The sequence below is a fragment of the Pimephales promelas genome, chromosome 13, assembly GCF_988280905.1.
Source record: "Pimephales promelas chromosome 13, fPimPro1.hap1.1, whole genome shotgun sequence".
Classification (NCBI taxonomy): domain Eukaryota; kingdom Metazoa; phylum Chordata; class Actinopteri; order Cypriniformes; family Leuciscidae; genus Pimephales; species Pimephales promelas.
In genome coordinates, this window is record NC_142781.1 from 15,955,036 (window position 1) to 16,015,983 (window position 60,948).

At 39.2% G+C, this 60,948-nt stretch overlaps 2 protein-coding genes across 2 annotated transcripts; one reads left to right on the forward strand and one right to left on the reverse strand.

The window, feature by feature from the left end:
• The first annotated feature begins 25,057 nt into the window (after positions 1 to 25,057).
• On the forward strand, positions 25,058 to 27,556 carry igfbp1a (insulin-like growth factor binding protein 1a). Its single transcript, XM_039692535.2, has 4 exons — positions 25,058 to 25,602; positions 26,303 to 26,460; positions 26,840 to 26,968; positions 27,211 to 27,556. The coding sequence occupies exons 1-4, from the start codon at positions 25,227 to 25,229 to the stop codon at positions 27,334 to 27,336; spliced, it is 789 nt and encodes a 262-aa protein (XP_039548469.1). The 5' UTR covers positions 25,058 to 25,226; the 3' UTR covers positions 27,337 to 27,556.
• A 172-nt stretch (positions 27,557 to 27,728) lies between these two features.
• On the reverse strand, positions 27,729 to 45,864 carry igfbp3 (insulin-like growth factor binding protein 3). The gene is made up of 4 exons (XM_039692533.2): positions 45,268 to 45,864; positions 38,822 to 39,108; positions 38,541 to 38,660; positions 27,729 to 31,898 (listed from the first exon to the last, which is right to left on the reverse strand). The coding sequence occupies exons 1-4, from the start codon at positions 45,623 to 45,625 to the stop codon at positions 31,779 to 31,781; spliced, it is 885 nt and encodes a 294-aa protein (XP_039548467.2). The 5' UTR covers positions 45,626 to 45,864; the 3' UTR covers positions 27,729 to 31,778.
• Positions 45,865 to 60,948: the final 15,084 nt, after the last annotated feature.

The window sequence follows — 60,948 nt, forward strand, 5'->3', positions numbered from 1 at the left end:
ATCCCTGCTGCCACTATGCAGGAGTGAATGCAATGGAATATTCAGCCCTGCCTATTGAACCTATTGTGAGTTAACAAGGAGCTTTGCCTATGGCAAATCTTAAGTCTTTATCCTTTTACCTGCCGTGTAGCTGCAGCAATGTCAGATCAGGTCTGGGCTTGCTTTTCCAGCGCTTAACCAAACCCATTCCTTTCCTCATCTCTCAAATGATAATCTCTGCCCTCCAGCGCATTAGCGCTCACGCTGACTTTCATTTGAAGATGCTCTCGCTCACTCCTATTTTTCCTCCCATCAAACACCATGCCAGAACTTGTCTTTTTCCACTTTTTAACCGTTGGTCCCCTTTTACTGGAAACTGTAAACGGTTCCTGCTAAATGAAGATGTGTGTATAGACTGTGTGCATGCTGATGAGTAAGGCGTAGGAGTGTTTATTACCTGCGGGGAGGAAATGACTCATGACTTTTTTTATGGCTGACATACCAAGATAAACAGCAGCGCTAACAGGTCATTAGCTTGCACACTTCAAACCCAGCTGCTGTTGAGATCATAACTACACAGCTAATTGATTTGATAAGATGGTGTCAGCTCCACATGGTGCTAATGATCAATTTCCACTTTAAGTTAGCCAACTGAACAATAATCGTGACAAATCACACAACACTTTCAAGTGTACAGGACATGCAATTCAGTATCTGATAAGGAAGTCCAACGGTGGACCCAAAGCTGCCGAAAACTGGTTTATCGATGGTTTGTGTGCACTGATGATGTGTTATAGTTTGACTTTACGCAACTATGGGGTGCTCTTAACATCATGAAGCACACACAAATAAATCATAAAAACTTTCACAGCACTGATTGTGTTAATCAGTGTGCATATGAATGGCTGTTGAATTCTGAACAACCTATGCAAAATACATGGGTTTCTGATGTTGCAATTTGATAAGTTTATAAACGTTTTACCTAGCATAAAATTAAACCAGAACGAAAAGAAGCAAGTTTTAAAAAATGGGAATCTTGACTTCTCGAGTGATTTGTACAATTGAAAAGATACATTGTTGAAGTATGTGGAATCAATATGCATTTATTGTAGTAAACAATATTTCATTTATTTATGCCCTGTTCAAACTCAAACTGTAACACTGTTGCAAAAGTTATTGATAATTAAACAAATGTTTTTTTCTTAAATTTGTGGAAAATGTAAATGTTGTCAATAACAAACAAAAAAAAACATATCCATAAAACTTCAGTCTCTAGTCTCTTCAGAGAAACAGCTAAATTTAGACTAAGGGACATTTACACTACACCATTTTAAACTAAAACGAAAAAATGTGTATGCGCTTTGGATGTTCACTTACATTTAAAATTCGTATTTAAAAAAATAACTATCTAAAAAAAGTAACTATCTAAATACATTTTTTTAAACACATTTAAAAAATATATTTATAATGGCTTTTTTTCTTTTTTTTTACCTTGTTTTGGCTATAATGTTGTTTTGAAAAATCACAAAAATAAAGGTTTTGGACACCTTTGGTAACAGGGTTGAAAGTTTTCACTTAAAGCTGCTTTGTTTGGGGGGGTTAAAAATTATCCAGGATGTAGGAAAGTAGATGTTACTTATTCAGATGACATTTTCCGGTGAAAATTATTATGTTGGTTATACTTCCAAAAAGTAGAATCTGTGATTCCGAATGACAGTATCCACACCGGCACGGTGACTGACAGCTGCACAGTCTCCTCAAAACATTAGATTAATCGGCGCTGTGCCGTGCCGAGACACAACCCAGGTAAAGTTGATAATTTTGTGAATAACTGAAGAGTTCAGATGCAAAAGCCTCTAAGTGCTATTTGAAATTTTCTTCTAGAATGATCATTTTTATCAAGCTTGTATATTTAAGTTCAGCGATTTCACTTAAATGGCAATGATAATTACCTATTAATTGTTATTTAAGTGAAATTACTGAACTTAAATATACAAGTTTGATAAAAATCATCATTAAAGAAGAAAATTTCAAATGGCATTTAGAGGCTTTTGCATCTGAACTCTTCAACTGTAATTTGCGATAAAGAGGAAAAACTACAGACTGCAACTCATATTAGCTAAGCTCATATATAGAACCAACTTTTTTGAAAGTGAAGCACCTCTTTTCACAGACCACTTTTTAAAGGGGTCATATAATGGTACATGCACTTTTTCAAGTTGATTGTTCTGAAATGTGTTTGCAGTGCCTGTACACAATCTATCTAGTGTTTATTTTTTTTTATCTCCTTATATGTTTTCCCCTGTCTCAAATCCAGCCGTTTGACAGTGTGACGTCACAAGTTGGACACCCATCCCATGATTGTTGATTGACAGCAGCGTTTCAACATCCCTGCGCTGAGCGACCTGTCATCATAGCAGAATGGTGTCTAAGCGGTTGTGGTGTTCTGTTCTTGGGAGTAATAAGGAACACAGTCGTTATAATGTTCCTAAATCCGAACCGCTGAAGACGCAGTGGCTGAGTTTTGTTTTCAAAGGGAATATTCCCCATGAGCAATATCAATGCTTTCATGTTTGCATGAATAATTTCTCACCAGACTGCTTTATAAACGAGGGTCAGTAAAGTTATAAAGCTGGATTTGCTAAGAAGCTGCTCCTGAAAAAAAGAATCGGTACCAACTACTCATGTCCCTGCTGCACCTCCAAGAAGAAGTGAATGTAAAGTTTCATTAACCTAATGTATATTACAAACTTGTCATTTAGACACTAAAGAATCAAATTAACTTGGGATTAAATGACCCCTTCAAAAAGGGATTTTTTCAGGTCTGGTACCCATTTTGTGAAAAGTCCCACACATTCCAATTTGTCCTCAAAAATACAATGAAGCCTTTCGTCTCCTTGATAAAATGTGCAATCTGCATCATCAGTCACACTCTGTCAAACAATGAACTCAGTTGCAAGGATTAACAAGCTCAAACTTGGCAACATGAAAGAGACCAAAATAGCAACAAAACAGACTCTACCATTCATTTCAGAATACTATGAGTTTGGCACAGCAGGTCACAATGTAATGGGCTTTTGGCAGATCATCATCTACTTTACTGCCACCAACAAAACGCATGACTCACCAGTATAATAACTACATTTAAGTATTAGCTATAAGATGTTTAGCTGTAAGATGTTGCTGAGGCAGGTGATCAGGAATAATCAGAGAACTATGTGGCACAAGAGGTCATTGTCACCTAAATGGAATGTTTCTTGCGGATTGCTGCAGTAAATATGAGGAAAAGTCAGAGCTTGCTAACATGGGGGAGGTATTTTTATGGGTGGGTAAGTTGGTAACTCTTTACTGTTATTTAAACAAATAGTTTGTTGAAAGGTTACTTTTTAATTTTATTGAAGGGAGAGCGGGATGGTGGTAACACTTTTTGTTTGAGCATCAGTTACTCAGTGGTTGTTTGTGGTAGATCTCTCAAGCTTTGATTCATATTAGCCACATTTGTTTACTACAAATAAAACACACTTTGCCGTGTACTACTGTTACATTTATGGACTCTTATTTTGATATTATGTTCTGTTTCCTTTAGTTCCTGTTTCCCCCCTCTGTTTAGTTTATGTTTTAAGATTTTGTCACTGTTTGTTTCTGTGATTAATTACCATCGGCTCGATCTATTTTGGTTTCTATGTTCAGTTTAGTCCTTTGACAGTTATTGTTTATGCTTGTGGTTGCATTTTTTATGTAGGCCTATTCCTGTTTTTAAAAGATTCCAGTTCATTGATACACCCACCGCTACAATTACACAATCACATATTTTGTGAGTTAATGCCAATGGGGTGAGTTGTAACACTAGCTGAGGTAACAATGAGTGGTAATTTTCTGAAATAAGATTTATTGAAGAACTTTATTGAAAAACGAACAATAATCAGTTTTGAAAAATCAATGTAAATTGAACAATGTAAATTGACAAAAACGTTTTTTTAGGACTTTTTGCAAACAAAACTGTTGCCATACCTGTGTGTACTGTATTCCTTTTTTATGAAAATGGGGCAAGTTCTAAACATGCTTTTAGCCTCTTAACATCATTGATTTGTCATTGTGAGTGCACGGCCATGTGAGTGGTGTTATTAAGAGTGACCACGGTCAATCTGACTGCAGTAGATGTAAAAGATATTAATAAAAATGATGTTAATTCAGCCAGCTCACATGCTGTACCTCTATTTGCTTCCTGTAGTCGACAGTAGTCGTTTTTTTTCGAATTTGCAACAGTAGTCGATTGTCAAGTTCACGAGCGCGATCATTGATGAATATCATTTCAAACCTACCACTGTGTGGTGTTCTGAGAATATCAGCTCAAATGGATAGTTCATCCGAATCAGATGTTGAACACACGGAGGAGGTTTGAGATGATATTCACAAATGATCGCGCACGTGAGATCTACAATGGACTACTGTGGGCTTCGACCGAAAACAGGAAGCAAATAGAGGTATGTGAGCTGGCTGAATTAACATGATTTTTATTAATATCTTTCACATCTACTGCAGTCAGATTGACCGTGGTCACTCTTAATAACACCACTCACATGGCTGTGCACTTGTAATGACAAATCAAGGATGTTAATAGCAGGTTTAGAACATGCCCCATTGAAGTCAACAGGGTGCGAATTTTAAAAAGACGATAACATGATGTAGGCAACACCGATTTTTGTTGTTTTGGTCTGTACTGACAGCACTCCAAATGTACAAAAAAATAAATAAATAAATGAGCTCAATGTTAAAATTGACCAGAGTTCTCCTTTAATGTTTTTATCTGATAGCATTTGAATAAACTCTGGACTCATTTAAATCATCATAAAGGGTTGGTTGTTACATTTTTAATGAACTGTTACAACTATACTCACACCAAACAGCCAGATTGAGCCAGAACATGTGGGTTTGAAGTTAGCATGAATGCAAAGCATCAAATTAAACGAGAATAGTTGTTTTAGGTTAGGCTATGTAAGTCAAATAATTGACTTACACACCTCACACCTTGCACATTTGGCTGAATCAATCATGCCATGCTTCTTACCACAGAATGTCCACGTATTTTCCTCAAATTCTAAAATATCTACATATACAATAACAGTACAGTTAAAAATATTTGAGTCAGTGAGAATCTTTTAAAGAAATTAATACTTTTATTCAGCATTCTTTTGAACTTTTTTTTCATCAAAGAATCCTGAAAGAAAGTATCAAAGTTTCCACCAAAATATTGTTTTCAACATTGATAACAATAAGAAATGTTTCTTGAGCACCAAATAATATTAGAATGATTTCTCAATCAGGCTGGTGCTGAAAATTCATCTTTGCTGTCACAGGAACAAATTACATGTTTAAATATATTAAAATAGAAAACGGTTGAACTGTTGAATATCTGTGGATTATGTTCGTTCTGCGTCATAGAACTTGTATTCCGCAGGAGTGGCACGACTCTGACGTGTCTACATAATTGTATTGTGCTGCAGGTTACTTAAATTCTGTCAGGTTTAATGAGTGATCTGCAACATGTTAAAGAACTGAAAAGTCAAGCATTATACCATCTCTGGTGTTTGAAAGTGAAGACACAATCACATGGGTTTGCCCTGCGTGTAGTGACATAGTCAAACTCTTGCAAGTGAGAGAATGTGTGTGTGTGTGTGTGTGTGTGTGTGTGTCAGTGTATGTATATAAATGAGTGTCAGATATGCCTGGACTTTACCGTTGGCCAAATAAACACCTCTCCTTTGGCCATTCCCATGCTGGCAGGGGAGACGAGCCAGAGGAAGCCACACACAATGGAGGCCTGCGCATGAGAGCGCATACAAGAAAGTTTTCCCAGACACACTTGCGCACACACACAAAATCCTTTTGACACTTTGACTTCTATGCATTATGCATACATAACCACAAAACACCACACAATGCTTTTCATTTACAGACCACAACAATTTCCATAAGTACATAGTGTATGTAACCTAAACAACCAAGGAAGAAGGAAATTCTTCAAGTCCAGAGACTTAAAGTCATCATATATGTGTGTGTACATCTCGGGAATAAAGGCTTGCATGAGAATTGATGGAAATGCACGCTGTGACAGGAGTTCTGGCACCGGGAGCAACAGTTTCTTTAAACAACAAACATATGTGGTCACACCCACAATCATCTATGATATGATATTTCCAAAGTCATGTATCCATTACCAGCAAACATTTCATTCAACTCTCGGTGGACAATGTGGGTAAAAGGTGGCAAAAATGACAGTGTGTGTGTGTGTGTGTGTGTGTGTGTGTGTGTGTGTGTGTGTGTACACACTTGAGCTTGTGTAGGTGTCATCTCTTTCATCGGTAACACTTTACAAGGGTGCACCCGGAATGCATTAATTCATGCTTAACTAATGATAATCATCTGTTAATGTATGACTCATGAAGAACTAGAGCATCAATTAATGATTGAGTCAACAACTAATAAGCCTATATGATTAATAGATTAAGTAATATAATGAATTGTAACCAATTAAATCTGTCATAGTATTATTTCCTTAATGACATTTAGTATTAACTACTAGTGTAAATTAATTGCTACAATGGGTTAAAACCATGTATTTCAACTTCCATGTCTGTGTGTTCCCCAAAGACCTATAGAGGGGATGGCATAACCTATACTATAACCATCCATAATTTTTTTGTAAACAACAACAACAACAAAAACAATAAAAACAGCCACATACCATTTTGTATTAAAACAGTAATATACCATAATGCATTCTGGGCAATTTTCAACAAAAAAAAATTCAATACTCAAGGTTGACACTAAGAGAATGCGTCCCAAATCACACCTTATACCTCATTCACTATTCCCTACATTAGTTTACTAATATGGTTGGATGGACTCAATGAAAAGAAGAGAGAGAATTCGGATGCTGACAAGCAGAAACAATGAGGGACAGAGAAATAAGCAAAGAAAAAAAAGAGAAGAGACAAGCAGAAACACAACAACCACAACCTTAAGGCCCTGTGGAGTGTGAAACTAGTTTACAAAACCAGTTTAAATAAATATTATTCCATACATGTAGAGAAGGTCTTGTTAACAGTGGTTTAGATGATGTAAAATTTTATAACATTAGTTTTTTCTCTGGCTTTTATAACTGTGTGTTTATAAAGCATTTGTTATGGCAAGAAGAAATGGATTGGGTGTTTTTGGCTTTATTGTGATGATGCAATTATCATCATGGAATCATATCTTACACTGATCTCGTCCAGTGTCTAATCTTTGGTTATGTTGTGTTTTAATTATTTTTTATTTATTGATTATAGTAGTATATGATTATACAGCATCAGATCCAGCAATGTTTCAATAATAAATTTAGAAGTATATTAAAAACATATAGTGCATAACATGTTGAACTACTACATCACTTAGACACCCACAGACAATAACAATCAGCATGATATTCACAACAATGGTGACAATAAAAAAGTTTCATCTTGCAATGCATGCTGGGTGCCAGCATAGTACAAAACTCCCAGCATGCACTGCAATATGAATAAATTATGCAATCCACATGTACCAGATGTGGCCCACATCTGGGCCGATTGTATGTTGCTGTATGGGTTGTATAGTTTTGTGATGTCCAGAGGTTTTTGTTTTGTTTCGTTTTTATCGTCACCATTGTTGAGATTCATAAGTGGATTTTTAATTGCTGTTGGAACTCTTGCTGTAGTTTCACAGTGGTGGAAATTAAAAATTTCAGTGTGTTAATGTAACACTTTTGATATGGGATAAGACACTTAGATCAGTGAATCAAGACATACATAATGATCACATCATCATCAATACATAACCAGCATTCACTGATCATCACCATATATGTGATGCGATCTAGGAAAACCCACGACATGGTGAAATTTGAAATATTACAGGTTTTGAGACCATATTAAAGCTGGATTCAAGCCCTTTCTAACTAACCTATAAAGCCCTAAATGGTTTAGCACCTATGTACTTAACTGACCTTCTTTCGCACTACAATCCACTGCGTTCCTTAAGATCACTAAATTCAAGGCTTCTGGTCATTCCTAGGATATCGAAGTCCACTAAAGTAGGGAGGGCGTTCTCGCATTTAGCTCCAAAACTCTGGAATAGCCTTCCTGATACGGTCCGAGGCTCTGACTCGCTGACACAGTTTAAAACTAGATTAAAGGCGCATCTCTTTAGTCAAGCATTCACATAATGCTTACCTTTTAGTCCTCTGTTATGCCGTACCAGAACCGTTTGCCACTGAAACGCATTTCCGCGACAGTGGGGCTCGACAGCCTTAGTCAAACGGGTCGGCGCGTATGGTTGGGTTGCGGAGAGTTCACGTTACGGAGAGTTTGTGAGATAGTGGTTTCTAACACCGACTCCCGTATAAAGGAAATCATTATGAACATCAGCTATGCTAATTATTTCCCATCTGCCTTTCTGCTGTTATCTCGGGACGCTTGTCCCGAGAAAAATGGCGTTCGTCAGGTCCAGTTTTGTCTCCATCCTCTCACGGGGATTTCGGATGCCCCAACGCCTGTGATGAGAAGACCAACGCCTGTGAAGAGACGACTCAACGCCTGCGATATTTATGGTGCCGTTTTATAAATAAACAATATTTATATTTAATATTTATATATAAACAATATGAATGTAAGCCAGAGGAGAACTGGCCCCCGACTGAGCCTGGGTTCTCCCAAGGTTTTTTCTCCATCCAATCTGATGGAGTTTTGGTTCCTTGCCACTGTCGCCTTGCTTTTGGCTTGCTTTTGGCTTGCTCAGTTGGTGTTATTTAGTGTTTAGCAATATTATTGATCTGTGTTGTACTACTTTCATGTTATCACTGTGAAGCTGCTTTGATACAATCTGTATTGTGAAAAGTGCTATATAAATAAATGTGACTTGACTTGACTTGACCTTTCCAAATCTGTTTTTATTTATTTTATCAGCTGTCTGTGACAAAAGTTATTGTTATCTGAAGTCGGCTGATCGCTGTGATTTTAAGCAGAATTTTGAGAAAAACAGGTTTAAGTAACGGTCACATCCTGCTAGCGGGACGACTGGCACTCACTTTTTTATAGCCTTTTTTTCATGTTACATATTTTAGCAATTATCATAGATTAGGTATCATTCGAAAGCTTACAAACTCAAAATTCATCCTGTGAAAACCGTTTTAAATTGGACGATTGAGGTGAGCAAGATCTTTTAAAGATCTTCAGCTTCAAACTCTGTTGTTCTGTTGTTCTCTTGTGCTCCGCATCACACCACACGATAACGCTGGATAAAAATAAATAAATAAAAACTTGCGTGCCGTTGTAGTTCACCCAGGACTGGACTTAATTCTGTTATGTGGTTTATTTTTGATAGGTGAACTGTCTTTGCAGTGTTAAGAGAAGGAGAGCTAAACGGGAGATTTGTGTTTCCGCTCCGTCTGCGTGCGTGTTGTTAAAGAGAAACGCAGTCTTTTCAGCTGGTCATTATGTCTATGTTATAAATCGCTATTTTTCTGCACTAAACTAGTGAATTTTTCCAAGTTATATTCCGAGATGATAAACAAGATGTTATAGAATAATATTTAATAAAAACCTAATTTTGACAAAAAACTGACATTAAATCTATATTTAGACTTTACTGAAAACGTACCAGCGCGACATCGTACCAGCACGACATCCGATCGCATTACATATATGCCATTTTTATCAATTATATTATATATTGTTATTGCCATAACAAGCACACATTTAAAGCAGTCAGTCAGACAACAAAAATTATGTTAAAACGTCAAGGGTCAAGAACCAAACTCAAGCAAACACTGATCTTAATAATGGTAATTCAAACCAGACATTTTCAATTAAACACCATTATCTAAATAAGAGCCTCTGTAGAGACTCTTAGAGACTCCATATGGTGGAAATAAAGTCAAACTGGTCAGTAATAAGAATGTAATAAGTAATAAGTACAATAAGTGTGTAATAAGTAATAAATATGTAATGGCTGGAATTCAGTTGTGTGTCTGCTTGTCTCTTCTTCTTTTTTTTCCTGTTCTTGTTGTTATTTCCTTGATTGATTCTGCTTGTTAAAGCCACACTGTGGAACTCTTCAAACTTTATAATATATTACCAAAACCCACTGAGATGGTAGATCGACTTAGAATAGGTTGAATGACGCGTCTGCCGTATCCTGAAGGTGTCTGCATCACTTTTACTAGCACTTTGTAACTTTGAGTTTCGGGTAGGAACCCGAGCGCAAAAAGAACTACAAAATTTGACCGCTTTACGGCATACTTCACTTCCCCCACCACCCCAAACTTCCTCCGAATCTAACGAAAGTGCTCAACTCGCGTTTGATTGCCGTCCGTATGTTTTTGTCATGGCCGAACAACAGCTACAGGAATGAGGCAACGGTTTTATCAGAGGAAAATAAAAAAAGAAAAGGGGAGAGTGACAAATTAAAAGCCAGGATGAGGATTAACACATTGGTCTCATCACTAATGCATCAATATTTAATGCAACTATCTAATAATAATAATAAAAAAATTTTTTTTATTAATATTAATGATTGTTAGTAATTATTATTATTAATTAAATTATTATTTTTTATTAATATAATAATATTCGTTTTTCTGGGTACTCAAAGTGTTTTACATGGAAGGGGGGAATCTCCTCAACCACCACCAATGTGCACCATCCACCTGGATGATGCAACGGCAGCCATATTGCGCAAGAACACCCACCACACACCAGCTTATTGGTGGAGAGGAGACAGTAAAGATCAGGAGATCTATCTAGCATCTAATGTAACTATCTCTGCCTGGTTCAGATTACAAGATTTTAGCCCGATTTTTGCACGATCCGTTTGACGTAGGTTGTCGTGGGGATTTGTAAACGACAAGGGGCATTGGGACGCAAGATTCGATCGTATCATCTCGTATAGTGTGTCATAGTGGGTGATAGGGTGATCACCCGTCCCACTTTGCGTTGTACTGCACAGCATTTTCACCTCTTGTCCAGCACGTCGCATGTTGAGGAAATGTCCAGCATTTTCATCAGTCTATTAGTTTTTAATATCATATTAAGAAAACGTGCATGCGTTCTTTTGCCTTTTTAAGAAAGCATTCTACAAACCCGATTCCAAAAAAGTTGGGACACTGTACAAATTTTGAGTAAAAAAAGAATGGAATAATTTAGAAATCTCATAAACTTTGATATTTTATTCACAATAGAATATAAATGACATATCAAATGTTGAAAGTGAGACATTTTGAATTGCCATGCCAAATATTGGCTCCTTTTGGATTTCATGAGAGCTACAAATTCCAAAAAAGTTGGGACAGGTAGCAATAAGAGGCCAGAAAAGTTAAATGTACATATAAGGAACAGCTGGAGGACCAATTTGCAACTTATTAGGTCAATTGGCAACATGATTGGGTGTAAAAAGAGCCTCTCAGAGTGTCTCTCAGAAGTCAAGATGGGCAGAGGATCACCAATTCCCCCAATGCTGTGGCAAAAAAATAGTGGAGCAATATCAGAAAGGAGTTTCTCAGAGAAAAATTGCAAAGAGTTTGAAGTTATCATCATCAACAGTGCATAATATCATCCAAAGATTCAGAGAATCTGGAACAATCTCTGTGCATAAGGGTCAAGGCCGGAAACCCATACTGAATGCCCGTGATCTTCGGCCCTTAGATGGCACTGCATCACACACAGGAATGCTACTGTAATGGAAATCACAACATGGGCTCAAAAATACTTCCAGAAAACATTGTCAGTGAACACAATCCACCGTGCCATTCACCGTTGCCGGCTAAAACTCTATAGGTCAAAAAAGAAGCCACATCTAAACGGGAACCAGAAGCGCAGGCGTTTTCTCTGGGCCAAGGCTCATTTAAAGTGGACTCTAGCAAAGTGGAAAACTGTTCTGTGGTCAGACGAATCAAAATTTGAAGTTCTTTTTGGAAAACTGGGACGCCATGTCATCCGGACTAAAGAGGACAAGGACAACCCAAGTTGTTATCAGCGCTCAGTTCAGAAGCCTGCATCTCTGATGGTATGGGGTTGCATGAGTGCGTGTGGCATGGGCAGCTTACACATCTGGAAAGGCACCATCAATGCTGAAAGGTATATCCAAGTTCTAGAACAACATATGCTCCCATCCATACATCGTGTCTTTCAGGGAAGACCTTGTATTTTCCAACAAAACAATGCCAAACCACATACTGCATCAATTAAAACATCATGGCTGCGTAGAAGAAGGATCCAGGTACTGAAATGGCCAGCCTGCAGTCCAGATCTTTCACCCATAGAAAACATTTGGCGCATCATAAAGAGGAAGATGCAACAAAGAAGACCTAAGACAGTTGAGCAGCTAGAAGCCTTTATTAGACAAGAATGGGACAACATTCCTATTCCTAAACTTGAGCAACTTGTCTCCTCAGTCCCCAGACATTTGCAGACTGTTATTAAAAGAAGAGGGGATGCCACACAGTGGTAAAAATGGCCTTGTCCCAACTTTTTTGAGATGTGTTGATGCCATGAAATTTAAAATCAACTTATTTTTCCCTTAAAATGATGCATTTTCTCAATTTAAACATTTGATATGTCATCTATGTTGTATTCTAAATATAATATTGAAATTTGAAACTTCCACATCATTGCATTCTGTTTTTATTCACAATTTGTACAGTGTCCCAACTTTTATGGAATTGGGTTTGTACTCATTACTTTTTCTGCGTAGTTTGCAGTGCTTTGTCATAAGTACAAATACAACAGCTGTGTTTTATACACTATCCAATGGTTGAAAAGAAAAGAGTAAACACTGTCACTCGTTGGTTGTGATGGCTGTCAATCAAAATGTCAATCAAAAAAACAAACTATTTTTATCACTTGAAAGGCAGAATATAAATGTTTTTATCAAGTTAGATAGACATTATATAACAGTTTCAGGGCATGTTTTAGTGTTGGTAACATGTCCCACATTGTCCCACACAAACTTATAATTGTCCCACTCCCACATTTGGTTTGTTTGATGGTGGTCACCCTAGTGGGCGACGACCTACGTCGCGTCTGCGATGCTTCACGACATCACGACAAAAAGACTAGCATGTTTAATTGTTTAACGGTCGTCCACGACGGTTCCGTCACGTTCCCGCCCGTCAGGTTGACCAATAGGAGCACAAGCTTTTCCATACACAACTTTAAAAAATGGCGAAACGAAAGAGAGACGATGGTGCTAACGTTAAAACTAAAAGTAAAAATATATAAGAAAACAATATTTTACCTCAGTTCTCTTTGAAGGATTGACAGCCCATACATACTGTCCTCTTCAAGCAGGTTTCTCTCACGCAATGGCCGTGACTGTGAGACACACGCAAAAACTAGTTCACACGCTCACACGCCACACCGTGTATTTCTCACGCTGAAAAGGCAATGCCGAGCAATCCAGGAACATGTCCATTGTCGGGTTTTCTTTCTTTTTTTACTTTTTTCTGAACAGAGGACAGCCAATACAACACTCACCGCTTCATTCATTGTTTGTTTACGTTCATTTCCGGAAGTCACTCGCTTCACCTTCTCGATGACACGCGCCGTTAAAGACGGCATCCCAGATAACCAGCCCATTCTCACTCCCAAGGCGTCACCTAACTGACGCCTTGGGAAGCATTTGGACATGCTTCAATATCTGACGCTTTAGGCGCCCTTTAGCGTCAGTTAGATGACGCCCTAGGATCGCGTGTACCCTACCCCCACCCCACACCTAAACCTAACCGCGTCCTCTAACAGACGCTTTCCTTTAGCGTCAGTTAGATGACGCCGTAGGATCGCGTCATGTAAGTGACGCTAAAGGGCGCCTAAAACGTCAAATATTGAAGCATGGTCAAAGGTGACGCCTTGGGGTGAGAATGCGTTGAGATAACACAAGGCTGTTTGATCTCCTATTTACATCTGGAAGACGTATTTTAAAGAGTGTTTGCTCATCTGCAAGACGTCTATAGGACGTTTCCTGCAGATGTCAAATAGACGTTTAAAAGATGTCTCTAAGATGTAATGATTTAGAATGCATGTTAAAATGACATCTTATAAACGTCGATTTGACATCTGACAGGAAACGTCCTATAGACGTCTTGCAGATGAGCAAACACTCTTAAAAATACGTCTTCCAGATGTAGGACATCAAATACCCTTGTGCTATCTGGGATGCAATGACTGGTCATGACGCCGTGTAGTCTGACATGTGTCTTGTCCACGACACGACAAGATTTTAGGAGTCAAAATCGCGTAATCTGACACAGTGACGTAACAGACAAAAAAAAAATCATGTAATCTGAACCAGGCATATTCACTTCATTATCTCACTGCAACTGTGTGAGGGTTTATTCAACAGAAAGATACTCAGAAAGTATGGACCAGATACATACAGAAAGTATGGAAGCTTGTTTCCGACTCAGAATAAAAAAATGAAAAAGGTCATTACTACTTTTTATCTCACAATTCTGACTTTTTTCCTCACAATTGCAAGTTTACAAATACAGTCAAACCTAAATTTATTCAGACACATTCAACATTTCTCACATTATCCGCAATTTATTCGCGTTAGTTTAGAAAATGCTAATAAAATAAGACAAAAACAAAAATATAACTGGTTTTGAAATAGCTGTCAGCTGTTAAATTTAAGTGCACAATTAAATTGTACAGCTGTTATATTTATGTTTACAATTATTATAATACCAATTTAGATCAAGCAATGCTTAATTTTGTTCAGTCTGTGGTGTAAAAGATCGCATTAGCAATTAAAGGTCCCCTTTTCTTTTTGTTTTCTTTTTTTTTTAATTTTGCTTTTTATTGAACATGAACATCAGTCAAAAGCATCAGTGAAAATCTGTGTTAACAATGACATTTTAGTTCCTTTTTTTTCTCCCCTTTATCGCTTTAATGCAACCCCCTCCCAGGAAAAAAACAAAACAATAATAATAATGATAAATAAATTAAATAATAATAATAGTAAAAAAACAAACAAACAAAAAAAAACAGAATAGCTAAACTAAAGCGAATAAACTGCTGATAATGTGAGAACAGTTGAATGTGGCTGAATGAGTTCCCTAGCCTGTATATGTTCCTCAAGTGGCTAGAAATTTCAGTCGGTGTAAACCGAGCTTTGGCTATCTTTCTCTGCCTTTGAGAAAATGAAAGCTCAGATGGACTGTCAAGTCCACTCCAGTTCAAGTTCCAAAGGACACAAGGACAACTCAAATTTCCAACTCAATCACTTTTATTTTGGCTTTGTCAGGTGATTGTTCTGTTCAGCAAATTAGGTTGTAAACCTTTAAAAGACAGAACAAAAGTTACAATTTTATTTAAACATTAATTTAACACAACGAAGAAAAAAAAAATATGATTTCATGAATCTTCCAAATTAGTTTGTAAAGTCACCATTTTTAACTTTATACCGTCCTGTTCATTTTTACAAACTCAAAATCTAATATTTTAGCACAAACACAAAATAAATGAAGGCAAAATAAATAAATGGTGTTACTTAAACATCTACATAGCAGTTAAACATAGCTCGAAAATATCAAGCAACATTTTAAACACCATGAAAGTAAATAAACATTTTACAGACCATTGGCGTCTTTGGACTGAACATATGAGTAACTTGGAGCCTCTCTCTGAAGTTTGTTTTTCTGACAGACTGAGAATCTCCATGCCTTTTCAGGTGTTCCAAATCAGTGATAATGACAATCAGGTGACAAGCAGCCGGTTTGCTGCTGCTGCTGGTGGTGGTGCACTCTGGGAAGTGTAGTTCTTTGATTATCACTCCTGAGATTCAGCTCAACATGGACTGATCTTGAATCTCCTTTGTATGACATCATACAGAGGAAAGATAACCTCCCCTTTCCCCACGAGAGATATCATGGCTTGCAAACGAGCGAAGCATGGCAGTTAATGTCCAGATGTACAAATGAGCACAAAAGCATTTTTTTAGTTCCTTAATCCAAGCCTCTGGAGAAACAATGGGTTAATTTTATTTTCTCTGTAAATGTGCCGAGACAATTTCCCAAATTTTGTATGGTCCACACATTTCACAGACGACTGTTTCCTCAACTTGGGCCATTACAGAGCTGGCCTTGATGGACGTCTGAAAATAAATCCATCGAGCTACCAAGCAGCAATTTCTGATCCATCCATCCATCTTCTTCCGCTTATCCGGTGCCGGGTTGCGTGGGCAGCAGGCTAAGCAGAGATGCCCAGATTTCCTTCTCCTTAGACACTTCCTCCAGCTCTTCCGGGGGGACACCGAGGCGTTTCCAGGACGCAGCAAGACGTCAAGCTACTCTTGAAGCTTTCGGGAGGATCTCTGCGTTCCCCGTGTCCCCTTCCTCATCCCAAAGCTGGAAAACCTGCATGCTCTGTTGAATATGGACTATATTGGAAGAAAACATAAATGTGTGGAATGACCCGTTTTTGTGTCAATCCCTCCAGCGTGTCCTAGGTCTTCCCCGGGGTCTCCTCCCGTTGGAACGTGCCCGGAAGACCTCCCCGGGAAGGTGTACAGGAGGCATCCGGAACAGATGCCTGAGCCACCTCTGCTGACCTCTCTCGATGTGGAGGAGCAGCGGCTCTACACTAAGCTCCTCTCGAGTGACCGAGCTTCTCACCCTATCTCTAAAGGGATCACCCTGCGGAGAAATCTAATTTCGGCCGCCTTTATCTGGGATCTTGTCCTTTCAGTCATGACCCAAAACTCATGACAATAGGTGAGAGTAGGAACGTAGATTGACTGGTAAATCGAGAGCTTTGCCTTGCGGCTCAGCTCCTTCTTCACCGGTACATCGACCGCATTACAGCAGAAGCTGCACTGATCTGTCTGTCAATCTCCCGTTCCATCCTTCCCTCACTCGTGAACGAAAGCCCAAGATAATTGAACTCCTCCACTTGAGGCAGGATCTCTCCACCAACCTGAAGTGGGCAAGTCACCCTTTTCCAACTGAGGACCATGGTCTTGGATTTGGAGGTGCTGATTCTCATCCGTCCCAGTGCCTGCTGAAGGTCCTGGTCTGAAGGGGCCAACACAACAACAACATCCACAAAGGCAGAGACGAAATCGTGTGGTCCCCAAACCTAAAATATCAACTTCACATCATTTCTTTTTTTGCAGGACGAAAATAATCTTATTTAAATTGAACAAATTACATACAGTAAGCGGTCAAAGCTGGACAACTTGTTATGAAATCAATGATCCACGTTACACTGTACAATGAAGCTCTTAAGGCGGGCGTACACGGTGCGATTTTTTGCTGTTTTACGAGCTCGCCGATTATTTTTTTTCACTCGGGGGAAATCGCGTGTAAATCGGTTATGCTCGCATGTCGCGGCTCGTATCGTGTGCGAGGAAGATACGAGCTGAGCCGAGCACCTCTCGACCTTCCGATAATTTTTAAGCATGTCGAAAAAGTTCGGGAGCTGTCGGCTTGCATTCGTGAGGTGTATGCGGTTGAATGAGCCGATTTGTCAATCTATCTGAATTTGACCAATCAGCAGCTGAGGAAATCCAGAGAAGAAAGACGAAAATGGTGTGGACTACTAGAAACACTGCTTTAATTAATGTTTTTATGATGACTTTGTGAAAGGTTAACTAAACAGCATCTGCCGTGTTCCTACTGGCCAGTATTTGGCATATTTCATTCTGAAACAACTGTAGGCTATGATATTGTTTTTGATAGTGCTATACATTTCTTACAGATTCTCACATCACGATGATCATTACGTTTGCATGTTCCTAAAAGCAATTACAGTTTGTCTGCAGCCTAAGCTTTTTTTATTAATGCCGACAGAACAATGTTGCCAGATATTGCTACGAAAAACAAGCAAAAACTAACAAAAACAAAGAAATTATATAAATATCCAAAATAAGTTCAAAGCTTGTGTTTTGAAAATAAGATAAATATATTAGGAACCACTTTAATAACTTACTAAAGTGTGACATTAATCCAAAAAACGAGTCCAGATACTGTCACCTTTCCATTAGGCCTATGTGGATCTGACAACACGGGATCTGGCACCCGCGCCCTCACTCACAACGCGCTCAAGCTCACTCAAGCCCCGTTCACGGCGATAGCTTCTCGCAGCAAAATGAATTGCAAACTCTCACACATGAGGTGGATTAAACGGCTAATTAAAGAGAGCTTGAAATTTTATTTATGAATGTGTAGCCAACCGTAACTACGTTTTTTAACTCATTCACACACACACACACACACACACACACGCACGCACGCACACACACACACACACACACACAAGGGTGACCGGACGTCCTTTTCCCGGTGCTGAAAACGAGCATATAGCAAAATAATCACGGCTTGAATCAATATTTTATATGCAGTTATTCGAGTTTTTAGGGCGGAACTTCGTGCGATTTCTTCGGAATTTAGCAGGTCGTAAAATCGTGCCGTATATCACTGCCTCCGTACGATTTTTGGATAAACTCACTCGTAACGTGTGCCTGGACATACGATCTTCCGACCATCAGAATTCGTACCGTGTACGCCCGCCTTTACTGTATGTACATCATCATATTTGCATTGATGAAAGCATTAGAGAGAACAGAAACTGCATTACAAAGATATGATCTTCATTCTGGCAATCAACAGACTGTCATCTGCTTGCTCATTTTATGTGATGGGAATAGATCGAAATACTTTCAAAAGTTCTCATGATTCGTTAATTTTGATAGCAGGATTAGTAAAAAACGTGTAATAGCTGTAGTAAAAGTATTCGAGAGAGTTTCACATGTAATACACATAGACAGTAAAACAAATGGACACAGCGACCCCATTGATTTCAACGGAGAAGACTGAAGCCCGATTATTGCACTTCCTGTCTGATGTCTGAGTGACTGCGCAGGCTCAAACTGAGCGTGACGACAGTCTGACAGTTGAAAATCTTCTAGTAGCTGTGCCAAGACAAATCTGAATCACCTAATTCCTCAAAAACATTGTTGAAATATTTTGTCCAGTTGCTTTTATGGACTCTCTATTTATGAGCTTCTACCTTGACTTTGTGCCTTCATGTCCCCCCGATTGCCTCATAGACAGTAAAAGATTGCCTGCAAGCTTCTCCTCCTGTCTATATGGTAATGTTTCTATTGTGCGACAGAAAGTCCTGTGGTTATGACGCAATCTTTAGCCTATTTTTACAAAAACGCCTTACGGGTCCTTAACGTAAGATACAAAGTAATGGAGCATTTTATACATTGTCATGTTTCTTTAGAAATAAATAATGGACAAATTAAGTCTTTGGACGCCTCAGATATAAGTTATTCGCTGTCAAAGCGAATGCCAAAATGAATGGGAGTCAATGGGATGCTAACAGCAGGTGAAGTTTTGCCACAATGTTCCCGCGAGGCTTCAGTTTCCGGCTGATGGATTACCCCCTTAGTAACACGTAGCTATTTCATATGCAAGCATGTCAGCCAATCACAGCAGTGGCCAGTTACACTGAATCCCACAGCAGACATGCCCCTTCTAACAGAGTGTTCAAATCAGAGGCTAAAATCAGGATAGGAAAAATGCCTTTTATTTCTAAATTATGACTGTTAACACGAGATTATCTGTGCATTAGTTAAGCATGAATTAAAGCATATTGGTGCACCCATATACCCTTTCATCTCACATTTCAGTCCAAATGTTACAGTGGGAAGCTCAGGGATCTCTAACTAAACTGATTGATCTCTTCATCTCTGTGTGTGTGTGTGTGTGTGTGTTACATAGAGATCTGAAAGGATGTAAGATGCACTAATTATCTAGATTATCATTCTTAGCCATGACTGAACCTAAAGAACATTCCACAATCATGCTTTCCATGAGCAGGAATGGGAAAAATGTTGTCCTCATATTACCTTACTTAACCTATCTAATAGAATGAGCATGGCATATTGATGGAGGTGTTGTTTATTAAGAATATGACAAACACACCAGACTCACTGGATAGCTGTGTGTCTATAAAAAAGTACCAATTTACTATTCGCTGCTTTTTCCATGCAACTAAAGAACACTTATCAATGGCATGCACAGACATACACAGGGGCAGGGCCGGAAGGACCAAAAAAAAGGGCACACAAAAAAAAATTCTTTCTTTTACCCTTCTTCCCTTGGCATTCTATGAGCGTCCATTTTTGCGTCAATAGAACACACACAGAGTATGGGTAGGTTTAGGTCTGGGGTAGGGTTCGGGTTAGACCACCAGGAGGCGCCTTCTGCCCCATATATATCTGCATCTCATATTGACGCTAAAGGGTGCCATGTGCGTTGCCACTAGCTGACAAAAGCGTCGTATATGACACCTTGGGATGAGAACTAATGACATTGCCAGACTCTGAATATGCGGCTGAAATCGAGTTATACTTTTATAGTTCAGCATGACTCGCATGCTGCTGAAACTTCAATGGCATTACAGTGTGAAATTACACCTACAAAAAACGTATTTGACAGCCCATTCTCACCCCCAAGGCGTCACCTAACTGACGCCTTGGGAAGCATTTTGACCATGCTTCAATATCTGACGCTTTAGGCGCCCTTTAGCGTCAGTTAGATGATGCCCTAGGATCGCGTGTACCCTACCCCCACCCCAGACCTAAACCTAACCGCGTCCTCTAACTGACGCTTTCCTTTAGCATCAGTTAGATGACGCCGTAGGATCGCGTCATGTAAGTGACGCTAAAGGACGCCTAAAACGTTAAATATTGAAGCATGGTCAAAGGTGACGCCTTGGGGTGAGAATGCGTTGTATTTGAAGTATACTAATGTCTCTGTGTGTATTAGCACACACGACTCACTCTCTGATTGACAGCTTGGAAACCATAGGAACGTTTTACTGCCTCGTGTGTTTGGGCCCCGTTATTGTCACCAAAGTAGCCTAATATTACAGGTAAAATAAAATAGCCTAAAAAAAAACTTTTTTGCTAATGCTTCTAAAGGCTGCTTCACAAAGTGCGCTCTCTGTGTGGCCACATTCACTTCAGGAGTTTTTGAGCTTGAGGCACCGATCGGCTCATAAAGCGATCAAGTTTACGGAGTTATTAATGTGAGCAGTCGTGACTCGTGGGTCTTATTTTCAGCATAAAGCATTTGGATTTATTTCAGTTCATGGATCTGGCAACACTCTGGGCTCGTGCTGCTGTGATTTCTTCACCACACATCAAAAATAGAGAAACACACGTCATATTTTTCGGTTGTAGGGGTTGTCACTCCCGTATTTCACTGAACTGTGTGGCCTTTAGCACTAAAAGGTGAACTGAACCTAATTTAGCTGCAGTGTGAGTAATTAACTGAGTAATATTAATAAACAACATGTACTTACTAATGGTTAGGGATTGGTTTAGGGTTGGTTACATGTAATGCATCATTTACTGTGATTATACTGTAATTATGTAACAAAGTATTAAGAACAATAGCGGGACTGTGCAGAAAAGCTGAGTAGATCTTTTTTCATTTCATTTAGGCAGAAATAATGATCTCATAACAGTTATTACAAGTTGTGATCATAATGATTACAACATGTAGAAATTTGGCAGTGCATGTTGATTCATTAGTGTCCGAAGAAGTTTTTCATGCTAAAAGTCTTCAGCAGCTTAAATGCGGATGCTAGACAATTTTTTTCAATGCGAGTGATTCACACTTCTGTTATTTAATCAGAAAGTCTTTAATTGTGTCAGTTTATACGTTTTCCTCATCTGTGATTGCTTTTTTGGAGTCAAATGTCAGAGGTTTTGCAATGCATACGATCTTGTATGTTGTGCTATTTATGTTGGTTCTGCTGATGTCATTGTGGGTGTGCTTGTTGTTTCTGCTTCTTTCCAACTGGGTCTGGCCCTGACCCTAAATTACACTGTTTTGAAGACTCCATTTCTTTTTTTTTTCTTCTTTTTTTCAGTCTCTTTGATGTCAAAGTTGAGAATGTGTCAATGATATCAGCCTCCAAAATCCTTGAAACAAGATGTCGAAATGGCTCTTCTTAACATTGGATTTTCTTGATTAAGCTTGTAAGGGGAAGACATTCAAGGGTCTGAGGACGTTCAGTCAGCACACACTCCCACAAGCCTTAACACACTTCCACATTCCTTTATTCAGGAAAAACAACATCATTTGGTTAGGTTGTTAATAAAGATGGGCTTGTCTGGGGTGGAGTGAGGGTACATGCAGATGGTTATTTAAGGACATAGGCCTGATGTTTTAATCGTTTTATTCCCTCAAAGGGGTTACATTTTTTTTAAGCTAAATGTCCAACTTTTTTTGTTGTCTAATTTGGGCTGACAACACAAACACAGAAGCCTCTCTGTGAATGGAAACATAGATGCACATTGCTTCTACTGCAATAAAACAACCACCTGTCATACTACAGCAGAAATGCACAAATGCACACTTGTTTAAGTCACATGCAATGAATGCAACCATAACCCAAGCTCTATCCAATGGCTAGAAATGTCTAGCAATTTAGAAACAGAAATCAAATATGGGAGTTTTACTGTGTGGGTTTACAATTATCAAATTATTTAAGATTCTAAATACTATATTAGGTTGTTACCAGCTGAGGAAGTGAGAAAAAGAACTACAGTAATACTAAAAATGAGAATAGTAACAAGAATTGAAAAGGGATGTAAATAATTATCTTATATGGAAGTTCTAAGAGCTCTTACATTGAAATTGGATCAACAATTGTTCTTTTTTTTGTTAACTTTGACAAAATTTATCAAGAGATTTTAACTTACTTTTTTCTTGATCTAGAGGTATCAAAATCATTTCTAGTGCAACACACACACACACACACACATGTGCGCGCACACACACACACACACACACACGCACACACACACACACTCTTTGCTCTCTTAAGCAAAATAGCTCTATGTCTGTCAGTGATAAACGTTATCATTTTAGACATTATGATGTTGACCCCCAACACGAGAAAGGAAGGAAACAGAAATTAGGAGTTTTGAGACATGATCGAGGGTGATATCATTTGGATTTTTAAAAAATCATATTATGTTTGATACTAGCTTATTCAGCATTGTGTTACTGACCTAATGACTGTAGGCCTACATTGTATTTGATAGAGGATTTGATAGAGGAACTGATACTGTTACTTAAGGTGACCAACAGTCTTCCTGGGACATGTCATCACCTCCTGTCCTGACCGTCCTGGCTGTTTTTTATAAAGTGATGAAAATGTCCTGGTTTTCAAAAAAAACTGCTGGGAAAGAACAGCTCTACAGCAAAACATAGATGGGCAAACAAGGAGGATGAGAAAGAAAAACAGGATAAAGGGGAAGAAAACTAAATATATATATATTTTGTTAGTTCGTTTTTGTAAGTTTCTGAGGGCTATTTTTGTTCAATTTGGAGGTCGGCTATTTATTCTAGTAATTTATTATTTATATATTTATTTTTCTAATACAGAAGAGACACTATTTCTATCATTATTTCATTCATTATTTGTCATAATAAAACATGTTGAGTAACATCTGAGAAGCCTATCTGAATGTGTGTCTTGTAATATAACAAGAGGATATAGAGGAGGCATAGCCTACCTACTTTAAACGTATTGAAATTAACAAGACATCTTTGAGTAAACTTCGAGTGCCGAGTGTCCTGGTTTTGGGTAATCAAAATACGGTCTCCCTACTGTTACTGGTATGACGCCCGTGCCGCTTTATTTACGTCAGCAAAGACTCCAAGGCTTCTACACCAACACGGACGGACAAGTCTGTCACGTGACACTCAGAGAAACACTCCACGCGCTGAAAAAAAAAATGATGCAACAACGTAAGACACTTGCGTGGATCATGTGATCTCACAAAACTCCCTCCAGACATTGGAGAGCTCAGCGGTTGACACATTATTAAACCGCCCTTCTCCAGCTGAGTGTCACATCCTGTAGTCCATTCATAAACTCAGCGGCAAGGCCACGACAAAAGGCCTCGCGACGCGCGTCGGGGAGAGGGGGAGACGTGTAGATTATCATGTCGTTTACCCGAGTGGCTATTATTATACTAGGAAAGGGCCAGAGCAATGACAATAGCGGCAGTCTCGAGCTTTCCAAAACGGGGTCCCGTCCGGTCCTGACCTGAGTGAGGTCACGTACGTCACGCACGCGGTGCCACATTGATGATAGAGCGCGCCCTCTCTCTCACCTCATTACGGGCGCCAAATAAACGCGTCAAATTAATGTCAGACCAAAGGACTGGGACGCGACAATTTGGCATCCTAAATTGGTTTTAGCCTATAAGAGTTGTCATGGGGAACTTAATGAATAAGGAGCTTTGTTTGTCCCCTTCTAAAAGAACCCACAAATTTCAAACCCAACATGAAGCTTATAATAGGCTAGGTTGTTCTTCCGTCTTTTAAAAAGTAAAACTGCAAGGAATTTGAAGAGTTAGATTTGAAGAGAGAACTAGCCTACAAGTAGGCATACTTTCATTTTTCTTTATTTATTTATTATTTTTTTAATTAATTAATTAATTAATTTATTTATTTATTTATTTTTGTAGTGAATGAATGGCATGATCCAGAAGTTGATTTGTTCAAATGAGTTGAATGGCTGGTTTAACTATAAGACCATTTTTTTTTTTATGGGGCCGTTTGGGGGGATTTTTACAATAATAACTGTAAATAGGCTTCAATATATTGCTAGTAGCTACACACACACACACACACACACACACACACACACACACACACACACACACACACAGTTGCAATCATATTGCAAATACAATGTAAATAGCCTAGTTTAAGGGTGATCATTTCAAAATAACACGTGCATTCCTGCTGAGTTGCTTGATTGAATCTATGGAGACACCTTATTATTGTTATACGCATATGATTCTTCTGGGGTTGTATACACACTTTTACCCCCACCATTATGTACATTGTGTTCTGATATAAATAGTGACGCATTTTACGCGCTGTGTTCAAGGAAACACCACAGCCTGGATCTCCACCAGCCAATTGGAGTGGAGGGGGATCATTTAAGAAATCATTGATATTGCCAATGCGTCAAACACGAGCGTGTCAGCGGGACCCGGTGCGCGTATAAATACCGCGAGGCGACCCGGAGTGAGCTAGTCATTTAGAAGAGCGCAAAGACAGCGAGGAACTCCACATTTCACTTCAGCCGATATTTATTTATTTATCTATTTATTCTGAGCCTTGCTTTGGGATGAACAGACTGCTTCTGAACTTTTTCTGGGTGGCAGCATTCAGCGCACTCCTTTCAGCGCCGGGGCTCCGCGCTTCTCCAGTGGTTGGCCAGGAACCTATTCGCTGCGCCCCGTGCTCCCCGGAGCGGCAGGCCGAGTGTCCTGCGGTGGATGCCGGCTGTGAGGAGGTGCTTCGAGAGCCCGGCTGCGGCTGCTGCCTCGCCTGCGCGCTGAAGAGAGGGGACTTGTGCGGGATCTACACTGCGCCCTGCGGCTCGGGGCTCCGCTGCTTGCCGAAACCCGGAGAAGCCCGACCCCTGCATGCTCTCACCCGAGGACAGGCGGTGTGCACTGCAACCCCCGAGCCTGACCAGAGCCAAAGCGACACAGCGCCAGGTAGCCCAGCGTCTCATATACTGCACTAGTATTAGCCGGCCATCCAAACAGTAGCTAGACCATTGCAGCTGTCGATGATTCAACCGCTGACGAGATTTCATCAGCACTAACAAACCAGTTGGATGTTTAAAATATTTAGATAATCGATATTTATTTTAGCGAATAGGCCTAGGCTATAGCTTGGCTTTCAAGAGGTCGACGGTTTAAAATCAATCAAAATAATTACACTATCTAGCTAACATTGCTCATAAAGGTTCCCCAAAGGCGCGTGATTGGTCGAGTAAACCTCAATAAAAAATAAATAAATAAAAAGTTTTATGACATGTAAATCTATAAAGAAAATTATGTTACAAATGTTACAAATGTTGACTCATCATAATGTAACGTTAGCCTACTTAGCCTACTTGCCGACCGAATCTAATATGAATAGAGTATTCGTGAGCGACGCTCCGTTGTCATAGTTACCTCCTCTGCTAAAGGGAACGCAAGTCTGCGACTTCAGTTCTTTTAGCGCCTAATTTGAAGACAGGTGGACGTAGACCTAAGTGCTATGACTTATTTATCAGCTTTTTACATAAACGTTTGAAAACCCAATTAAATGTAGCCTATCGGTAGAAACAATTAAGAATTATTTTTTTTTATACACAATTCAATCTGGGTAATCACTCACCAATAATGCTCACCATGCTTTTTCTTTCAGATCATCCCGAAACTCTTAACGGGGCACCGGCAGTGAATGAAGGCAGCTCAGCGGTCTTCGTGACCGGGCACGGCAAACCCTTCGACCCACGGGTCATCACCGCTAAAGAGAGCATGAAGGCCAAAGTCAACGCAATACGCAAGAAACTGGTGGAGCAGGTGAGTTTCAGGCACCTCAGTTTTATACATGTCCCAAAGAAATGCGTAAAGGTTTTAGCTAGATATAAAACGAGACTCCGTTACCATGTGCTGCCGCAAGAGGGCAGTAGAGGGTTTCTTGAATTTATCTATAGGCACATGGGGCAAAGCTGAGTCTGTTTATTTGGGAATCATGGATTGATGCCTTTTTTTCGAGCTAATAATTCAAATAATAAAAGAGCTAATAAAAATAATTAAAATGTGGATTATTTTAATTTAAATAGCCTATTTGTATAAGTAGTAATTGTAATAATTTGTAGTAAAATATTACTTACCACCAAATAAAAGTTTAGAAATATTTTTAAAAAAATGTCTAAATGTTCATATTTTCTCTCTCCAGGGTCCTTGTCATATTGAGCTCCAGACAGCCCTTGACAAGATCACCAAATCACAGCAGAAACTGGGAGACAAAATGAACAGATTCTACCTTCCAAATTGTGACAAACACGGTCTATACAAAGTCAAACAGGTAAGCAGAGTCTTGTGTCCAAATATTACTGAAACCAAACCAACGAGTCCTGATTTCACATTGAGAGTTTGTGTTTGTTTGCATATAAAGCTTAATGTGTGATATTCAACAACACGATGATATTCGTGTGATGGCCGAGTGTTAGAACAACACTCGACTGAGAACTAGGCTGTGCTTGCAAGCTTGTGTTTCTAGAGAATGAAATAACCCATCTCACTCTCTCTGTCTGGTTTCCCCCGCAGTGTGAATCGTCTCTGGATGGTCAGAGGGGGAAGTGTTGGTGTGTGTCATCCTGGAATGGGAAGAAGATTCCTGGATCAAGTGACCTGCCAGCAGATGCCGAGTGTCCTGAGGAACTCAACCACTGATCTGTCACACACACACACACACACACACACACACACAGCTCAACCACTGATCTCTCTCACACGCATACCAACACATGTAATACCACTGAATTTTATCATTATATTTTTAAAAAATATTTTAGTATTTATTTATTTCTAGTGTGGTATTTAATTCAGGTACACTGTTTTTGATTGGTAAATTCCCTGAACTCTCCAAAAAAAAAAAAAAAGGAAAAGAAAATCTATTTTTCTGTAAAGAAAATATGTATTTTACATGAAGTACCCATACTTATTTATTTGAACTGAATGTATTCATTTCGATATCTGGATAAGAATATTTATTCCTTATGCCTTATACATATTTTTGTATGGTGTAAATCTGTATATTTGGTGTATATAGATTACTATGTCTCTTATTTTAAACGTCCTCAAGACTTGCTTTGTTGGTAAGGAATGAAATGGGAAAAAGCACTGCATGACCAAACCTCTTTGTCACTGTCCGTACATCGCCATATTTTTATACTATATGTTTTGTTTTTCTATTATTTTATTGCAGTCTTAATGTATTTGTCAATCATAGGTGATTTGTGTTGTCTACATACTGTGGTCCATTTATTTTTATGAAATTTTGTTTTTGCGATGCAATGTCTACACTGAGGAAAAGAGATTCAGACGTTGCTTCACTCCAAAGCATTTGCTTGTGTGTATAACGTATTTTTCATGGTTTGTAATTATTATAAGTCATTGTGGGTATATAGAAAAAGAACTATTTAATAAATCATCTTTAAAAGAACAGAGTGTCAGTCATTTAAACTAGCCCTCAGGTCAGACGAGGAGCTGTGGTCAATCAAACTCAATTAGCAAAGTCAGGACAAAACAACAACACGTGAGCATAATGGGAAACCTGTTAACAAAACCACACACACACAAAATCTCCTTTTCTATCTCTCCGTTTCTCATGCCAAGCTTGATTATGTTCAGTCTTGTCTATATTTAAAACTGCCTGGAGGCAGAACCGTGTATGTGTGCACATATGTGTGTCCTTATCGTGGTAATCTCAAATGGAGCGGACTAACTTTAGCTCAGTATTCTGGGGAACCGGGTTTCCACTCTCTACGGTGCATTTGACCTGTGCTGTGTTTGTGCTGCTCCCCATTTGCCAGATAACCAGCCTCTGTGGCACCACACTTTACACCTTTATCTCATTTTTGTAAACCGCAGGAGACAAACCCCACTTGAGTAAATGATTTGATTGGAACCAAACAAACACAATGTGCGAGTATTAGTAATGCTGCATGCATTGTAACACATTTCTTGTGGTTTTACAATTTGGGTTGGGGGGGTCCAGAGTATTTGACCTCATATGAGCAATTTCATTTCATGAATTGTGGCATCACAGCTTCTTTTTTGAGAATTGGCTGCGCTGACATGGCTCGGACAAACGAATAACTATGCTAATGTGAATGGGGTCTCTGTGTGTAGATTTGAGAAGTAATGACCTGTGTGGGGCTCAAGCTAAAGTGTGAAATGAAGCGGTTCAAAGATGTTGACCCTGTTACACGTGAGATTTTAAATTTCCATTGCCCCCTCGGGACTGTGTTTTACTAATGACAGAATTACTGTAGCTAATGTGAAAGAACCATTGTCTTTGAAACTCTTAACAGTGACACTAGCCACCTTATCTAAATGAACGAATAACACTAAAAGCAAATCAGAACTACATTATAAAAAATTAATCTGCTTTATCTAATCAATATAATTGTGGCAACAGATTACAAGCAATATTTTTAAATAAATTTAACAAATTAGAATTGAGTAATAATTGATCAAATTATTCCTTAAAATTTAACCAGCAATTAACAAAAATATCTCACTAACAGACAGACGTCAAAGATTAATTAAGAACTCTTTATTTTATATTGCCAACATTGAAGACACCTGATGTTAACAAGCAGAATCACTGAAGGAGAAAACCATCATTTTAAAACAAACCTAAAACAAACACCGATCACCATAATGGTGACTTAAATTGATGTTTTTTTTTTTGGTTATTGTTGTAAGTTTGACTCATTTTAAATGGTTGGATTTAATTTGATTAATTATTACTCAATTGTTACATTTAATTAATAATATTGCTTGCTTTTTTGATTAGATAAAGCATATTCATTTTTACAGTGCATATAAACCTCTGTCTTAGGGTTTAGTTCACCCAAGGGTCATTTATGATCCTTATGGCATTCCAAATCTGTATATTCTGTGAAACACAAAAGATTTTTTGAAGGACTGCTTTTGTCTATAGAATGGACAAAATGAAAGAATATGACAGAATTTTCATTTTAGAGTGAACAATCTCTAATATTTTGTAGAAGCTGTGAAATTACAATCTGTCATCCTGTAAATAAAAATAGCGTTTACATTTTTTATTCAAAAAAAGAAGGCATTAAATACAAATTATATTTGAACAAAAACATTTCCTTTCTTGAAGAAAGTGATAGCTGTATAATTTCTAGTTTAGTAACATAAAAAGCTTTTTAAAGAATCAAAATTATTTTAAATGAAAAAAAAAAAAAAAGAGCAAATACCCGTGAACGGAGGGATCTTTAAAAGTGACGTGCGGGTGAATGACCCTGGCATTGCACAGAATGAGGGTGGCAAGCTTTCTTGAAGATCAACTAGCTTGAAAATTGACCATGATGTTCTTTGAAACAAAAGCTTGGCCTCAGCTTTATTTAACCTTAGCGTTCACTTTACGTTCGCTTAGTTTAGCTTAGGTTAGCTAAAGTTAAGCTTCGATTTAGCTTAATTCATACCATAGAAGGCCTACACATGACCTGAAGATTTAAACTAAAGAGTTTTACAGAACATGATTCGAGGACAGCATCATTGCTTAGCTAACAAAAGACACCTACTACTCAGAACTGTCGATAAACAACAAATCTGAAACAAAAATCAAAGTCTTTAGTGATTATATTCCCCAAAATATGCTGAGTTCTATGTTTTCACTACTGTGCAATCAACGGGTCACTGGATTGTTCTCAAAGACATATAGTTTGGATCAGCTTATATTTCTTTCTTGGATAAATAATCTTTTTAGCATAAAGTTCACATGCCTTTTTAGACATTTAGCTGGCCTGAAACAAAATATATTCATATAAAAAAGACAAGACACAATTACAAGTTAAGGAAGGGCTAATAGCTTAGCACACTCATACACTCTTTCCCCATAATCAAGTCAGATAAGGTGTAGCACCAAACATTTTTGTTTGTCTTTTGTTTAGCTGTTTGTGAGGGGGTGAGCTTTCTTCCGAAGCTATGCTAATAAGCTAACGTGTGGGCTACCTCTCTGGCACCCTCCACCTTTCAAGTCTTTTCTCAGGAGGTCAGTTTTGAGACAGCAACACAAGCCCAGGTGGTTAGCCTGTAGCTTTCCTACTGGGGTTGAATATCGATATTCAGAGAGACAGAGAGCGAAAAAACCCGCATCATTTAGCAACACAATTCTGCACGGGTTTCATTAAGGCGTTGATTTCAAAAACTGCCATGGCTACACCGATTTCGGTAACTCAGGGCACTGTAGCGTTATGGTTACATTCAAACCCATAAAAAAAAGAAGACGTCGCGCAGGATACATGCTTTCAGCAAATGCCTAGAAATGTGAAGGACAATGATAATCAGCGTTTGGAGTAACAATCTTATATTCAAAGTGCTTCATGATGTTTTGAAAGTGAGATAATGCCCGTGTGGATATATTTAAGGGGCATATCAATGCTGTCCTGACGACACAAGCAAACAGCTCTGCGTCCCATGTAAGATAATATATAACTGGGCAAGTATGTCCTGGTATAGAATCGTTTACAATTGGATTTTTTTTTTTATCACGTGATCAAAATGTTGGCCATACTAACAGGTTGAAGGACATGTTCAGGAGAGGCCAAAGTGCATGAAGTGCTTGTGCTTCAGATGGAGTCTATGGCTAGAGCCGCCTAGTGCCACTGAGCATGCCCAGTTTAAACGACCCTACACCAGGAGGGCGGAAGCAGGAAGTGGGACTAAGAGAGAGTCGCTGATAGTCACGGCAGATATCAATACACGCTACAGCAAAAGAGAGAGACTTTCTATGCACACGGAACAAGTACACAACATCCCTCACATGCACAAGGGAACCTATCCTCTGACTTAGCGTGCCTTACTGAAATTTGCTTGCACTTTTTGATTATGTTCACACTTCCCTCTCGGGAGACAGTCCAAAAACAGAAGACATGACACTCTCTCTGTTTCCTCCTCTCGTTCTCCCCACTCTCCTGGAGTGTAAAGTGAGTTGCTGGTCACGTGAGTCCATGCCTCAGCATGCAAGTGGGAGGTCAGCTTTGGGACAGCACTTTTGAATCTGTATTCATGTAGTTCTTCAGGGGAGATATCCCTCTTTGTCTCCCTGTTTCCACCGCTCGGCCTCTCTCTCCTCTTCACTTCGACTCCATGTTATAGCACTGGAGTTTCTCCTTTCCTTCAAGGCCGGGTATAGACTGTCCGTACTTGTCCACGCACCAGCAGTGACCTCTTCTGCGCCCTTTGGATGGACGGCACTGCGGGGAGAGTGGGTGAGACAGGAAGAGAAATGCATAACCATATGATATTTGGACGAGTATATGCAAAACAGACAACGTGCTCCAAATGGAAGAGACAGTGGCATAAACACACATTTCTCATTGCATCGCACTTAGGTGAGAGAGAGTAACACGAATACTAGAGCCAGAGAGAGAAAGAGGGAGAGAGATTGTGGTAAAGGAATGCCAGAGGGGATTCAAGGGGAAGTATATGAGCAGTAGAGAGACAGAGCAAGTGAAATATTTTAACTTATTGAAACATTTTTCAGGGCACAATTGTTCTTGAAACTCAATTGTCATTTGCGGCTAATATACACCTATCAATATTTTAATTGATAGTGTGGCTGGAATTATAGAAAAGAAAAGAAATTTACAGTGTATTTAGTCTAATGATGATACATTGTAACTCACATCACAGTAAATTAAAGAAGTAAAAAATGTTGAAATGTTCACGTTTTCAGTTCGCCTTCCGTTAGCAGCCCGAAATATTCTTGGCTATTTATGCATACGCTAGGGTGTGCAACATAAATTAGAAGGAACTTGATTTTTGTTTGTTTTTGTTTTTTTGCCCAGACATAACAAGAGACAGACCAACAATAGACTAGTTGTACAAAGTACAAAGAAAATGTTTTGCTCATAACTTCTTGAGAGAAATAACAGACACTGGTCAACACAATATTACTGTTGAATCCCATGTGTTCGGCTATGTATTGCATACGATTGTAGAGTTTGCATCAAAACTTATTTTAGTCTACTAGCTTAGTATAGCAATAGCTTTACTAGTTAAGAAAAGATTTTTGAATAGATACGATATATCCTGATAACACGCTATTTTTGATCAGACACCATGCCTAACTATCAAATCACTTAAAGACATTTTAAACAAAAAACTAAAGATTTCTGTTTGTGGAGATGAGCAATTTTGTAAATTTACTCGCTGATATGGATCAGAAAGCCCTCAAGCAGCCTGGTTGTTTTATTTTTTATAAAACATTAATCTAAATTTAACTTCATTTAAAAAAAAAAAAAAGAATAGGGTATAACCATTAAAAGTTTTAAAATAACTAACATTGAAAATCAGAACATGCTTATCCTATGAGTGAGTATTATGTCTCTGTCTGTTTCTCTGTTTCGCTGTTTTCTCTCCTTTGGCTGTGAGTTGGAGACATGTGCAAGTCAAACATCACATCTAAGTTGGAAGAATGCAGACCTGTCATTCACAGTGAGTGTGTGTTATGAGAAAAAAGAAAAATCAATGCATCAAAAAAGTCTATGGTTCAGGGGTATTTAATGGATACAGTGAGGTATACACACACAAGCACACAATGATGAAAAATGATGTGTGTACGTCTCTTGTTTGCATTTGCTGATTATTTATATGCAAGTTGACAACTTGTACATATCAAAATTCATAAACATACACACACGACCCAGTTTTGCTTTTAAGAGAGGCTTAAAGGGATAGTTCACTTTGAAATTAATTTTTGATATGTTTTAGCTTACCTCAAGGGCATCCAATATGAAGGCGTCTTTGTTTCCACAGTATTAAGGCACGGGCGCTTCAATATGTGCAAGCGCGCCGGAAAGCCCCGGAAGTGATCTCTTGCGTGGTTGCGGAAAAAAAAATCAACGTTGACTGTTGATATATCGAAATCGTCTTCCATTGCAATTTCCTGTATATCTAAATATGTTTAGATCTTCACAGTGAAGGGTAACACTTCTGAAATCTCTGTGTAAACAATGAGTGACGTACACGCGCGAGAGATCACTTCCGACGCTTTCGGCGCACTTGCGCAGATAGAAGCGCCCTCGCCCTCAGAGTACTTGGACGTGGCTGTGGTTACAAGAGATTAAAACGATATAAATACTGTTCGTATTCTCACACAAACCGCTCGTTTTGTGTCTTAGGCCATCAATGTGTACTTACATTTACGAGTCATTAAATCATGTTTCATTTTGAGTTCTCTGTGCATGCTCTTTGAGGTGGACCCCATAAATCTCCATTATATGACTGACAGACAAGAACGGTTTGATCTAAAAATTTAAAAAATTGAAAATACTCTGGAAACAAAGACACCTACATCTTGGATGCCCTTGTGGTGAGCTAAACATATATCAAAAATTAATTTCTAAGTGAACTATCCCTTTAAAGGCCTCTGTCAGGCTTCCGCTGATGAAATTGTGATTTTGTGTTCATAAAAACAGTTGAAAGTTAGAGAAATTTGACCAAGCTAAAATATTTGCCATGGACCGTTAAAGAGTTGCAGGAACTATTTTAGGAAACTGGCATTGACTCAAAGTCATCTGGAGCTTATTATACTACACAGGCAAAACAAACACACAGGCAAAACAAACACACACACACACACACACACACACACATCCTCGGGTGGTATATTCATCAGAACAAATCTATTCTTTCAGACATGAGGGAAACAGGAGGTGACAAATAAGAAATAAAAGAATGAAAGAAATATAAAAAGACATTGTGCAAGCAAGGAGTGGATGAGTCAGAGAGAGAGAAAGAAAGAGAGTGAAAAAGAGATCAAAAGCATTTTTTTAAATTGAAAGAGTACCAAATTAAAATACCTCAAGCAGAACAAGAGCAGTCTGGGAATGAAACCTGGCCTCTACAAGGGGCTGCTTCAAATGTTACACTCATCCTTTCAATCTCAATTGTCTCTGCACTCACTTCATGGTTTTGCTATAGCAAATCTTTGTATTTTCCTACATGAGTATCATATCACTTTCAAAAGGCTATTTAATTGTTTGGTTTATAAGTTTAATCTGCGTGTGAGCGAAAATAGTAAGAATGAGTGTACAGGAAACCAGTGTTTAATGTGTAAATTATGAAGTCCAGGGACAAGGACTGGTGATGGATCTGTCCGGTTTGAGGGGATGTGCTCACAGAATACAAATTAAAAACGTACATTATAACGCTTTTGCTTATAAATGTATATTGGGTACAAAAGTAAATTTACGTTTTTAAAAACAAAATATTGCACATATTGTTACTGCACCATTATATATATATATAGACCACATTTGATTATTCATGATTATGTGATTATTAATGTGATTATTAGTCGTTACATCAATTTGTTTTTTTTTGTTTGTTTTTTTTTTTTTGCAGGGGCATATGTGGTGGCGGGATTCACTAAAATATGTGCTGGATCCAATTCCAGAGGAGGTGGATCCAGATCCTACTTGTTCCGGCACAAATTCAGCCCTGCAGGAAACTTCTTGGTGCTAAGCTGCTATGGATCATGGGAATGTTCCATTCAGACTGTGCAGGCACATGAGATGCTTTCTGTCTGATGTAAGGGGGACTAATAATGACTAAAGCAAGGTATTTTATTGTACCAGGCAATACAAGTGATAATTAAAGTGACAGTGATTTTGTCCAACCTAGACGCAACGAATGCAGTGATCAACAAGACAATTTGTTGGACAAGCAGTTTCTATTCATTAAATCTCTCATCACAAACATAATTAATATAACGAAAAATATTCTGATTGGCTGTGATTGTGACGTGTCACATTTTCACTTTCAATATGAACTTACAAATGATTTGTTGTTGGAAACTTTACATCTTATTAAACCTGATGTAATACTCTAAACCCACTTTATTGATTACTGATTACTACAGTATGTCTATAGTATGTGTGTGTGTGTATCAGAGAAAGACAGAGGTATATTTAGGGTGTGGAGCACATCACTGTCAGCGTGGTGTTTTATGGAGGTTGCAACACAACGGACCTGTGTGAGTGTGTATGTGAGAGAGGGAGAAAGAGAGCATGTGTATGTCTGTTTGTCTGACTGCGTATGAATATATATACAGTATATACAGTATATATATGTGTGTGTGTGTGTGTGTGTTTGTGTGTGTCACAAAGCAAGCCTCAGTTAGCGCTGGCCCATAATGATGCCCTTATGGGCAGCAGGAAGGCGGAAGGGCATTAAAAGCAGCCACAGGGTAAACACAGACTCATAAAACACACACACACACACACACACACACACACACACACACACATACACAATATGTGAATGTAAAAACTTCATGTGAATAAGAACTGTGTTTTTTCTTCTTTGCCAGACTTGCTTGTGTGTGTTCTTGTGTGTTTGTGTCTGTTAGGTTGTATGTTGTTTGGGACAGATGCTGCCACTGGAGTACATGATCATTACATAGTCATTTTAGTGCAACTGCAAGAGCAGAAACTACAAATAACTACAAGTATGTATTTAAATCAACGTAGCCTCAAGTCAGAATGAGAGGGAATTGATAGTTCGGGAAGGCCTATCTTGGAAAAGCCTACGTCTTTGTGAAATGTAAATATATGTATTTGTATTTGGTGTATGGGTGACTGAATCTGTGTATTGGTATTTGCATGAGAGCGAGTGCACTCTGGATCATTCCCAGCATGCCTGGCATTCTCTTCCAGTCTCTCACCCCGCATCACTGAGATCCTATTCAGCGTGAGAGCTTAAGTGGACTGCTTGGCTCTGGGTGAGCCAGAAGAGCCAGCAGATCAGGGGGCCGAGCAAAGCTTCGGTACAGTAACATGGGTGAGAGATGCGTCTGGATTGGGACGGGTGGAGGGGGGTGAGGTTGGCGGCAATGGGGCCGGCATGCCTGGCCTCTGCTAACACACTGAGCCAATTCATATAATCAAGGCTAAAATTAGCACGGATTGGACTCTGCCCTCCACGAGAACGGCCTTCAGACACACATACCCCCACATACATACACAAGCGCTCCCATTACAGATCTTATTCCGGGGAGTGTAGGGACCCCTAGGCACCCAGGACATCTACAGTTCACTTGTGTGAGTATGTATGCACAGGGGTATGTGCATGTTTGTTTTTGATGCCCAAATAAAAATTAATGACTGCGATCTCAGGGTTGACCAAGACTCAGGCTTCGGCTCAAACCACCACGATGGAAGCAAAGCAATTTCAGTTGCAGTCAATAGGAGGGCAATCTGATCAGCTTGATCTTAATCAGGCACAGTCTCATGTGTGGACGCAGGCTGTCATGCAGATGTTCCTCTATTATTAACAGAGATCCAAGCGAAGGGGTTTGATCTAACCAAATAAACTAGGCTATATTTATGCATGCCAGATCCAGGAGAGGATGTGGCATGGTTTAGATTTATGATGTTGTTTGTGCTCAAGTATACGGTTTGTCTTTTTGCTGGTATGTTATGTCTCCTGCTGGCGCTGTAGAACCAACTGGTTGACATCGATTACTTGATCTGTTAACCTGTCAGTGTCCTTTCTATCAGACATAAATTTTACTACAGGGGGCAGAAACCAGATTGGAAAATGTCACAAGCCTGATTTGTTACATAAATCTCACTTATGGCATTTTTTCCACTGAGTGATATGGTACAGTACAGTACAGTTTCAATTGTCAAAACTTGTGAATCATGCTAAAATACTGAACTGTACTGTACCACTTTTTTGGGATCCTTCCATTGGGGTACTTTGCACAGTACCTAAATGGTGGAGCTAGACTCCCTGCAGAAAGTTGATTGGTTGACAGATAATCGTCACTTGCGAGTGCTACAAGGGGAATTACAACACAGGAGGCACTATCTTAAATATCCAGTTGTTATAACAACACACAATGTTTTTTTCTTTTTTTTTTTTTGAGGTGGAAATGCAAGCCGGATCAGGGTTTACGGTCCCAAATCGTACTGTACTTTGCCGCTCGGTGGAAACGAGCCAGTACTGTTGCAAATCATCTGCAAGATCCTTGTCTCTCACATGGAGGGTGTGCTGAACATGTTTTTTGAGATAACAGATGATGAACCTGTTATCACTTTCTCTAATTTCTGAGATTCCAGCCCTAGAGCACAGCCATTTTTCCCATCCCCAAAAAACCCAGGGTACTTTCAATGGGTCACATGATCAATTGAACCCCTTGCGAATTGATAGTTCGGGATATTTGTGCAAATCAGTGCACTCCTACAGAGGTAGACTCAATAACCTACAGTTTAAAGCATGAAGCATCTCCTAAGCAACAGTGTTTTGCATTGATTCTAAATCTCGTCCTCTTTCCTAAGCCTTTCCTTCTTTATCTATACCTTGAACAGAGGCCACAGTGTTGTCACTAGACCTCCATGGTCACTGTGGTATCCGTCAGAGATGTTTTCCATTTAGAATAAACAACAAATAATCTATTTCCCCCAATTTTACCCAAACTCATTAGGGCCATTCAGACAAGGCCCTTTGACTCATGCTCTTAATAGAGGAGTTGCGGGTGACTCACAAATTTCCGAGAATCACATTTGCCCCCACTAACTCTCTTGTTCAGACTCACTGATGCACCCCGTCAATTAAGGAAACAACACACGCTTTCAAGAACCAACATGCACATATAAATAGGCCCCCACCCAAGCTCTCAGACTTTCCCCAATACTGTTGTGACAGTTGCCATGACAGTTACTTATCGTCATGTACAAGGATGGTGGTAGAATAATAGAGAATCTGGGCTGAATGGTTGCATGTCTGATCCCAGGTAAGGATGTCCTAAAAATAGGATTCCTACTTCCCCTTTGAGCAAGGTACTTAGCTACAAATGGGATAGGCCCTGTAATTGGTAATTAGTGTACCTGTTTTTTCTTGTAGAAACCCTTTTGGTCACAGTTTGGAATGCGGAAGCCTCTTGCGTTCAGCACATCTATGATCTTAAAAATCTTCATAACACTCTCCATCTCCCGACGACACGGACCCTTTACAAACACACACAAAGAACACGGAATTACTGGAAATATCCTACTTACAAACAAGTCAGGAGTTTGGAGATACAAACAAGAAAAATGTGAATAGTATGTACTCGACTCCAAGCTTTGTCTTAGAAATGCGTGCTGGTGAAATCATAGCTAGTGCTTACATATTCAGTTTCTCTCTTCGACTCCAGACTGAAGTTGTGAATATCTGTATGGACCTCACTGGAAACTTGATCCACTTTATAGACCTGTGTTTTCTTAATTTGATCTTTTTGGATAATCGCCAGTTTATTGGGGTGAAGCACAGGATCTTTGGGCTCTAATGGCGTCCTCAGACCTCCCTGCATGTCCCTGGAAACAACTGTTGTGTGCTGGATCGTCTCAGGCCCCCCAATGCCAGTTGCCCTGGTACTGTTGGAGATTTGTTCCTCTCCTTCCTCTTTAGGGTTATCTGAATCAAAACAGAAGTGTATTAATATGCACGTAAGACCCAACAATGATCAAAAGAAGCATTCATACAACTGCATCTTTTCACATGAAATAGAATAGCACGTGGGGGTCCAATCCCACTCCTGGAGGGCCAACATCCTGCAGAGTTTAGTTTCAACCTGGCCCAACACACTTACCTGGACGTTTCTAATTCTGCAGACCTTGACTAGCTGATTCAGATGTGTTTAATGAGGACTACTGAGACTAGATGGCTAATTCGGAATTTCCCATAGATTCCTTTAAGTTTTTAGCATAGCGGTTTTCGATTTTTTACTGGGGTTCGATTTATCAGTAATGTGTGTAACCTGCTACATATTAGGCGACTAACGGTTGTCTGTAAATATCCTCACCGTTATCCCCCCACGGTTTGGTACGCACTTTAACCGTTCATCTCAAAACTGACAACCCGTACGCATTTATAATATGGTTTGTTGAAAATAACAATGTGTAAATCAGTCAGACAGAGTTAGGCTAATCTATGTTTCTGTCGATGTATACGCATTCTGGCTTCCCGTAAACATTGTTCAATGTGAGTGCCGTATGCTTTAACATGACCAGTCATTTACGCAGTCATCTCCTGGGTGTTCATAGTGCGTGAGAGCAGGTGAGACCTGAACAGGCTGATATCTGTGTTTAAAGTCGGAGTGAAACGGAAGTTGAGATTGTCATTTTTTTCTTGTCGTGACGTATATTCGAGTGAAACAGCTTCTGAAATGTAGGGCAGGGCTTGATTTCGTGCTTCGGGAATTGATTAGATCGTTGGAGGTTGGGCGTTGCATACTCTGGCCGCACCCTTTCGCCATTCCACGTGAACGAAATAGAAGAGAGGTCGTTTCGGTGGGGGAGGGCAGGTTAATGTCTTTGATTAAAGATTAAAATGGTACATGAATTTTTAAAAAATAATAAAGTGCACAGATAAATCATTTATAATAAACACTACAGTATTACACATAAAAAGAAGTTTTGTCAAATTTGATTTCATGCCGACTTTAAACTAAACTCAATTGAGCCTTGCTAATTTGAACATTCAAGCGCAAGAAGACACGAAAGAGAACTCGCCCGCATTGTGAGAAGATTTGTGTATGCACTCATCTAAACCTTTTTTTTTTAAGAGAAGCTTCAAAATGTAGATTTGAGCTATGGATGTATAGTTTATGTTGAAGAATAAAATGCGAAAGTTCCTTCAAGTAACGTTTACCACATACCTTATTTCACTTATAAATCGAAAAACCAATATTCTAAAAATCCACTCGAAATTCCAGAGGAAACCCATGGCTAGAAAATGCCAATTCTCTTCCAGGTTTTAGGACTACAGACTGAGCAGATCTATTCTAAGATTCTTCCCTTCAGAAAGCAAACATGCGATATAAGAAGAAGCCTCACACCACTACAGTAAAGTATAAAAGCTCATATGCACAGAGAACAGAGAGACACAGAGACACAGAGAAAAGCACCAGAAGAGAAAGAGATATAGAAAGGGGGGATGGGAAAGTGAAGGAGTGAAAGTATTTATAGTGCCCTAACTTACAATCGTTATAGATGGAGGACAGACCACCTGACCCGAAACCCAGAAACCAAATACGGCAACAGGACGGAACGTTTGCCTGCCTTCACTAACATGGTCTGGTAGGATGGTCTAACCAACAAACATCACATGCTTTCCTCTCTGTGCCCAGCTGAAGCTTTACTGTGGGTGCTCACAAAATCCATTCAGTGCAAACGTGGTTTCATTGTGGTTTAAATGTCCTTTTCTCTAATCCCACACCATTCCTCAATATGTGAACCCTATACTTAGCCTACTAAATAACATTAGAGATGTATTATTAGTGCATTTGTACCAACATCCCAATTTCATTTAATTATTATTTACTCTTAACTACAAGATCCATTCCAAAAAAAGTTCACTCAAGCTCTGTCATCATATACTCATCCTCATGTCATTTAAACAAGTTTTTTTTTTTCCGTGGGAAATGTTCAGGCTGCTCTTTACCATAAAATCAAAGTGAATGGTGACCAGTTACTGTCAAACTCTAAAAATGTGATCACACTTGTGTGATGTTTCAGTATGTTTGGAAACCATTAAAAAAACAACGTATTTGCTTGTGTAGAGTCGAAAGCATAGCGCACTTGACACCAATAAGAAGCAGATAATGAACAATTTCCTCTGTTGTCCTTAAAATTGTTCAAGTTAAGTATCATGAAGGTGCAAATTTAGAACATGAGGAAACATTAACAGGATTTGAAAGCTTTTTTTTAAAGCAAATAGCAAATTAAATGTGGTTCTGTTCCTCCTAGAAAACTTGTGTATGCTTTTTTATGCACACAAATCTACTTTTACTAGACTACTTTTATTGTGCCTTTTTAAATCATGACCTTGAATTCTCCCAGACAAAATATTTGTGCTTATAAGTCACTTTGATAAGAAAATGTCGCCAATAACCTAAATGTAGAGAGCTAGCCGCCAGACACTGATTTTGCAGGAGAACTTCATCACTCTTTATTTGAGCCTTTATGCAGCCATTTATAGTGGACAAAATGTGAGCACTTGAGACACGATGTCCCAAATTGCACTCTAATCTCTGTTTTCACTAACGACATAGTCATTTCTCAAATGCAAAAGCGGTTGACCAGTAAAGGGTCCAGCGAGGAGTGCATTTGTCAGATGCCTGGCGAGAGTGCTGGGTGAAGATGAATTATGGCATTGTTTAAACATGCTGTCCTCTTGGGGTTTTACAGCTCTTGTCTGTTGAATAAATATTCAGTCTCTGGCCGTACAAAACAAAGCAGAGCTCTCGCAGGAACGAGAGACTAATAAACAGCTGGAGCAGAAGGGAAAGAGATATTTAGAAAGAAAGACAAAACGGACCATTAAATATGGAAAGTGGGAGAGAAAAACTGGGAGAGAGGGTGGTGGGACAGGATCGGCATCGAGAGATAGATGAAGGTGTCAGATGAACAAGTCACACTGAAAGATTTGAACATTGTGAACGACTGTAGAGATGAGGAAGAGTTAAGTGAAAACAGATTTTCTGTGTGTGCGTGTGTGTGTGTGTGTGTGTGTGTGTGTGTGAGTAAGTGCACACTTGTGGCACACCAAACACTCATCTGTAGCCATGGAAGCTGCACTCCAAACCAGAATTAAGCTATGCCTTCGCTGACGATGACATAACAACAACAACATCAACAACAACAACAACAACAACAACAGCAACATTAACAGCAGCTTATGCAACATAACTCGAACAAGGTATAAGAATGACCACACGTCATGACAGCTAACAACATGTGCAACAAGTTGCAGCCTGCTTCCCTTGCATGACCCACCGTCTGTCTCACATAAACAAATCAAGGACAGATGAAGAGAATGGAGGGCCATCTAATTCAGGAACTTGGAAAACATCAATATTTAACCCCAATGTAAACTTTTAGAAGTTTTTATGACTTTTCCCAGCACCTAGTGGCCCGTTTTGAGTCACTCAACCTCATGTATTTGTACAATCCCAAATGAGCAAACTATTTGTCATTCTGGTCGAAATGGGCAGAGCGTGAATGAGAGGGTAAAAAAGACGTAGACTCAGAGTTTTTTTCTTAAAAGTGTAAGTGGGTGCGCCTGGGCACACGGCAGGTAAATTTCGCTGGCGAGACCAAAGCCGCCTTTTCTGAGAAATCCGCATGTGCACAAGCACAAACAACGTCATAACTCATAACCTCATAATCTGTCTTGTCATTCAACTGTTCCCACCCAGAATCACGCTGGGCCACACTGCTACCAGACCAATCAAGCCCTGCAAAAATATCATAATTCATGTGTGGCAGAGCCATGGGGTGGAGTCACGCACACCATGGCAATGGAGCCCTGCTCTCTGGTTGGCAAAAAGTGTGTAATTACCATAAAGTGTGGTATGATGGTAAAGGAGCACTGAAAGCAGCATGGGCTCAAATGAAAGGGCAGCGGAGGGAGAAAACATGAGGTAAGGCACTACTGTAAAACAGTTGGCGCCCCCAAACTGCTTTTTAAAAGTGACTCTGGGTCCTAACAATAGCCTTTGTGTGTGTGACAATGTCATGGTTGATTGCTTCAACACACCACTGCGGCTCTGACAAATAACTAGAGAGGGTAAAAACAAATTCATTCGGGTAGCTTGACGTCAGTTATGACCAAGAACGCCATTTATTTTGGTCGTGCGGGCCCGTAGCCTTCCCTCTCTCAAGGAATTCACTTGGATGAACGCGCTTGGCTAGGCGCTGTAAGAGATGCAAAACAAAAGCTCACGACACAGGTGGTGCTAGGTACTCATCTCGCTCAGCAAGAAAAGAATTTGCTAGAAAACTCCCTGAACGCTTTGTCAGATATGCCAATCCTTTCCATTTCACTTGTATCTTAAAGCTCTCAATGGAGAGCTCAGGAGTCTCAGAGCCAGTAAACAGCTTGAGAGCATCATTCACAAAACGGTGATCTCCGCTCTTCTGCAGGGACTATATATAAACGAATGTGGCATTCTTAACGATTGGGTTGGTGAAGCCAAATTTTAGTGCGCACACAAAGATACACAGAGCTGTTTCTCTCTCCATCTCTGGCTCTCTCTCTCTCTCTCTCGAACACACACACACACACACATACACACCACACACATAAAACGGCATAGAGAAGCTGCTGTAGCACTGAACCTCGAGAACAACGGCAGTAGTGTGGGGCCGCCTCATGGTGGCTGGACTTCACGACGACTGCCTGTTAACCTGCTCAGGATGACCTACCAGTAGTTAAAACTGTCATGTTTAAAATTACAATATCTCGTCAGGCAGAAAATAACCTGTTGGGATGTATTACCAACGTAATGTGTTGAAAACATTGCAGAAAATACATATCGGGATTGTAAACAAGGGTATGGCTTATCTTGTTTGTCTGGAGTAACCCACAACCATTAACACCTTATTGTATTCTGAGAGGTGCATCAGATTTTCAGAACAGCTATAAACCAAGGAAGACGTGCTAATGTCTAAAGAGTAGGCATATGGAGGCATGATGAGAGCTGTGCTACATCTTATGGGCTGTCACAGGAGAAAGCTCCCCACCCCCTACAGTGAGAGAATGAGTGCAGCAGCATTCCCAATCGCTGAACATATTAACCATGTTACGCACAGCAGAGTAAACCCGCACTGATACATGACTGAGTAGGCTACAGAAGCCATTGGCCCCAACAGTGTGTGGACAATGCTTGTTGGGATTTATAAGACACCACACATGCACAGGCTGTGAAATTTGGGTGTCTAACACCACTAATTAAAGGGATAGTTATCTTCTGTTGAACACAAAAGAAGATATTTTGAAGAATGTCGGTAATCAAACAGTTGACGGTAGCCATTGACTTCCATAGTAGGAAAAGTAAATGGCTACTGTCATCTATCTGGTCACCAACATTCTTTAAAACATCCTCTTTTGTGTTCAACAGAAGAAATAAAGTCATACCGTACAACTGGAACAACTTAAGGGTGAGCAGGTGATGACAAATTTTTAATTTTGGGGTGAAGTAGCTCTTTAAAGATTCACTTCAGGAAAAAAAAAAGCTAGTCTTTCCTGGTCTCACATTCTGGCTAAGGCTGGGTTTATCTAAATACCAGCATGACCAAGCTCGGAGACTAAGACCAACAACCCTTTTTTTAGGCTGGTTTAAGCTGGTTTTGTGCTGTTGAACTTCACCAAAGTATTCTTTGTATTCAAATATATGTGTTAACTTACTTGCATGTATAAATATTTACAAAAGAACACTTCCGTACGCAAAAAAAGTTAGATTATAAGTGAGAATGCGCTTAAATAGACGTTTACAAAGAAATCGTCTTCCTGAAGAGGTAACCATAGCAACAGTAGGCTGCTCGAGCACTTGTCATTATTTATTATTTGATTAAACTTACATAAAATTGTAAGTTTAGGCTATATATATATATATATATATATATATAAAAAGTTGTGTTCAAAAAGTCTTTATTTTGGCAAATTACACTGAAAGATATTAAAATCGTTAAATTAATAGAACACTGCGCATACACATTGTAGCCTACGGACGGTGTGTCGCGCGGAGAGTGATGGTGCTGTGCATTATTCACAGACAAACCGTGCGCTTACCGTGTCCATGCGTTGGATTGCTGCTTTGCTTTTTGTCCGGTGCCTTCGCACACACGCCCCGTCCCTCCAACAGAGCTTGCAGAGGTTTGCTCTCCCCGGGGCGATGTTGACAGCTCAGCCCGGTACCGCAGCGCCCCGTGTACACTCCGCACGCCTGGCCCTCAGTCAGCGGGCAAGTCATGCAGCACCCGCAGCCCGGCTCCTTTACCGGCTCGGTGCAGTCCCGAGGCAACGGTTTGCACAGCACCATCGCCCCGTCGTCGCACGGCTCGCATCGGACCACAGGGCTGACGCTTTCAGCCAGCCGGGCGAATGCTGCGAGCAACGCGGTCAGGCAGAGCGCACACAGTCCCGTCATGGAGCCGAAGGGCTGAACGCGCGCACGGGGGTAGATGCGATGCGTGGGGGGGTGGGGGGGAGGGAGGGAAACGGACAGTCAGTTCACCTCACCTGGCTATAATATTATACTAAAGCCTGCTCTCGTCTCAGCATATGCTTTAGAAAAGTAGCGACGCTTTGAGTTATGCTGGTGTCACGTCGGTTTGACTAGACTGGGAAGCAAGCGGCTGGGTCTCTCCATCTGTAAGTGAGTTTAAGTGGAACTTCAGGTTTTATACAGGCAGGAACAGTGCAAGTCACTCCCACCGGTATGAATTATGTAGTCACCGGTCTCGGTCTTAAGGGACGCGCATCCTTAATGAAATCCTTCAACACAAGACAAGAGACAAGGGTGAAATAGGCTACAGGGAATCTTGCGCGCGCTTATAGACCCGTCATTGAGGTCATTGCGGGCATTTGGAAAGTCGCGCGTCGCGGTTGTAAAAGACACGAAAAGAAGACTAATTCAAATAAATTATCACGGACATCAAAAAGACATTTAGCTAACTTAGCCTATTTAATCTTTTTTCACCATATTAGCCTATGATGGTAACACATTTAATAAGGTTAATAAGTTAACATCAGTTAGCCTACCTATCTTAGATAACATGAAGAGCCCCTGCTTTTTGACTTTCTCAGTTTGTGTATAGGCTACATATAGAGTTCAGAGTACCAAACTTCACACATGTCTACAATTGTGTGGTTTTGTTTTATTAATACAGTGTATACTTTTTCTTGAAATATCTCAAAAGAATGGAAGTGGGGCACATTGTAACTGGCATTTAGCTTTAAATGCTATCTGATCTAATAAAAATACAAGACAAACTAAAATATTTTCTCAATAAAATACAACTATTGACGTTTTGATTTAAAGGCATTTTTTAATTAAAAATAAACAGAGTTTTTGAGTTTGACAACAAACACAGCAAAACAACATAGTTCAAAACATAATAATAGTTAATAATTTCTGACCATTGACTCTCAGTCTTTACATAATAAGGACACATTGTAACGCAGTGTTACAACATGCCCAACTGCACAATATAAACCCTGTCAAATAACATATTGGAGATTAAAATAATATCAGATTTGTCTAATTTAAAATAAATACCAATAATAGAGATGAAAAAAGTGCATAAGTAACAAATGAACTTATATAAATGTTCAGTGATATCTTCCAAAGATTTCAGAATTTTGGCACAATTTTTTCTATATATAGTGTTGATATGGCAACTAAACACATATATAGTGTTGTTGATATGCCAACAAAAACACACTAAGTCTGGTCATGCTATAGCATGTGTTTAAAACTGTTACAACTAGCCCATTGTGAGGCTATGCTCCCCTCTCCCCTATACTTCTACAGCATTAATTAATCTTAGTTAATATTAATTTCAACATTTACTATATTATTAAAATCAAAGGTTGTATTTGTTAGGGTTAGTTAATGCACTGTGAACTAACATTAACAAACAATAAGCTGTAACATTAGTATAGCCTATACAGTAGCAAATGTATTGCTCATTGTTAGTTCATGTTAGTAAATACATTAACTAATGTTAACTATTAACCTTATTGTAAAGTGTTACCAATACGATAATAAAAGTGTGAATTCACTTAAAAAAAAAAAATGACATTAGATATCCCCCAAAAACACTTTGAGTAAAGATTCTTTACAAAGAGAAATTTGTTGACAATAGAGCAATGGAAATATACTCAATATTTGAAAGAACACGTAATTACCTAATATTCAAAATTACTGAAAGTAACACTTTTTTGAATGGTCCCTTGATTCTGTTAACTATAAGTAACTTTGCATCTACAGGTCAGCTAACTCTCATTCGAATATTAGTAGACTGTCTGCTTAATATCTGATAACTCTTTATTTTGATGCTCCCCCAATAGACATTCTACTAACTATTGCTAACTTTGCAACTACGTCAACTTATTTGAATCCTAGCGGTATACTCTACTAATACTCTAAGGAGAGTTAGTAGACATGTAGGTGCAACCGTGCAACATTACTTATAGTCAACAGAATGTGTTGAACGGACCATCAAAATAAGCGGTCAAACGATTAATCGCATCCAAAATAAAAGTTTGTGTTCACATAATATATGTGGGTGCATTGTGTAATCATTTTATATATATAAATACATACACATGCTTGTATATATTTAAGAAATATTTTCATGAATATACTGTAGATTTATATATAATATTATATATAAATATTTTATATATAAATATTTTTTCTTAAATATACATGCATGTGTGTGTGTGTGTGTTTATATATATATACAAAATAATTATACACAGTGCATCCACATATATTATGTAAACACAAACTTTTATTTTGGATGTGATTAATCGCGATTAATATTTTGACAGCCTTAAAATAAAGTGAAACCAAAATATATTTTAACATTATGCTCTGAGAAATATGGGTTCAATTTTGAACCTGCCTCAAAAAACCTAATATAGGCTGATTAAATGGCCAGGTGAATAAAACTATTACTGAAAAAACTTTCAAAAACATTGAAACCTAACAAAACAGTGTTAGTGACCTTTACTTTTGTTCCAATATAAACACCCAAAACACTTAAAAAGCAGCCTAGACCAATTTTCACCTGTGGATATTTGAGGAACTCTCTGAACACTGCAGAATAATGTGGAAAATTCACTTTGGGTGGTCGAGCATTAGCAGTCCCATGACACCTGCTGTACCAAGATCAGTCCATTCATCCATACAGAATATTCACTGATCATTTGCAACTTTTCACCATCCATCCATCCATCCATCCATTCAGGGGAACAACTAGAACCTTGACCCCTGTGCTATACCAGTTGGGCCTGGGCGAGTAAAAATTCGGACCTGTGAATTTTCGCTTCGGGCCTGCATCCATCCATCCCTCTTTCTGTCAATCTCTCCTTCTCACTGGGTGGTAAGAGATGATTAGAGTGTGGGTTGGATGTTGGATTGTGCTGCTTCAGCGCTGAACACCCCTCCTGCCTCTGCTCTGTAATAACACAAAGTCTGTACAGGCTGTACAGCTCAGTGGCTCCAGCTTTGGGAAAATAAAGGCCTACGGGCCTGCCTGCAGACCCCAGTGTTGAGACTGGCCCACTGAAAACAAGCAGAGGGGGTAAGGAAATACCCCCCAGCACACGCAACCCCACTAACAACACCCTCGGCTACTAAGATTAGTTTTCTTATGACTCCGCATTTTTCTCCCTCGCTCTCCCACTCTTGATTTCTTATTGTCTGTCTGTCCGTATACCTCAGGAATTCCTCCCGATTTGGGATTCTGCACTTGAGGGCTCTCCTCATGGTCTCCAGAAGCATTCTGGGAATGGAATACACAGCGCCTGCACAGAGGGACAAAGCGCTTGCCCAACGTGTGCATGCATGGGAGAGAGACCGAAAATCAAACTGCGTCGCACGATCTGATAAGATAGCGATCAATGGTGTCATCCACGATTCCATGACAACGAGTTATTGACCTAGATCGTATCGCCGATTCCTTATCAGTGCAAGCTAGTAAACTCGTATGACAAAATCATTCGATTGCATTTAGAAGCGCCTGTTGGCCAGTGTGTGTGTGTGAGTCTGAGTGTTTATTTCTGTGAATATTATTGCAGCTGGCTGAATGTTTATTGAAAACGCTGCGCTCCAAAGGACGGACGCCAAACTGCGGGCCTACATTTTAAGCGTCTCTTAGTCTTAATATCCTCTGTAATCTATCTGAATCTCACACTCTTTATTTGTGTCAGCGCATCTCCAACACTCTGTCTCTCATTCACATTCCTCTGGCTGATCTCGGAGTTGGATGGTAAATCATTAATTGTCCTTCCTTCTCTGCTGTGCGTCACATTTGACAGCCGTCAGTGTGACACTCATTTAATACCGGTTTCAATCGGCGGTTTCTGGTGGGGGAAGGAGGGAATGAGAGAAGTGGGTGGAGAAATTGATTTATTTGTTTAGTTCCTCCAAGGGGATTTTATAGAAACCAGCACATCCCTGATGGCACTGCCACTCCATATTATGGATCTGCACACACACACACACACACACACACACACACACACACTGCATGATTTATCGCTGGCATGGAGGCTTTCAGTCACATGAAACATATTGGCTCATATGTTTGTGTCAGGCTGTGTCTTGCAAGCATGTGCATCTCTTATGAAGGCCTTAGAACATAAGAACATATTAAGAAACTCAGTCAAATCATAGTTTGCACATAGTTGGATACTCATATGCACAGAAACAGCTTGGGCACACAGTTTATGAAAGTATCTGAATTTCATTTATTTTAGGATACCATATGATACTAATAAGATATTGATTTGATGCCAATCTTGATGTTGTGACACAAGGAAATTATGAAAAATATTTCCAATGCCAGAATTCAAACAACAGCTTACATTTTGCGTTTAAGCAAAATGCAATCCGTTATTGTTTGCACTATTTTCAGGACAATTAAGCACATTTACATTTATTTATTTTCTGTTTTATTGTTGATTCTCATTTCTATGTTCAGTCAATTCTGTAATTCTATTTAAAAAAATAATATGTAGATATTCTAAAATTACAATGAATCGGTTTTTAATTCATAAAAGGCTACAAATGTTACATGATAAATGTATTCAATAAATAATTTATATATTTCAATGAATTACATTATTAATTTTTATCATGTTACAGTAATGAAAATTAAGGGGTAAAGTGAAAAATCCTGAAAAATCTTTAAAGTCCTTAAATTAGACATTTTTACATACACGCTTTCTATAAAATATATTTTTTTTGTAGATTAAATATTTGAAATACTTTTAAAAACTTGAAGTGGGCTGTTTAGACATTTATATTTATATAAAATATTTTATTTCACATAATAAATGAAAATGTATAAACCACACAGCCGTGTTACGTGATTTAATTTAAACAGTAAAAAGTATACAAAACAGTATCTTTTTTTAAATTTTAATTCATAAAATGATGTTAAATGCTAAATTAAACATCACGTGGCTTTACAATGTAAACTGTAAAAACGCAGCTTGGAGCTAATGGCACATGCCCGGTCTAAATCTGCAGTATTTCAAGCCAGATCGAAAGTGCCAAAAATAAACATCTCGTTCTAGACAGCGTCAAAGAAACTAAAAGGGATATAAAACATAAATACAGCATCGAAACATGCAACACTTATACTGCGCATTGAATAGTTTTGTACTACATACGGCCAAACCATGCCTCTCACACACTCTGAGCTAAGAAACCGCTGAATGTGAGGCCTCTGTGCCCATTTGCAGGCTAAAAAATGTAAACAACATTATCAGATGATTGGCCTCATTGAATCTAAACTCACAAAGACATTATTTTTCAGATGTGACTCAAACAAACGCATTGCCTGTGAAGAACAACATCATCTTTCCATGGCGCATTTCCCAAAGCCTCTCCAGAATTCGATAGCAACTTTACTTCAACCAGGAAGGAAACCAATGCGCAATGCGCTCACAGGCCAGAGCTGAATATGTCCTGAGTGTTTCTGTGCTCTCCGCTTCTGTTGTGCCCAACTCTCTTTCTCTCGCTCTCTCTCTCTCTCTTCAGGAACAAATAATTACAGTCACAGCATGTGATTTAACAGCGCAGAGATCAAATTCCACCGTGTTATAATCACTCGCTGTTCGGCTATTGCAGCTGCAAAAAAAGAGAGTGAAGCTAATGGCTGGGGGGCAGCAGAAAAGATTTGCTTTTGCTAGGTTACAGAGCAAGATCAGAATGGAAATCAAGGGAGCTCAGACCGATTTAGAGAAAGCAGGCGTGACGCACAGGTGGCTCGTCAATGTGAGGAATATCCTAGAAGCAAAGCAGGCTGAACGCAATCATTTTGTGTTTTTGCGATAAGCCTACGCTCTATTTTTGGAAAGGCTTTTCCGTGAGAGCAATACTGAAGATGGAAATAGTGAGCGCACAGTAGAGCGTATAAAGCTGAAGGAATGTGTGAGATCCGAGCATGACTTCGCACTGCATGGTTTGAGTATGAGCCAAAACAGATGGAACAGACCCAATAAAGGTTTAGCCCAACACTGTGCCCTTTCACCACATGCAAACACACACACACACAGACACACACACACCTAGAAAGTCCTACGTTCCCTATAGCCTACTGCCTACATAGGTTTGTTCCCTTCTATAGGTCAAGGAACTGTAACCGAGCTGTATCAAAAGGTCACACTTAACCCCCATCTAAGCCACCGGAGACTTATGCCCACGGAAATAATTTTGTTTAACACCTTGCAGCAGCAGCACAAGTTCAGCGGCCAGTAGCAAAAAAAGAACATGATGTGACATTCAAGTACAAGTAATTTTATTAACAGAACAAGCATCAATAATAGATTAGGATAAATAGACTATTTTAACATTAATTTAGATGTTAAAATCACTGAAATCTGGGCCGTATGCCAAAATATTACAATCAAAACCCACGACTAACAGTACAATAGTAGGCTATGGGTTATACCAGTTCTTTGAAAAAGAAAGAAGCAATGAGTCACTGGACCACAACCTCATCTTAAAGGGTTAGTTCACCAAAAAATTCTGTCATTAATTACTCAACCTCATGTTGTTCCATACCTGTAAGACTTTCGTTCATCTTGGGAACACAAATGGAAATATTTATGTCCCTCTATTTACAGCTGTGCAACTACAACTTTGATGCTTAAAAAAGTTAATAAAGAGATTGTAAAACTAAGCCATATGAATTGAGCGGTTTAGCCCAAAATTTTATGTAGACACGATTGCTTCATATGATGAACAGATTTTATTTAGACTTTTATATACATATCAGTTATGGTAAACGGAAGCTCAAGCGTGCTCGCTCGACATGTGAGAACCAATGAGATTCATTCTTGTGTTACGCAGGATGTTTAAGCTTCTGCAAGAACCAATGATGTTCATTCTTGTGTTACGCAGCACGTTTGAGCTTCTGCAAGAACCAATGAGGTCCATTCTTGTGTTACACAGCACGTTTGAGCTTCCGCAAGAACCAATGAGGTTCATTCTTGTGTTACACAGCACATTTGAGCTTCTGCAAGAACCAATGAGGTTCATTCTTGTGTTACGCAGCACGTTTGAGCTTCCGCAAGAACCAATGAGGTTCATTCTTGTGTTACACAGCACGTTTGAGCTTCTGCAAGAACCAATGAGGTTCATTCTTGTGTTAGGCAGCACGTTTGAGCTTCTGCAAGAACCAATGAGGTTCATTCTTGTGTTATGCAGCACGTTTGAGCTTCCGTAAGAACCAATGAGGTTCATTCTTGTGTTACACAGCACGTTTGAGCTTCCACGAGATCCAATGAGGTTCATTCTTGTGTTAAGCAGCGCATTTGAGCTTCTGCAAGAACCAATGAGATTCATTCTTGTGTTACGCAGCACGTTTGAGCTTCTGCAAGAAACTATGAGGTTCATTCTTGTGTTACGCAGCACGTTTGAGCTTCTGCAAGAACCAATGAGGTTAATTCTTGTTACACAGCACGTTTGAGCTTCTGCAAGAACCAATGAGGTTCATTCTTGTGTTACACAGCATGTTTGAGCTTCTGCAATAACCAATGAGGTTCATTCTTGTGTTACACAGCACGTTTGAGCTTCCGCAAGAACCAATGATGTTTATTCTTGTGTTACACAGCACGTTTGAGCTTCTGCAAGAACCAATGAGGTTCACTATTGTGTTACGCAGCACGTTTGAGCTTCCGCAAGAACCAATGAGGTTCATTCTTGTGTTACACAGCACGTTTGAGCTTCCGCAAGAACCAATGAGGTTCATTCTTGTGTTACACAGCACATTTGAGCTTCTGCAAGAACCAATGAGGTTCATTCTTGTGTTACACAGCACGTTTGAGCTTCTGCAAGAACCAATGAGGTTCATTCTTGTGTTACACAGCACGTTTGAGCTTCTGCAAGAACCAATGAGGTTCATTCTTGTGTTACACAGCACGTTTGAGCTTCCACGAGATCCAATGAGGTTCATTCTTGTGTTAAGCAGCGCATTTGAGCTTCTGCAAGAACCAATGAGATTCATTCTTGTGTTACGCAGCACGTTTGAGCTTCTGCAAGAAACTATGAGGTTCATTCTTGTGTTACGCAGCACGTTTGAGCTTCTGCAAGAACCAATGAGGTTAATTCTTGTTACACAGCACGTTTGAGCTTCTGCAAGAACCAATGAGGTTCATTCTTGTGTTACACAGCATGTTTGAGCTTCCACAATAACCAATGAGGTTCATTCTTGTGTTACACAGCACGTTTGAGCTTCCACGACATCCGATGAGGTTCATTCTTGTGTTAAGCAGCGCATTTGAGCTTCTGCAAGAACCAATGAGATTCATTCTTGTGTTACGCAGCACGTTTGAGCTTCTACAAGAACCAATGAGGTTTTTGCATAAAGCAAAAAAACACATTGCATACTCAAAAATTAGGCATGAAGCATTTTTTATAGTCACCTTTTCTCTCTTCTCTTCAGCCATCTTAGATTGATGCTTACGGAAACTGTCTCAGTGCATTCTGGGATTGCCTTTCACAGAAGTTACATGTGATGCTGCCTGTTGTTTATTCTCAGAACATGTCCTGGTTTTCCCCACTGAAGTGGCTGGTGTGGTGGGTATCTGTAAATTTGTCAGTGTGTGTTAAACTATTGTTTGCCAGTTTTGTTGCTGGAACAGTGTAAATAACACTCCCACGCCAGTCACTTTTATCCCCTAACTCACTCTTCGTGATGACAGAACCGACAGTCTCTATCTCTTGCAGGCTGTCAGCCAGCCAAATATGACAGGAATGTGAAGGGAGGAAGGGAAGGAATGGGTTTGGGGTCGCACATTAGCTTTGGGACACTGAAGTCTGCAAATGCACTTGAGAATAAGCGTGCCAGTGCAGTCTCCAGGATGCTGGATTGGTGAGAAAAAAGCCACCTCAGCAAAATTTGCTAATTCTTCCACATATTTCACTGTAGATGCAAGCAAAAAAGAAAAATCCTTTAAAGCAGTTAAATGAAGACTTAAATCTTAGATTTTTTATATTGTTTTACATAAATGAACCAACGTGAACATAGAACAGTTGTGAATCTGATTTGTTATCAGACAGTTAAATATAACTTTCAAAAAAGTCCACCACAAATACCATCCCATTTAACAATGCTCAGTTCGACCTTCGCGGTCTTCGAAGGCATGGCAGCCATGTCCCATGCAACCTCTAAAGTGCAATATGCATGGACATATTGTTCCAGTTGTGGTCTTCAGTCCAATCAATCATGTTTACATGTCCCATCAAATGGATTAAAATCCAATCAGATTTAGCCCCGTCATTCCGATCAACATGGTTGACTTTTTTTATTCAGTTTTTATAACAGTTTGATTAAAACTGGATTAAGGTGGGGTGAAATGTGACAATACGAAATAGGGTGAATTCAGGTTGATAGGGACACTTTTTCCAAGTCTGTATGTCTACATAAAGTATGTGGGAGTGGAGTGCTTGATATGCTCCTCAAGTTTACTACTAGTGGTCCTGTGTGTGTAATTCAGCATCTTAATTTCTTAAAGCCTTGATTGTCTTGTCTTCAGCAGCTCTATAAATAGGAACCAGGTCGTTCTGCTCTTTAACTCGCCAGCTTTTGCTTGCTTTTATTTTATTTTTCCTTCTTGCCACGCCATAAAACATTTTTTTTTCCAAGTCACCATCCGAACCTGGTATTTTTGTTGCTGTTTTCTTGGAGGGAGAATGATTGTGTTTCACTTTGGAGGGCATTCACCCTTTCTCAGGGTTTCCCATTTATGGTTAAAGTCACACCATGAGTGTGTATCCATCCTCTCAACTGCAAAACCAAAAATCTGAGTTTATGCAATGTGAATTTAGCCATTTGTGTGCTCTAGTGTCATTAGTGGTTCTTGTTATGGCTTTTTCAAAACCCCTAAACCTATGTACTAAACTTTGCCTTGTAACTTATAACAAAATTATTGTGCCATGGACATGTCCATCATGTGGTTTGTTTAGAGGAGGTGTGCAATTACTTTTTATTGTTATAAGACTATGAACGATAAAATGAAACAAAAAAAAAAACATTCATTTATCAGTAAGGAGATAGGGGAGACCAACACTATCTCACGACCAATTCGTACGAATTTGACGCATGATTAAAAAGTGTCTAATTCGTACTAATTCGTACGACCTCACTCGTACTAATTCCTACGATTTGTCTAAACCCACGTGATGGTTAGGTTTAGGGGCGGGGTCAGGGGTAGGTCATTCGTACGAATTCATACGAATTGGCCAATTCGTAAAATATGTACGATTTAGCAAAATCGTATTAATTCGTACGTATGAGGTCGTATGAATTGTTACGAATTAGCCACTTTTTAATCATTCGTTGAATTCGTACGACTTGGTCGTGAGATCGGGTTGGGGAGACACATATAGACCAAAAGCCTCATTTGACTTTGTAAAAATCTAGTTTGTTGCTAAAAATTCAATGTAATTCATTACAATAGATCTTTAAAAAGTCTGTTAAAGTTTGGACATCTGCGCAAGACAAAATTTTGCCTACTTGTTCTCAGGGAGCAGCTGCTTTTCAGGAACAAACTGGAACAATGCCTGTCAATAAATCTATGGCAGCGGTTCATCCGTGAGGGATGCTGTGGGTTAGTGTGTAAAGAGGTTTTCTTGGGAAACATCTGGAGCTAAATTCCATTAAACACTCAAATGAGGTTTTGGCTATGTGAGAGTCAGCAGGGAGCACATCCCTCAACCTTTTATCTTAGAGAGAGAAAGAGAAGGAGGGAGAGAAAGATACAGATGGGGGCAAATGAAAGGGTGCAGGATGGAAAAATACAAAGGCAGAAGGGAGGAGGATGGGATCTGGTAGGGGGCATCTTGCGGTAATGTTGGGCCTAAAACAGACTCAATGCAAGTTTGTGAATTCAAATGCTTTTATGAACTGTGAAATCAAGCTAACATGTGCAATTAATGCAACACTTGAACATGTTGCATTCACATCCACATGGGGCACTATAGTTTTTTTATTTTCTTTAATTCAACAATGATGATTTAAATTGATCAAAAGTGACAGTAAAGACATTTATAGTGTTACAAAATATTTATATTTAAAATAAATCTTGTTCTTTTGAACTTTCTATTTATCAAAGAATCCTAAAATGAAAGAGAGATGGGAGGAAAAATTATGTTAAAGGAGTAGTTCACTTTAAAAAAAAAAAAATGGCTGATAATTTACTCACCCCCATGTCATCCAAGATATCCATGTCTTTCTTTCTTCAGTCGAAAAGAAATTAAGATTTTTGATGAAAACATTCAAGGATTTTCTCCATATAATGGACTTCATAGGGAACCAAATGGTTCAAGGTCCAACCCAGCAAACACAGAACGTTCTCCTAACATTTCCGAATGGTCCCATGAGGTTATTTTTTTTGGGGAACCAAACAAGAACGTTATAGGAACGTTCCGTGTAGGTTATTTTTAGGTTCCATTTTTATAACGTAAGGAGAAAGTTACGGGAACATTCCCCTAACACTAAAGGAAAGTTCTAGGAACGTTCTGGGAACCAAAAACTAACGTTCCCAGAACCTAAATTTGTTTGCTGGGAAATGAGAGTTTTAGTGCAGCTTCAAAGGGCTTTAAACGACACCAGACGATGAATAAGGGTCTTATCTAGGACCCTTCGAGTCATGACTCGAAAAAAGATTTGTTCATTTTGATGAACGAGTTCGAAGAGGAGGGCCACGAACGTGTATCACAGAACAGAGATAGGTGAGCATTTGAGCTTATAAAACTTAAACTTTTTTATTTATTTTTGAAATGACCGATCGTTTCGCTAAGACCCTTATTCATCGTCTGGCGTCCTTTAAAGCCCTTTGAAGCTGCACTGAAACTGTCTTTTGGACCTTGAACCGTTTGGTTCCCATTGAAGTGCATTATATGGAGAAAAATCCTGGAATGTCTTCATCAAAAACCTTAATTTCTTTTCGACTGAAGAAAGAAAGACATGGACATCTTGGATGACATGGGGGTGAGTAAATTATCAGCAAAAGTTTTTTCAAAAGTGAACTACTCCTTTAATGCTTTTGCAAAGTTTTGAGTTCTTTGCTAGCGAACGCTTGCAAAGGTTTGTTAAAGAGGTTTGTTACTGTCATCTTGAGAAAAACAATGTTTCTGGAATATTATAACCTTAAGTTAGATTTTACTCATAAACTGTTCGATGAAAACATTATCATTTTGAAAAGCAAACACTTTCACTCACTATTGAGATAATGGATACATTCATGGATACATTCTCTTTTTACATCTAGCCATATCACACGTCAGTAAAAAAAGGTAAAGGATAGCTGATGTTTAAAAGTAGATACTGAACAAACTGAATAAGAATGTTATAAGACACACCTTGTTTTATGTGTTTCCAGCCGCCACTTTGCTTTCCATATGTGTATCCCTCAGAGGCCAGTTCAGCAATTCGGTTCAGCCGGTCCTGGCTGTGGAGATGTTTTAGGGGGGCCGGTTCCTGGAAATCATATCCAGGATGTACTCTTCTTCTGTGAACTATAACAATGGAAGGATCCTCACAGAAGGATGTTCTGAGCTGTCCACGGAAAATTCAGGAACCCAAAACACGGCTCAAGAGCTGATGGGATTCAGTATTATTCAGTGAGAAAAACCGAGAACATTTTACTGTCGCTGAAAATTGAAAGTGCATTCATTCATTTATTCATTAATTCGTTCATACATTCATTCAATCATTTAAGCATTCAATAATTCATTAATATATGCATTTCATTCACGCATTCATTCATTCACTCATTCATGTATTCATTCATCCGTTCGGTCATTCAAGCATTCGTTTATTCAATTATTAATGGATCCGTTCATGCATTCGTATTAAAGTCAAGTCAAGTCAAGTCAAAGTTTATTTATATAGCACTTTTTCAAAAACAACAAGTGTTTAACAAAGTGCTGTACACATACATACTTATACGATAAGGACCAAACCAACATGACCAAGATACAAGAAATAAAAGACAGTAATACAATAAAATAATATGAAAATAAAACAAACTCTCACACAGCGTCAAATGCCAAACTGTAATAATAAGTTTTAAGATTAGATTTAAAAATAGTAATGGTTTGGGACTGCCTGATGTACAAGGGCAACCTATTCCACAACTTCGATCCTGCCACTGAAAATGCTCTTTCACCCCTAGATTTTAGTTTCACACGTGGGACTACTAAAAGCAAATGGTCAGCGGACCTAAGCGCTCTAGACGGAGCATAATGCCTAATCAGTTCCGTCATGTACCTAGGAGCAAGGCCATGAAGTGATTTAAAAACAAACATCAAAATTTTGAAATTAATTCTAAAAGAAACTGGTAACCAGTGAAGAGAGGAAAGAACAGGTGTAATATGTTCTCGCTTTTTTGTACCCGTCACCAAGCGAGCTGCAGCATTCTGGACCCTCTGCAGTCTAGAGAGAGAGGCCTGACTAATGCCTATATAGAGGCCATTACAATAATCTAAACGAGATGAGATAAAAATATGGAGGAGTTTTTGAAAGTCTCTGGAAGACAGAAATGATTTCACCTTTGCGAGTTGTCTCAATTGGAAAAAGCTCGATTTAACTACCAAGTTAATCTGTTTGTCCAGTTTAAAATCACAATCCATAGTAAAGCCTAGGTTAAACCTACAATACCTAAGATTTGGATGCAGCTAGAGGGCGCTACATTCAAAACAACAACGGCTTTGCTTGATGACGACGCGGAGGAACGCGGAATGATGGGAACTGCTGTTTTCAACTCCACCGTGGATAAATCAGTCAGACGCGAATCGAAGACGTCATATAACTGACGTTTTGGGACGTCTTTTGACCATACGTCAATATTCGCCTTTTTAGGGCCCCCTTAAACATCGGTAGATGAGGTTATGGGATCCTAACTCTACCCCAGACCTAAACCTAACCCTAAACCTAACTGACGTTAAAGGTAAAGCGTCAGTTGTATGACGGCCCGGGATCGCCATCTACCGACGTTTAAGGGGGCCCTAAAAAGGCGGATATTGACGTATGGTCAAAAGACGTCCCAAGACGTCAGTTGTATGACTTTTTGCGATGAGACTGTGTTAACGTGGCTGGTCCTCCTTGGTAACTTTAAAAAAATAAAAAATCAATTTAAATGTACATTTGACACATCTTTTCATGTCGTGTAAGTATTCCACCACAGCTACAGTTTCACAAAATTAACGTTAAGGGGGTCGCACACCGGACGAGAAGCTGCAGCGCCGCGTCGTGCCACATCTTTAAAATACGAACACATTATTATTATCTATAAGTGTACACATACCGGCGGCGCCCAGCAACGTCTCAGGACCGTGTTCAAAATCCTACTGCGCCACAGAGCGCCATTTACATAGTTTTATATAAAATTCTTAATTATTTTTGTCTCAAATCGTTGCTAATGGATCCCCACTTCGCCCTATGCTGCAATATGCATTTAGTTTTGCAGTCATTTACAGAAATCAGCTGCTTGAATGACAATTGCTGATGTTATTATTAAATTTTTCAGGTGAGATTCTCAATTCATTCAGTGAACGGATGCTCTGAGGTAAAGTTTTCAGAATGCAGACTCAGCAACGATTGTATTTAATTGTACAGTACAGTCATAACAGAACAGACATTATCTTCATTTCCTGTCATACATAACAATATTGCTGGCCATACACTGATGAGAAAGTGCACATCCGGTCTGTGATACTGTGGAGTTGTCCTAAACGTGGCGCAGCGCTTCTCGTCCGGTGTGCGACCCCCTTTACAGCCAACAGTTCTCATTCCGAGAATAAATGAAAAGAATAATTGTGCTCCATTCCATAACAAATGCGCGAAACAAGATGACGTTTGTTGCTTGATAGACGCTAACGCACAACTACAACTACCGCATTTGTCCAGGACTACACGTAGTACGAGGCTACGAGCGGAAACCGAGGTAAACGGATATGATGCGATTGACTGGCGACTCCCAGCTCACCCCTGCTCATACGCCCCGTTTCCTTGGTTAAAATCTCAATTTTCTCGCGATTTAAACATTGTTTAAAACATTTGGAATATTGTGAGTTATCATCTTTACTAAATATATAACACTGTCCTTGTGATTTTGGAATATTTTAATGCAAAAATCTTAGGTATTCCACCTTTGATTCATTTATATTTATGCATTCCTCCATTTATGTATCCATTCATTCATTCATTCATTTGTTCATACATT

What these genes read in the sequence shown, in the direction of transcription:
- igfbp1a (XM_039692535.2), top strand. Translation starts at nt 25,227, where the DNA reads ATGAACAGACTGCTTCTGAACTTTTTCTGGGTGGCAGCATTCAGCGCA. An exon ending in CCAAAGCGACACAGCGCCAG is followed by an intron (nt 25,603 to 26,302) that starts GTAGCCCAGCGT and finishes TTTTTCTTTCAG; the next exon opens with ATCATCCCGAAACTCTTAAC. An exon ending in GCAAGAAACTGGTGGAGCAG is followed by an intron (nt 26,461 to 26,839) that starts GTGAGTTTCAGG and finishes TTCTCTCTCCAG; the next exon opens with GGTCCTTGTCATATTGAGCT.
- igfbp3 (XM_039692533.2), bottom strand. Translation starts at nt 45,625, where the DNA reads ATGACGGGACTGTGTGCGCTCTGCCTGACCGCGTTGCTCGCAGCATTC. An exon ending in CGAAGAGAGAAACTGAATAT is followed by an intron (nt 38,661 to 38,821) that starts GTAAGCACTAGC and finishes GTGTTTGTAAAG; the next exon opens with GGTCCGTGTCGTCGGGAGAT. An exon ending in GTTTCTACAAGAAAAAACAG is followed by an intron (nt 31,899 to 38,540) that starts GTACACTAATTA and finishes CTCTCCCCGCAG; the next exon opens with TGCCGTCCATCCAAAGGGCG.